Raw genomic sequence first — 72,089 nt, forward strand, 5'->3', positions numbered from 1 at the left:
CCCGGGACCTAGTCAAGATTGAATACACACTGTATTAAGTCGCTACAGACACTAGCCTACTCCAAGCTAACTTCGGACTTGACCATAGTTGAACCCCAATTAGTCTCCCACCGATCCAAGGTACAGTTGTAATCCTACGCCTCTGATCCCAGTAGGATATTGCGCACTTGATTCCCTTAGCTGATCTCACCCACAACCAAGAGTTGCTGCAACCCAAAATCGCAGACTTGATAATAAAAAAATATGTCTCACACGAAAAAGTCTTTAAAAGGATAAATATGTCTCCCACAAATAAACCCTAGGTTTTGTTCCGTCTTAAGATATGAAATCAAGGTGAACAGGAACCAATTGATAATCCGGTATTATATTCCCGAAGAACAGCCTAGATTAATCAATCACCTCTCTACAATCCTTCCTGACTACATAGGCGGTTTGTCGAGGAATCACAAACAGTGAGACGAAGATGTTTGTGACTTCTTTATCTTGCCTATCGGAGAACTCTCACGATCTCAAGACAATCAATCGATTGTACTCGTACGATAAAAGATGCAAGATCAGATCACACAATTACGATAAAAGTAGTGTCGGTCTGGCTTCACAATCCCAATGAAGTCTTTAAGTCGTTAACCTGGTTTTAGAGACGAAAACCAAAGGTTAATGGAGAATCGACTCTAGAGAGCGCACTAGTATCTCACAGACGTGTGGGGATTAGTTTTGCACAATGCTAGATGTCTCCTTTATATAGCCTTCAAATCAGGGTTTTACCTTAGTTACAAAGCAATCCATATTCACCGTTTGATGAAAACCTGATTTAGATTCAAGCTAATATTTCTCAACCGTTAGATCGAAAACTTAGCTTGTCACACACACTTGGGTAGACGTTTACTGGGTTTGCGAAAACCATGCCCAAACGTGTACGTGTATGTTGGTTCAACATAGTAACCCAAAAGGTTAACCATATGAGCATTTCATATTAACCTTGTTCTTCTTCACCATAACTAGTTCAATTGACTCAAATGAACTAGTTAAAGAGTTGTTCAATTGCTATGAGATCTTATGTAACTACATAAGACACAATTGAAACAAAGATGATTCGATTCGATTGGATCGGCTCATGAACTTTATAGCCACGGTTTGCATAAAGCATTCCTTAGTAATTTAAGTTTCATGTTCAGAGCACATCTTTAGATCATAACCACTTAATCTCACAAACAAGTTCGCGGACTTAAGACAACCGGTGGAGTTTTCCAAACTCAGCAGAAAATCTCGGCAAAGAGACTTTCGCCAGTTCGCGGACTAGGTTCGTGGACTGAGTTTGCGGAATAACACGCAAACGAGTTTTTGGAAAATACCAGCAAAAATTCTCGGTACGAGAACTTCCGTCAGTTCACGGACTGGGTTCGCGGACTTGGCAAAGCCAATTCCTCCGGTTTCTCTCAATCAACAAAGTTCGAAAACTTCGGATTAAGGAATATATAGTTATGTAATCTAAACTCTCATTCCAATCATTGAGATATTCTCAGCAGGCGTTATATAGCTGTTATTCACAGACCGTTTCGCGTTAGAGCAATTCTCAAAGTAATTGAAACTTTTCATGACTTTCGTCACTAGGTGAAGATAAACTTGATCAAAGCGAAACGATTTACCAACACATGATTTCGAGATATAGATAGGCGAGATATACTCGGCTCGAAATATCAAATGTGTATGATCCAGTCTATATAGCATACCGCTTTTGTCTCATAAGAAGTAGGAGATAAAAGAGATAGACTTTTGAGTGATAGATAAGTTCAAGTCTCCACATACCATTTTGTTGATGAAGTTCCACAGTTACTTGAGTAGATATTCGTTGTTGTATGATGAATCGCCATGAAGTCCTTGAGCTCAACTGCACTTTTCTATCCTAGTCCGAGACTTAGCTATGTTGGCTAGAAATCAAGACTCATAGTTTTGACCACTAACATTGACAAACATGCTTGAGATAGCAACGCATGCGAGATCGACTGAGCAATGCTCTAACATGTGTAAGTCTGTCTCGTCAGTGTGGAAGGTTTATCTAAGTACAAGATAGTAGAACCCTTGTTTTTAGAATTAGACGAGATAGAACTCTTATTTTGGGTGTCGCGTTTATCAGAGATAGTACTCTTATCCATAGAGTCAAATCGCTACAAACACAGACTTGTGAGGTCTTAACGTGTTTTCCTGCTCTGATACCAATTGAAAAAGCGGGGGTCTAACAACACCACCCAATATTTTGCTTAGCAATCTGTATGGACTAACTCGAATATACTTTCAAGAGAATCAACAAGACTCAATCAATTAAAATTATATCAACGAGTTAATATCTCTTTCTTGTTTTGATTTACTCAAGCTAATAGAAATCAGCGAGTCCTAATCAAACACAAGGAATAACTTGGACGGTACCAAAGACCAATGTTCAAGGATCAATCAACGTCAATCAACAACCAAGGGTCGGATTTCCAATTGGTTGATTCAAATGCACAACCTGTATTATTTCAATTATATAAACAAATATAATGCGAAAATAGAAATAACACAGACACCAGAATTTTGTTAACGAGGAAACCGCAAATGCAGAAAACCCCGGAACCTAGTCCAGATTGAATACACACTGTATTAAGCCGCTACAGACACTAGCCTTCTCCAAGCTAACTTCGGACTGGACTATAGTTGAACCTCAATCAGTCTCCCACAAATCCAAGGTACAGTTGTACTCTCTACGCCTTTGATCCCAGTAGGATACTGCGCACTTGATTCCCTCAGCTGATCTCACCCACAACTAAGAGTTGCTACGACCCAAAATCACGGGCTGTAATAATAAACAAATATGTCTCACATAGACAAGTCTATGAAAGGATCAATCTGTCTCCCACATAAAAACCCTAAAAGTTTTTGTTCCGTCTTTTGATAATAATCAAGGTGAACAGGAACCAATTGATAATCCGGTCTTATATTCCCGAAGAACAGCCTAGATTAATCAATCACCTCACAACAATCTTAATCGTATGGTAGCGAAACAAGATGTCGTGGAATCACAAACAATGAGACGAAGGTGTTTGTGATTACTTTTTATATCTTGCCTATCGGAGAACTCTCACGATCTCAAGCCAATCAATATGATTGTACTGTTACGATAGAAGATGCAAGATCAGATCGCACAACTACGATAAAAGTAGTATCGATCTAGCTTCACTATCCCAATGAAGTCTTTAAGTCGTTAACCTGGTTTTATAAGAAGAAAACCTAAGGTTAAAGGAGAAACGACTCTAGTACGCAAACTAGTATCACACGTAAGGTGTGGGGATTAGTTTTGCACCACACTAGATGTCTCCTTTATATAGCCTTTCAAATCAGGGTTTTGCCTTAGTTACAAAGCAATCAATATTCACCGTTAGATGAAAACCTGATTTAGATTCAAGCTAATATTTCTCAACCGTTAGATCGAAAACTTAGCTTGTCATACACAAATGATTGTACGCTTCTAGGTTTGTTAACCGCACCCAAACATGTACATTGTAGGTTCAACAATAGTCTACCCAAAGAGGTTAACCATATGAGCGTTTCATACCAACCATGTTAAGAGAGTTGTTAAATTGCAAGGAAATCTTATGTAACTACACAAGACACAATTGAAGCAAAGATGATTTGACTCACTCAAATCGGTTCATGAACTTTAATAGCCACGGTTTGCAAAAGCATTCCTTAGTCTTTTAAGATTAAGTTCAGAAATCATCTTTAGATATATAACCTTCTCAAGTTCGCAGACTAGGTTCGCGGACTTAAGACACCGGATAGAGTTTATAAACTCCAACAGAAATTCTCGGGTTCGAGAACTACGCCGGTTCGCGGACTGGGTTCGAGGACTTGGCTCACGCAAGTAGTTTGTCAACTCCAGCAGAAATTCTCGGGTTTGAGAACTTCGGCAGTTCGCGGACTGAGTTCGCGGACTTGGCACTTGCCATACTTCCGGTTCTCTTGATCAACAAAGTTTGAAAACTTCGGTTCAAGGAATCCATTGGTTATGTAATCTAAACTCTCATTCCAATCATTGAAACATTCTTAGAGGACGTTATACAGTTGTTACACTATTTCTCGTCAAAGCAATTTTCAAAGTGATTGAAACATTCATGACTTTCGTCACTAGGTAAAGATAAACTTGGTCGAAGAGAAAAGCTTACCAACACATATTTCGAGATATAGATAGGCGAGGTATACTCGGCTCGAAATACCAAATGTGTATGATCTAGTCTATATATATAGCATACGAATTTTGTCTCAAAGAGTAGGAGATAGAATAGATAGACTTTTGAGTGACAGATAAGTTCAAGTCTCCACATACCTTTTTGTCGAGAAGTTCCACCGGTTCCTTGCGTAGATCTTCTACTTGTATGATGAATCTCCATGAAGTCCTTGAGCTCAACTGCACTTACTATCCTAGTTCGAGACTTAGCTATAAGAGACTAGAAATCAAGACTTATAGTTTTGATCACTAACATTGACAAACATGCTTGAGATAGCAACGCATGCGAGTTTGACCAAGCAGTGCTCTAACAAGATCATTTGTCGAAACTCAACATATCTCTTTATTAAAATATTAATTGAGTAGATACCAAACGACTTTGTTCTTTTACTGTTTGGAAGCCGATCAAAAGGAGTTGAGTTCTTAAGACTTTACATAGGTAAAGCAACTCAAGATTGATTTTCTGTCTTGGGATTCACGTGCATGACCGGTAGGCCGTAGACACAAGGATACTGAAGAAAATAAGTAACTAGGGGTAGTTTACTTGGTCTCAACTATACGAAGTTGGTATTGTACTTTGTGTAGCGACTTAATTTTGAGAGTATTCAAAACTGGACTAGGTCCCGATGTTTTTCTGCATTTGTTGTTTCCTCGTTAATAAAAATCTTGTTGTGTAATTTACTTTACATCCGCATTGTAATTGTCTTATTATAATAAAGTAAATTACACTTGTACATCAATTCTAATTATTTGACTTTTATCCTATAGTCAGTCGATCTTGTACCATAACTATTGTCAACTGAATATCAAGTTGTCGTATTGTCTCGACTTTTTCCATAGACGATCATACTTGTATTGGACTTATAGGTTGAAATAAAAAGATTGTAGTGTATTTGGGTACCATCGTCTTTTCAATACTATAATAATATGACATGTATCGGTAGATATAATGGTAGATAAAATGAGCAAATATGATAGTCAGTCTTCACTTACCTTTGTTGACGAAGTTTTCTATGATGTCGTTGTTCTTCAGTATACAATGTTCAAGGTCGGTTGGTGAGTTTTGATACTCAACTAATATGCTCCATTCCAAGTCTAGGACCAACTCTAGTATACCATAAGTCAAGTTATAGTTTTGATCAGCTAAATATGACAACAAGATTGATATACAAAAACCTGTGAGTTTAACCGAGAAATGCTTTAATACATAATTTCAAAATGGCTTATAGAAGTAAAACCTTTTTTCTTCTGACTTCTGGGATCAACTTGTACTTCTTGTATCCAAACATGCCATAAGTATAAGGATCATCATCCTCCCGGTGGTATTTTCATGATAAATTTTACCATACATATTTTGTAGCACATATCAATAGAACTAGGCCTGATTTTCTTGACTGTACTAGTAATAAATCCCGAGCCAATGCAATTAATGGGTCAGATTAATAGATACCTAAACCTTGTTCCTTCTAAAGTTGTCCAACAAGAAATTACCCAAAAGAAAGGAACTTTAGTTAGGAATAGTTGGTCTGACATAAACACGTACATATTGGATAATCTTTATTGATGCATCTTGTAGAAAAGAAGATTCTTCTATGGGTTATTCCTTTTTACTATTCTCAGTGGATCACGAGACTTTCATTCATATGTCAGCGGGTTCAGAGTGGGGTACTTCAGATTTTCATGCAGAAACAAAAGCCTTGGTAAATCTAACCACTTGGTTAAAGGAGAACATTTTGTCAAGTGTTTCCATAGTTACCGACTGCAAATCTTTGGCAGACAATATCAATAAGGTAAGTACATAAGCCCCTTAGACAACAAAAAACACTTTACAAGAAGTCAAGACAATCTTGTGAGAATTACCCCAAGCTCCGGTGAAGTACATAAATAGAAAACTTAACTCTACAGCGGACTACATTGCAAAGGAAGCAAGGATAAAATGTCTTCAACATATGTCTACACATTTGTAGCAAAAAATTCAAAAATCTAGCATTTATTCCAATGTATTTGATAAAAATGAAATGGTAAACTTATTGTACTATATTTGTTAGTTAATATAATTTGATATTTCCATCAAAAAAAAGAAAACCATTGAAATAGGTTTCTAATCTTGTTTGTGGTCTGACAGGACTCTAGTCTCTTTGAGCAAGTCCAATGGGAAGCTCAACTTAGCAAATTTATCTTTTTCTTTGCTCACAGTGGAACATACAAACACGTAAACTAGATGTACAAACCCTCAAATAAAAATATTTATCCATCAAGTCTCAGATTGAGCAGAATGTCTCGACTTGAGATTAGCGGATCAAATTATGACAGTGATCTCAATTTAATTTGGGTGACATATTATTAAAACAAAAAACAGTTAGTTATATCAGTTGAATTAGCTTTTAAATATAATACATATATATATATTTGAAAGTGTGGATTTGATAAAAAAGTGTGGATTTGATAAAACTAATTTGCATAAAATCATAAATAAATAAATATTAAAAAAATGGGACTCACAGTCAAATTTGCCCATTCATTTCCCTATTTACCATGGTAACAAATTAAGTTTGCCTGGCTAAATTGGGGCTTATGCCACTTAATTGGGGCCTATAGCTAGATGACAAAATAGGGTCATTAAAAAATATTTCATAGAAACCCCTTATCCACTATTTATGTTAATACCTAATATACCCTTGTTAAAATTAGTGCTAATCCGGATTATTAAATAATACTTGATCAAGCTAATCCTGAAATTAAATTTCATTAATGCATAATCAACAGTTGTCAAAAATTTTAATTTTTTTCGAAAGACTCGATCCAGAATCGGTTTATGTTAGTTAATTTGTAAACCGATTTTTGGTTGAGTATTTTCAAGTAAACCCAGAATCGGAGTTTTAACAATACCTAAATAAACTGATTTACAAAATCGATGTTTATATATATGTATATAATCCGATTATTCCTTACTTTCATGAACAAAATATTCATTACATAGTTTAGGAAATTATCGCAATACATATAGGATTCAATATGGGAATTCTAGAATTTGACACATCAAATGCTCGTCAATGAACCTCCGAGCACGTCGATACAACGTCGTGTATTCTTTGTGGTGAATGAACTTTCTTTCCCCATTACGAATTCTCCATAGCCCGTTGAAACGTTCCAGCTGAAATTCAATGAATTCTTATATGTTAGTATGTGAACTAGTGTAGTTGGCATAGTTATAAAAATGATCGCATTACTCACTTTTTCCCTAAGAGGAGCTCATGGATGATAGTGGTACACCATATTTCTAACTATTACGTACTCTCGCATTTCCCCTTTAATGTATTGGAATCGAAATGTCAAGTCTCTCCATTTGCGGTTGTTAGAATTCGCGGTACGCCCGTAAAAGAACTCTTTAACTCTCTTCCAAAACATTGAATAGATTTCATTCGGACGTTCACGGAACGTATTAGCAAAGGATTTAACGAGACACAAATCTTCAAACGCTTCCCATTCCATTTTCTAGGCTAAGCGTGTGATATGAGAGTGGTTGAAAGAGATTGTCCTTATATAGATAAGGACTCAACGGCTATTTTTTTCAAATTCAAATCAAACAATCGAATTTTAGGTATGTCCACATAAACCGATTGTGTCCTTACAAAATCATATAAGTGTTGTGCCTCTCAACAATCGGGATTTTTTAATGCACATGTAAACCGATTGTCAAAGTTACAAAACTTTTCTTCATAAAAATCAGATTACATATTTATACATGTAAACCGATTCTAAAAGTTACCGAACTTTTCTTCTTAGCAATCGGATTACATTTATGTACATAGAAACCGATTCTTGGCTTCAAAAGTTACAGGAGTTTTGTTCATGACAATCGGATTTTATAAAGGTACATATAAACCGATTCTGAAACTGGACCTCTGGGAAATTGTCAGAATCGGTTTACATACAGTTACATGTAAACCGATTCTGACTGAAAAAATGCCAGAATCCTATAATTATCGCGTCTTGGAAAAACACAAACAATTTTTTAAAGAAACCAGATTAAGTCATTCATAAACTAGGAGTATAACCAAACATAATTCGACAATAAGTTTAAGACGAGACATAATTTTTGACACCATAATTATCCATAGCTAAAGACATAAACATGAATGTGGTCGTTCATTCATCAACGTCCCCACCACGACCACGTCCACCGCGTCCTCATTTAGGAGGTTTGGCACTGCTCGATGCAGCTTCAGACATCCTTTTTGGGGGTGATCTCTTCCTTTTTTTTCTTTGGCTCCTCCTCCTCCTCCCCCTCCTCCTCCTCCTCCTCATCATCATCATCCTCTTCCTGCTCCCCAAACTTTGCACCAGCTTCTACATCTTCGAGACCGTTCAATTCATCAATTAGCTTTTCATTGGCCTTCACATTTTTCCCTTCCCTGATCTGTAGCTTTGCCTGGGTTATCAAGTGTCCGACTTGTCTTCTCTGTTTCAATTTCAAATAACAAACATTCAATATATAATGCTAAAACCATTAACAAAATCGTAATTGAGTAACAATACGCACCAAGTAATCGAGAGCCGTATCTTTGTCCTCTATCTTGGGCCTCTCATCTACTCGTACACTCGAGTATGCATAACTTTGAGGTACCACGGTATGTAACCCGAAAGTGTCTCGTCATATGCTCGAGATGGATCATCCAAATGATATCTGTGAAACGCTCTGTCGTCCCAATAATCACATGATGGTAAAGGCTTGTGAACAATGACAATATCATTATCATATGATTTGGTTTTTGTCCAATTGATGTTGAACATCTTGTGCGCCTTTGGGATTTTTTGTACGTAAACGCATTGTCTTGCAACTCTCGTCGGGTTGTACATTACATATCCTCTTGGGTGAAACAAAGGCCCACAAAATTCACTTTTCTCTCTGCATCCAACCTTCTTTCCTTTTCCTTTAGCCACATCCTGCTTGTACGGATCAAAGACAACATCCTTCGTCGTCAAGTTGTCTAACTGGCGTCTCAAATTCAGAAAATCCCTTTTTTGTTTCTTCGGCTTACTTCTGTATTTGTAATTGTCTCCATAATTCTCTCTGTCCCATTCCTTGTTCTCAAAAGACCTTTTAGAAAATATTGGGAAGTGCAAATATATTCACGCCTGCAGAAAAGCCATATTCCCTCCGAGTTGGTTCCTGGCTGCCCTAGAATCCTTTCTCAACTCCTTCAACGAGTGTGCAAGCATGGCAGTACCACAAGAGTATTCGTGCATCTTGTCAAATGGTTGCAACAACTGGATAAAGTTGGCGCTCACACGCGCACCAGAAATGTCGGGGAAGATAACAGCTCCCAGGACATAGAAGACATACGCATTGGCCGTGGCGATGATACGTTGTGGCGTCACCTCTTTTCCCTCAGCACGAAGCTTCTTTATTACCATTAAGTTGTCCCTCAGCTTCGAGAGATGGAATATCCCCTGCTTTGACTTGCATACTTACATCTCCTTCTTGGTCTTCTCCTCATCCCATTGGAACACTTCCTTGTCCCCACGCATAAATCTTGTCCCACGCAAGATCTTTCAAGTACCCTTTGTGCTTCACGGCTTTACCTTCTATGCTTAGCCCGGTAATGAACTTCGCATCATTTGGAGTTATCGTCATTTCTCCAAACGGAAGATGTAAAGTATCCATTTCTCCATAGTATCTCTCGGCAAAGACGGAACAAAGAGATCTGTCGTAACCAAGGTGGTCCAAATTGTCGACCGCTGGTACCAACCCTGTAGAATTGACTAGCTCGACTACTTCCGGAAGTTCTCCTTCGGTGGATTCTGGTGCTATAAGTGGCCATTGCCTCATCATACTCACTGACGTTCCTAGCTTCATAAGACGAACGACATCCTTGTGATCCTATAAAACAAAACAACCACAATGGACAATCAAAACACTACACAGATAATAATGTTTACATCACATAGCATAAGGTTTAGGTACTTATTATGGTATTGTAAACGACGGAGGCCCAACTGCTTTTGCAACCCCATAATACATTTCCTCCATCACCGGGTATCCCTAAAGGTGGATCATCAGGGCCACGAGCAAACATCTTCAGCGGGTCAGGCATGTGGTCACCTTTGTTCTTCTTTGCTCCCGTAGGATCAGAATCTCGCAGCAATAATGTCTCAGCGAAATTATCAACAACACAACACAACAGCGTCGCAGAACAATTTCAGAAATGACATAATAAACGACGTCAGCTAAAATCATGAGAAAAATGTGATGGTCCTGCCAAAATTAGAGAGTTTGCGAGATTAACATTTGTAAGGTTGCGAGAATGTCACAAGCCATATCCGAAAATAAATGATAGATTAGCTGTCATCCACTATGTACTTCCCTATAAATAGTCGTTCAGTTGTAAAGGAAAAGAGAGATCTTTTTCTAGGTGAGAAGCAAGTAAATAGGAGAGAGAAAATCTAGAGTAGTGGTGATTCTTGATTCCTTTATCTTTTCTTGTAAGATTATTCAAAGATTCATCAATAAAATTAAGATTGTTAATCTAAAATGAGTTGAATGTTAATGAAATCATATGAGGGGTGTAGTGTAGGATTTCCTGCAACTACATAATGGCGCTAGAAACAGGAAAGCTGAAGATCGAAAGTTGAAGATTGTTGTTGAGATTGTTCAAATCAAGAAAGTGATTAAACAAATCAGTGAACCAGTTAGAAGAAAAATGATTAGAGTCAATAAAGATGACAAAAGATTGGAGTGTAATATGATAACAAAAACAATGGTTAATGAATTCCATGAAAACATCAAAGGAAGAATACATAAACGAAATTTTGAAGGAAGGAAGGTTATGGCGGTAGAAAAGACATCACCCTTAAAAGATTGGGAAAAGCAAAAAATCACATTCATGGCGGCAGAAATACCAAAAGAAAATTTGAACCACACATCTCCATTGGTTATGACAGTGCCTATTACGCGAAAAGAGAAGGGGACAACAACAAAATCCACGGAAGAATGGATATTGAACAGAACTTTAGTCGATACAGGAAGTTCAGTGGATATAATATTTTATCATGCGTTCAGGGGAATGGGATTTAAAGATGAAGAAATGTCCAATTCAACATATCTTGTTCATGGCTTTGGAAAATCCACAACAAAACCTAAAGGAGAAATAGTGGTACGAATTCCACTATGAGAGATCGAAACACACGTGACACTATGCGTGGTGGATATGGAATCGCCATATAATATGTTGCTAGGAAGACCATGGATACATGCGATAAAAGATATAGTATCAACGTTGCATCAATGTATTAAATTCCCCACACCAAATTGAATAGGTGAAATCAGAGGAGATGTTGACAATGCAAAATTATGTCATCAAATTGAAGTAAAGCATTATGAAGGACAAGCAAAAAAGAAACAATTTCGCAGAAAGTTGGCAAAGGAGGCAAAGAAAGAATAAGAATTTAGAGTATACACGATAAGGGAAAAAGAAGGCAGGGGAATATATACCCAGCGAAATTTCGGAAGAAGGAGAAGGACCCGCGAAAACAATAAAAGAACCAACACCAATGGGAGAACCCAAGTCCAGTTACACTGTCGCAGAACCAACAAAATAAGTAAACGTTGGGACTATAGAAGAACCTCTATATTGAGAATTGGAACCAATATGGATGTAGAAGAAGAAGAAAGAACTGTTTACCTTTTGCGAGAATATAAAGACATTTTCGCAAGGAGCATGGATGAGATACCGGGAATAGATCCATCAATTGCATGTCGCAAGTTGGAGATTAACAAGAATGTGAGACCATTTAAACAAAGAATAAGAAAAATCGCAACATCTTACCATTCCCAAATAGAAGAAGAACTACAGAAAATGCTTGATGTAGGAATCATAAGAGAAGCTAAATACCCAGAGTGGATAGCGAATATGGTCATTGTCCCAAAGAAAAACAAAGGAATAAGGATTTGCATAGATTTCACTGATTTAAACAAAGCTTGCCCTAAAGATAGTTTTCCGTTACCAGATATTCCTCCCGCAGAGGGAAATGATAGGGTATCGTCTTTAGATGGGTACAAAGAATATAACCAGATCCCTCTCGCTGAAGAAGATCAAGAGCATACTGCTTTCTTCTCCCCTAGAGGTTTATATTGTTACACGAAAATGGCATTTGGTTTGCGAAATGCGGGAGCGACATACCAAAGAATGGTAGAGAAGGTGTTCGCGAAATGGATACACAAAACATTAGAAGTATACGTGTACGACATGTTAGTAAAGAGTAAAGAAGACAAAGACCATGTACAGGACCTGAGGGAGATTTTTGAACAAATGTGGCAGTATAACATTAAACTGAATCCTGAGAAGTGTACTATTGGAGTTGCATCGGGAAACTTTTTAGGCTACATTGTATCAAAAGAAGGAATACAGGTTGATCCAGAAAAAGTGCAAGCAGTTCGTGACATGCCAACACCAGCAACAATAAAAAAGATGTACAGAAGTTGAATGGACTTTTAGCTTCGGGGGATTCATTTCGCGATCATCAGACAAATGCAAATATTTTTTCGATATACTCAAGAAGGGTGCGAAATTCAAATGGACTGATGAATGCGAAAAAGCTTTTCAAGGGATCAAAGAACATCTTATGAATACAACTATTTTACAAAAAGCAGAATCAGGAGAAGAATTATTGATCTATCTTGCGACGACGTCATGCATTAAGTGTCGTGTTATTGCGAATAGACGCAGGAGTGGAGAAACCCATCTATTACATTAGCAAAACTTTTAATACTGCCGAGAAGAATTACTCAAAGATTGAGAAGCTAATCTTAGCATTAGTTTATGCATCATTTAAGCTCCGCATATATTTTCAAGCGCACAAGATAAAGGTATTAACAAAAGTACCAATTGAATCAGTGATGAAGAATTCAAAAGATCAGGAAGAGTGGAGAGATGGAATGCACAAGTAGGCCACTTTGATATTAAATATGAAATTTTGTCTTCACCAAAATCACAAGTTGTTGCAGATTTCTTGGCAGAATTTCCTTTAGAAGAAGATGAAGCGGTAGAAGAAATGATGGATATAGAAGAACACGGAGATCCAAAAGACTTATTAACAGAACCAAATAGATGGGAGATATTGGTAGATGGATCATCAAATGGAGAAGGCAATGGAGTTGGAATTGTTTTAATTTCGCCAGAAGGAGTGAAGATGGCTTTTTCATTCAGATTGGAATTCGCATCCACTAATAACGAAACGGAATATGAAGCTGTGATACATGCCTTAAAATTCGCAATAGAAATGAAACTAGAAAATGCCAGGATCACTAGTGATTCGCAGCTAGTTATTCGCCAAATAAAGGGAGAGTACTACAAATGAACCATCCTTGAAGAAATACAAGAAGCTCGTTGAAGAATTGTCAGCGAAAATCCCAAAAATAAAATGGAGGCACATTTCAAGGAAGGATAACAGACTCGCAGACGCTTTTGCTTTCATCTCAAGCATGATGACAGATCCAACTGCGAGATGCATAAAAATACAAACACTTCTGTCACCATCAATCAATAAAGAAGAAGAAGAAGTGAAGTGATGATAATAGACGGTGAAGAAGAAGAACAAACGAACAATATCGCAGATTGGAGAACGAACTTCATGCATATTTGGCGAAAGGAGAAACACCAAGAAATAGATTGGAAGCACACAAGTTAAAAACCGCGCAACGAATTATGAATTAAGAGATGGGTGCTATACCGAAAATCCTTTAATGGACCATCACTCAGATGTTTGACACGAGAGGAAGGAGAAAAAGTGCTAAAAATGTTACATAGTGGGGATGCTGGCAATCATAGCGGGGGAAGATCTTTGGCACATAGAGCAAAAATGCAAGGCTATTACTGGCCATACATGCACGAAGATGCAAAACAAATATCAAGACGTTGCGAAGATTGTCAGCGGCATGGAAAGAAAATACATGCACCTGGAGCACCATTGTCATCTTCAACCAGTGTGTGGCCTTTTGGAAAGTGGGGCTTAGATATTGTGGGGCCATTTTTACCAGGTTCTGGACAAAGAAGATACTTAATAGTCGCAACAGATTATTTCACAAAATGGACAGAAGTGAAGGCAGTACAGCATATTCGCGACAAAGATATCTTTACATTCATATTCGAAAATATCATTTGCAGATTCGGAATTCCTGCGCAGTTGGTATCTGATAATGGGAAACAGTTTGAAGGACAGAACATAGAAATGTTACTTAATGCATTTAAGATAAAATGTGGAAAGTCTACTCCTTTGTATCCACAAGCTAATGGGCAAAAAAAAAAACAAAAAAGAAAAAACAATTGCAATATATTAAAGAATAAATTGGATCACAAGCATGGTGCGAACAAGTCATAATGCAATATGGGCTTATAATACAACTAGAAGAGAGCTACTGGAATGTCACCTTTTTGTTTAACATACGGTTGAAGCGGTGTTACCAACAGAAGTTGTTATTCCGACAACAAAGAGAGAAGCTTGGGAGAAAAATTTAGTGCGGGTTTGATCTTAAACAAACTTGATGAATTAGAAGAAAAAAGAGAAAGAGCTTTACAACATATGGAGAATTATCAGCGAAGATTAGCCCGAGAATATAATAAACGTGTCAAAGTACGCGAATTCCAACCAGGAGATTTAGTTCTGCGAGAGACACCAATATATCAGCGAGAAAATGGTGGAAAATTAGCGAAAAAATGGGATGGACCTTACATCATTAAGGAGATAGTTGGAACAGAGCTTATAATTAATGGATCCAGAAGGTAGAGATGTTGGTCATAGACTTGACAGACCATGGAACAGTTGTACTTAAAAAGATATTATCCGTAAGAAGCTTTGAGAAGTTATGGATTCTGAAAGAATAATTGCGAGATTATTCATATCAAAACAAGATCATGATGTGCGAAACTTTCGCAGAGATAATCATAGACAATGACATAAAAGAAAGGGGCGAACCTTTATGGCGTACACCCTAGTTCGCGAATAAAATTTCGCAAGAGGCAAATGTAAGACCTAAAGTACGTCATATAAGGGGGTACCTGTTGCATGGCTCAGGGAAAGGCTACACCGCCACCGGAACCTGAGTCATGGAGATTTGGGGTCAATAAAGCCCATCCGGGAGAGGCACCTTGGATTCTCAGCTTAAGCATATGACTTAGGTTGGGCGACTAAGGTAATAAGGACTCTCCCAAGGAGTGCAGAATCTGATCAAGGCGCCGAGGTACACGGTTGAGTCAAGAGTGCCAGGGGCGTTTGAAGCGTACCTTGCCATTCTTGACAAGTCTTGGCTTATACTGCACTCGGCCCGAAGAAAACCCCACTTAGGGTGCAGTCTCGTAACCATAAACCCTATAGGTAAAAGGGATAAGAGGCTGCGAAAACAACTGGTTGTTGTTAAGACTGGATGGGAGGAGCTAACCTTGTATGGTAGAAGTACGCCTCCTTGAAGGGGCAACCAGGGGGAGATAAGGGCGGCACCCTCCATTAGGGAGCTGATAAGTGTCTTAAGACGCAAATGTCATGAGGCTTTTTACTCGCAAGGGTATTAAGGCTTGTCATATTTGTGCAACAATCCTGAAGAGGCAATAATACAAAAAAAAGATAAGACGAGATCAATGGGTTTTCGCATGAAAGTGCGAAGACGTCCTGCGATTTCGTCGCAAGACGGCAATGTCATGGGGCTTTATTTTCGCAAGAATATTTAGGCCTGTCATATTGTCGCAACATTCCTGAAGAGGCCATAATACAAAAAAAAGTTAAGGCAAGATCAATGGGTTCTTGCATGAAAGTGCAAGAACGTCCTGCGATTTTGTCGCAATGACAAGAGGTGGCATAATAAGACCTTTAATTAGGAAGGCAAAATAAGACCACATGACAAAACAAAATATTTATAAGTATTCATAACAGATCATTTCTCGCAAGAAAGATAATGAGAGGCAAGTATGGGAATCAATAAACAAGAGGCATTATCTTTCTCACCAGCAAAATACTAAAAGGGAAAATTGATTCCAAAGTTGGTTGAAGAATATTATTCGCAAAAAATAAAGATGAGACAATTCAAGAAGATAGAACTAGATAAGAAGCTCATGCTTCAGTATTAATTCCAGTAGAAGGAGATAATAGACGTTCTTCGCCAATGTTCTCATTATCGCCAACCTCTCCTTCATTTCGATTCTGATCTTCACCTTGATTAGCACCTTGATTATCGCCAGCAATTACTTCTTCAGAAGAGATTTCTTTTTCGTTTTTATCTTGATTAACACAATCGGTTGCTTCCTTAGAAGTAATCTCTTCTATATCTTCCAAAAGACTATCCTTTGCACCCCTTTCATAATCATAATCACTGTCAGCAGGACGAGGAACTTCATCATCATCTACTTCCAAAGGTTCGATTGATGTAGGAGGAAGAGATTTAGACAATAAAATATCATTTACAAGGACTTCAGCCCGGAGATGAACTTGACGAAGAAGTGCTCTCTGATGATTCCTATCTTGAATATCCTTAAAGTAAGCAAGATAATCAAGTCTTCTTTCTGCTCGGTCGCGAGAACCAGTAAGGACAGAGACGAGTAATGCATTTTCTTTGCGAATTTTGGCATATTTAGCCTCCAAAACAGAAATGGAGGAATGAAGATTTTTCTCAGACTCTGCGAAAGTTAGAATACAAAATTTCAGTAAGATGAAAAACTCAAAAAGATATGACAAAGAAAAGATAGTTAAGGGAGTCAAACTATTATGACTACCTTCCTTTTGCGAAATAAGATGTTGAATCAAGTTCAGACAACTATTCTCCCAACGGTCCATCACATCATCAAATTTATCTCCAACTAAATATTTTTCTCTTTAGAAATAAGAAAGGCATTTTTCTTCGCAAGAGAAGAATAAGATTCTTCTAATTTGGAATATTGTTCTTTAAGTTGATTCGCCTTTACACTTAAAGCTATTCTACCTTGAATGAGTGTATCTTTTCAGCGATAGATGACTCTGTTACTTCTTTAAGTTCATTTCTCAAAGAGTGAAGAGATTGCTCTTGGTCATCACATACTTTCTGAAGGATGCCAAGTTGTTGCGAAGATATCGCCATCTTATTTAAACAAATTCGTTTCTCTTGAGATAGAGTTTTATTCTCATCTGATAAAGATTTCATCCCAAGATTAGCTTTAGTTAAAGAATAAGAGAGGCGAGACATTTCATTACTTAATAAATCTTGCCTCCGAACTAATTGGGTATTTTCATTGGTAAGATTATTTATGATCAACAGAGTATGAATAGAGGTTATCTAATTGGTTATATTGATCCATCAAAATCTCTTTATCAACACGGGCTTCTTCAACAGCAGATTCAAATTGATATCTCTCCATTATTCGTTTCTGGTTTAAGGCTTAACATGCGAAAGAGGGATTTCAAGGATAATTAAATATGGGAAGGATAAAATCATTAGAAAGACAAATTGAAGACACAGATAAGGAAATCATACCTCTCAGTTCATCATTCTTCTTCCGAAGGTTGTCACGATCCAGCGAAACATTCTGAAGCTTTTGATTTTCGAGACGAAGAGCATTACACTCTTTTTCCAAAGCTGTTTGCGAAGTAGCTCTGTCAAAACCGAAATACTTACTCAAAATTTCGCAAATACCAGACTTGATAGGATCAATGGGAGACTTCTTGCCATCATCCAGGACTTCAGAAAAAACTTTGAAAGCAATATCTATTCCTTCCACGGTTTCTTTCGAAAAGGGAAGAGGCTCACGTAGAGAACTGGCAATGATAGAAGGTTGAGAAACATTATCAATAGGAGGATAAGAAGTTTCATTCACAGAAGGATCAATAATGGGGGTTTCAATCATTGAAAGGTCAGTTGAAGAAATGAAATCTGAGGCATCTTTTTCGCGAATTAGAGATAATGGTTTAACTTGCGAAGATGTCGCAGGAGATTTAGAAGAGATAAGTAAGTGGAATGGAACAGAGGTTTCAACGGTTTTAAGGTGGCGAGATTTCTTGAGAGGTTTATTGACATCCTTATCACCCTGCAAATTACAATCCAAATAAGAAACAGAAGCAACAATATTATTACTAGAAAAGAATAATGTTTCTTACTACCTTCTGATTCGCAGACTTTCTTTTGTGTACAACAATCTTATGCTGCGGTTTGGAAATATTAGGGTTCTGAACCGTAAATTTGGTGTTGGAGGCGTTTTTGCTGAAATAACAACAGTATGGGAATCACATAAGCAACATCATTAAATAAAGCAGTAAACAAGATCAATTTCAGCAAAACCCATAAGAAAGAAAAAAGAAAACTAACCTCGACAAATCCATGGAAAACACCAGCAGGAAGATTAATTCGTAAAAATTAAGAAAGTTACAAACAGTGAAGATCTTCAGAGGGAACAGTATGGAGATGAAGAAGAAAATAAAAAGAGTAAATAAGAAGAAACAAGAAAAGTTGCAATGGCAGAATTTACGGAAGAATAATAGAGTTGCAGGGATGAGAGAATAAAAAGAGAAGAGAAAGTAAAAAGAAAATGGAAAGAAGAGTAAGAAGAATATATATAGAGGATTTTCCACTCGAAGAAATAAACACCATTAATACGAAAAGACGTGAGCGGTTAAAAAGCAGCGGTTACAGAAGACGTGTCAAGAAATAGATGGAAGAAAGGATACGTGTGATAAATGCAGAATATGAAGAAATGAAAAATTGCGGCATTTCTCACATCGTTCTCTACTTCGCGGAGAAGATATGAGAAGAGGAAAGATGTAGGATCAGAATCTCGCAGCAATAATGTCTCAGCGAAATTATCAACAACACAACACAACACAACAGCGTCGCAGAACAATTTCAGAAATGACATAATAAACGACGTCAGCTAAAATCATGAGAAAAATGTGATGGTCCTGCGAAAATTAGAGAGTTTGCGAGAATGTCGCAAGCCATATCCGAAAATAAAGGACAGATTAGCTGTCATCCATTATGTACTTCCCTATAAATAGTCGTTCAGTTGTAAAGGAAAAGAGAGATCTTTTTCTAGGTGAGAAGAAAGTAAATAGGAGAGAGAAAATCTAGAGCAGTGGTGATTCTTGATTCCTTTATCTTTTCTTGTAAGATTGTTCAAAGATTCATCAATAAAATTAAGATTGTTAATCTAAAATGAGTTGAATGTTAATGAAATCATATGAGGTGTGTAGTGTAGGATTTCCTGCAACTACAGCTCCTTCTTTCTTTTTACCTTTTTCTTGAGCGTCTCCTCCTTGGTCTTGTTGTTGAACCTCTTGTTCTTGCACTTGTTCTTGAACGACTTCTCTTATCTCTTCATCAACTTCCTTCTCACTATCATCCTCACCTTCTTCTTCATCACTTTCATCCTCACCTCCTTCTTCATCACTTTCACTCTCATCACTTTCTTCTTCAACACATATCTTGCCACGACTTTGTTCTTCAACACCTTTCTTTCCACGACTATCTTCATCACTTTCATTGTCATCACTTTCTTCTTCAACACCTTTCTTGCCACGACTTTCTTCTTCTACATTCATCTCCTCCTCACCACCTTCTTGTTCAGTAGGTGTATCTGAATCAGATTCTTCATGTGTTGGTTGCTCCGCTGGAGGTGGTGGGTTATTGATGCTGATCCGTTTGGCTTTACTCCGCGTGGCCCTTCGGTGGGAAGCATTCAAACTTTGACCGCCTTTTCGACGAGGTTTCAAAGGATTAGGAGTAGCAAGGTCATGTCTCTTCTTATTTTTGTTTTCGGCTTGCTTTTGTTGGTTGTCCTTGTTTGGCTTGTAGAATACGGAGTTAAGCGACAAACAACAATGAAATCGAATGCATTTTTTCTAAGTCAAGGTACACAATCGGATTCTGTTAAGTGATAATGTAAACCGATTCTAGAAATCGGTTTACTCGATATACATATAAAGTCCGATTCCAACTACACAATCGGTTTTTGTGAAGACATATGTAATCCGATTCCAACATAATAAAGATCCAGGAATATTGGCTACAACAATCGGGCTATTTATACATTAACGATCCCCGACTCCTTTTCACATGCAGAACAATCGGTTTATAAGTTGAAGAAAATAATCCATTTCTAACAAGCATCGGGTTACTTCGACATTAATGTAACCCGATTCTGTGAAAAATGAAATTTTTTGATTTCAAAATTCTCGATTTCTAACCTAATGCATGTTACTAAAACCTAGTTTAGAGGATTGGGTTGATAGAAAAGTACGTGATTCGACCCATTTCTTTCTCTTGTGCGATACGAGAGGCTTCGGATTGTTCTTGCACTTCCTTCGTTCTATTTCGAATCGCTTCAACAAGTCCGGGAGTGTCCGCACTAGAATGATTCCTGTTAGTAGCATACTTAGTTCTTGGTTTCAACATTTTATAGAAGAAAGAAACGATTAATCATTTTTGAATAGTCGATCATCGACGATTTTCGGTTTCAAAAATATAAAAAAAGAGGGAGTAGAGGAGATGAAGAATCGGTTTTTAAGTTAGAAATGAAAACTGATTTTTGTTAGTTAGGTTTATTTAGGATTGATCGGGGTAATTTAGTAATATTAATATTTTTATGAGGATAATTTTGATAGTTTACATTAATATTAGACACCCTTTATTATTGTGTATTAGGTAGATGAAGTAATCTATAGGGCCCAATTAAGTGACATAGGCCCCAATTTAACCAGAATAAGTGTGCCCTTCTGTGGAAAAATGAGCAAACTAAACCTTGTGGAGTTGCTCTTATACGACCTATCAGAGACGATGTTTGAACCGTTCGCATATCCAGAGAAAGCACAAAGAACAGAGAAAATGGTTAGAAATTCATGTCCAACCGTTGATTAAACAAATAAGAGAAAATCAAACGGTTAAGGATCTTAATCCATGTCAAAAGGTATTAACCAATGAGAAAAACCCTTGGTATATTGCAATATAAATATTGGGTCGACTTTTCGATCCATTTCTCAAAGAAGAGGAAAAGAAAAACCCCTTTTGAGAGCTAATTCCATAGAGAGACTTCAGAAAGAAAACAATCATTGAAAATACTAAAAACATACTGGGGATGAATCCATCTCCAGTAATCGTCTCCAGTAATTACGGGAAGAACGTCATCGATCAGGAATTTGTTATTGAAGAGGCTATGATTCATCAGGAAGAAGAAGATAAAGGGGTAGTTATTAAGGGAAACAAATTTGGAAGTGGTTTCTGGTCAGGTATTGGTGATAATCTTCACAAGACTGCTGGTGCTGGTGTTGATTGTTTTGGAACTAATTTCATGAAATCTACAAATTCTCTGGTTGAAAACAAATGGGATGAGACCAACAGAACATTAAAATATGGAGTTGGGTTTGTGGGTGTCGTTGCTGCCACTTATGTGGTTAATAGTGTTGTTAATCTCATCAGAAAACCTAAACAATAGAATTTGGGGATTAGGGTTTAGGGAAATCAGTCAATCAGGGAGTTAGGGTTTGTTTTGGGGATTAGGGCTACATTTTGTGTATGAAAGAAGAAGAAACTGACATATCAATATTAAAATTAATGAAATACTTTTGTTGAATGTGTATTTGTTAATTTTGAGATTTTTTTTTTTTGGATATAATTTTATTATTTCTGCTGCTTCTCTATATTTATGAAACATGGAAAATTGCTTGCTGAATAGATTGATCTGTGAAATTTGGTTTATTTAACTCTGGTTAGGAGATAATGCAGGGATTATAAGAATCTGGGTTATGTAAAGAGCATTGCAGCATCCATATGTAAGTTTCAATTTCATACTGAATTGCTTAACCATACACCTTCCTTTCTATTAAAGAATGCTTCAGAAATTGTGGAGTATCTGTGTTTCACAATCTTTTTTTGTGTTTGATTGTTATTCGTCAATTAAAAGTAGTTCTGTCTCCATTTCCATGCAGCACATGAATACTTGGTCATACCTGCAACCCGAGTCTTTTTCAAGCATGATGGCAGATGTAGTTACTGATTTGCAAAGGATGCTGTCTGTGGATGGGGCTTCTAGACTAAGGGCATTGGATGTTACAGGTAATGGATGCAGGTTTTAAGGTTTCAAATGTTTAGCATATCCCAGAATAACTGGCTAAGTACTTCGTAATTAGGTGAATTATACATTTTAAGCGATAGCCTTTGTTTTTGTTCTTTACGGGTCTAGTGTGCTAACTAAAGGCCTCTTTTGTTTGATCTGTCACTGGCACTTGGTAATGGGTGCATTTGGACTAGTATTCTTTAGAAGCCACCCCAAGAGGGTACTTAGAAGATATAGAAGATAATGCCAGAATAGGAAGAACTTGTGCTGGTAGTAGAATTCAGTATAAATTTCACGATTTCAGTACCCTAAGAGGAATGGCTAAGAAATGAAAACATAGTTTCCCTTGTTCAAATTGATGTTTTCACCTTCCTACAAGTTTCCCTTGTACCACCATATTTTGCTTCAGTAACACTTTCAAATTTTTAGTTTGCCTGTTTGAAATTGTATGCTTAATTTGCAGACTTGCAGTGTCAATAACATCCTTTAGGTGGTAATAAGTCATACTATGGAATTACAACTGACCACCGATTGTCATGAAAAATCGTAAATTTTTTAGTCTATGTTTTTATGTTCTTGGTCATCTTACTCATGACTTGCTTCATTGTCCCGTTTGAGATTCTCCATTGTCCCGCGACGAGACTAGATTGAATGCACATGCTTGTATGCATCAAGTAACTTTGTCTGATGCATTTGAATTATAGCTTGTACTGATTACTATGCCTTTTAAAGAATTTATTTAAGTGCTCAACTTTTATGCTCCCAAGTTGAGCTGGGGTTCAATTGTTCAGAACATTTTACGACTTCAACGGTTTGTGGATTCATTTTTTTTTTTTAGAACCATAGTAAAGTAAGATAGGAAATGGTTCAACAATTTGGCCTACGAAAGGCATGGTTCAAAAGCAGTTTTGGGCATTTTGGCCTGCAAAAGGCATGCATAGATGGTGGCAAGGCCAAATATTGGCCTACATAGGTCATATCGTGTAGGTCATATACCATGCATTTCCAGTTATTTGTGATTGCTTTTGAGTCATGACGCCAATTGTTCCGTTTTAGTGTTTAATTTGAAATTTTACTTTAAATCATTTGCTTGCTTCATTACGTTAGAGAGTAGCGCATTGATAGCTGACCACCGAATATGTGAGAATTTCGTGATATGATTCCTTGCAGGTAATCCCACCTCTTTGATATATGGTTGTGCAGCCAATGATCTTACCATGGTTCTCACGATAACGGAGTCTCAGGTGCCATATATTGGTCCTGTACTTTAGTTCAAGTTGCGCAATAGGTTGCAGTTGGCATGCTTACATGCATTATAGGTTGCAGTTGACATGTTAAGTTCGACATATATATTGTTGCCTGTATTCGAATTTGCTTTTCTGTTTACTTTTAAGTGCAGGATTTTTTTTACCAGTTTCTGAGGTGTTATCTTTGGGATATTCATTGAGACTAGATCATTTGAATGTTGATTATAAATATTTTAATATAAACCATCCCTTTGCTAGGTAGGATATGAGACTTCAGCATGAATATTGATTTACTTCTTATGCTAATGGACATATATTGTGCATGAATTGTCATCATGATTAAAGTTGTTACCAACAGGTATCTTTATGATGCAGGGAAAATCCAATTTTGAACTATCAACACCGCCTGTACTATTTCCTGTCTTGAGTACAGAAGCAGGTGAAACATTATTGCTAATTGTCAAGCATTCAGAGCTCAGAACAAACAAGGTGATCCGAATATAATGGAAACAGAACTATTTCTTATTTCTGTGGTGCTGTTTGTATGTCCTCTTAGTTGTTTGGGATTGGCCTTTGCTCTGTCTCTAGTTTGCACTGTTAGGTGCTTTTATATTCCTGTATGCTTTTTTCTTTTTTCATCAATACATTAAACTTTCTCCTCAAAAATACAATGGTAATTTAACTGCAGAGTATTGAAAAGAGTCCACTTGTTAAAAATACAGAACATTTGGTTATAACAATTTTGGTAATAGCTGTTCTAGGGATAACATTATTTTCTTGCATGCATATATATGACGGCCAAGGCATGTGAGCTTTCGTTCTGTTCCTTCCCCAGCTGCTGTAGCTGTAGTAGCCTGCTTTGACAGAATATATTGAATAGACGAGAATCCAGAATCTCAAGAGTTGGGTAGCTCCAGTCTTAAACCTACTATGAACTGCAAGTGAAGGGCTGCAGAATGGTCTTATGGAACATGTTCGTGCATCATTAGCTATCACTTCATAATTGTGTTGATGCTGTAACTAAGCAGAAATGAATAGTCTTGATTCTTTATGGTTCATATTAGGCGGTACGTAATGTAACAATGCCTCTGGTTTGAAATAAAACATTCATGTTAGATCTAGCCTTGGGAATCGGTGTTTCAGTAGACCAGAAAACTAGGATTTTACTTTTTCTATGACCAAGTACAAAATATGTACTTGTTCTGTCTTGGACATTTTCACTGATAATCTGGATTATACTATGTCATATTAGTAGTAATCCTATCCTTCTCTGCAGTAGATGTAGACCAGTTGGGAGCTTTTAATATCCCATGTGCTTCCTTTTCTCGTATGTGCTTATGACGATAATGATGCCCCCATGCAAGAAGAAGCTTTCTGAAGAGCTGCGCCCCTTACAAAGCAGCTTGATGTTCAGGTGCAGCTTGCTGTCACTGATAAAAAATTATAATTCTGGTCTCGGATCTATGGAGTTGCAGTTCATCATATGTCTTCACTGGTGTTTTCCAAAGTTGTTGTCATTCAAGAGATGCTTGATTCTTTTCTGTTACAGTGAACCGTATTTTCAATCCTGTTGCATGATTCTCCAGTCACATCCCCTTTGTTATCATCTCAAACATTTAACTAAATTTTCATTCTTCTTTTTTTGGCCGGCAATATATTTTGTGCAGTTGGTAAAACAAGCAGTTTTGTCTCGTGGGCATGGGTTAGCACTTAAGGCAATAGTGGCCGCGGTATGTTTGTCTTTGTTACTGATGTTTATGCTGTAGTTCATTAACTGCCGCAGGCTTGCTTTGTGGCCACTAGCAAACAGGTACCATTTAGTGTCCTGTTTAATTTTGGCACATCATAGCCACATAAGAAGAATAACTTCTTGGCAAGCCTGGATGAAAGGTACAAATACATTTGTAGATGTAGTTAGTTGTGTGGATGCACTGCCGAAACAATCTAAAATGGAACTTGTTTTGTGAATGACATCTGTTTTGAAAGAAACATGGACTGACCAAACGACCTTCAAGTCAGGAAGGCCTCAGCAAGGACAGGGATATGCATTCATTCTGAGCAATTGTAATTAGCCATTATAAGAATTTGTGTCTGTAGGAGGAAGAACTTAAGAATTTGAGCCTTGTGCATATGTTCTGCTTTCCATCTTTGAATTTGAAATTACTGCCGTCACATATAAAAAGCTACAAGAACTTTGGGTTGCCATCTGACGATATAATCATTGACAAGTAAGAGTTAATGCTTTGCTATGCCTGGGGGAATTGGTGAGCACCATTGACAAACATGCCACATGGGAGATTTTGCAGACGATCCAACGGTGTCCTGCTGTTGATCATTCAGCTACTACCCTCATGTGTACTTTGGGAGTTGCAAATTGGATTTTCAAGCAGGTGCTTTCTCTCATCTCTACTTTTATGCTTTTCTTAAATGCTAGGAATTTCTTGTTCTGCGTTCCAGATCTTTAAAATGCTTGTCTTGTTAAAATGTTGAAGACAAAATGCTTCTCTTTTTCTACTACAATTAGAGATGAGGAAAGTCATACTTTTGAGTCGCCCTTTTTTTTTTCCTTCTTCTGATCATCACTTTATCTTGTTCAGCATGGCATTGAATTTGTTGCCGAGCATGTCCTTCCACTACTTTTGCCACTTCTCATTTCACAACAATCGAGTGTTCAGCAGTTGGCCAACTACATGCTTTTTGTGAAAGATATCCCCAGGTGGTTCAAGTAAGACGTTAACTTCATGTCTATTTCCTTTCATGTACGGGTTTCTGTCTCAATATGGCCAACGCATCTGAGCTGGAAAAATATGTCCGCTTTTCTCCACCCTTGAATTTCACAGGCAAGACGACATGTTTCTTCTGCGGCAAATAGCAGAGCAGCACGAAATGAAGATTGGAGTTCTATAACAGAAGGACCTCAATGTCGCTAGTCGTCTGAAACTAGCCTACCTTCGGTTCCGCAGACAGTTAATGCCACTCCACTGCCAATGTGGTGTTTTTTTCATCAAGTCAACAGATTCCTTCATCATGTCCCCCGGTCGTCTTATGAGTGACCTCCTCAATCGACTTCAGGGGCTTCATCCTACTGAGAAACAGAAACCATAACACTGATTCAAACCCGTTTTGCCAATTGCCTCCCCAAGATCGATCTAGCAACTCATTAGGTTTGGGCTTTGCCTGAACTATTGGCCTATGGCTATGAGTCGTATGAGCAACCAGCTTAATGGGAACAATTTTTAAGAACGTTTTTTTGGGACCAGCTTTTTTTTTTTTGGACCATTGTTTTATTTTGGGTAAGACATTAGAAGTAAATCTAGATCACCCCTTATCTAAATATTTATATTAATACCAAAATTATCCTCCTGATTATTTTTGTATAATGATTAGTTAATGTGATTAATCATTGATTAAGGTTAAATTAATAGATGATTGTATTTAAAAGAAATAGAATTATTGAGTGACCAAAGTAATAGAAGAAGAAGAAGATGGAGAAAAAAATAATTTTGAGATGGGTAAATATGGAGAAAAAACATTCTCTCGGTACCGAAATATGCTTGTAACTTAGTGAATGTTGTTATAAATGGCCAAAAATATCATTAAAATCAAAATTGTAACAAAAAATTTCAACCAAGTCAATAAAGTTCGGTTATATTATATGAAGAACATGTAACCGAACTTTTTGCAAATGTAGTTCGGTTAGTAAATCCAAAATCACAGGCAACCGAACCAAAGCTTTAATGGAGTTTTTGTTTCTGCAAATGTAGTTCGGTTTGGAAATTTTTTGCGACGTAACCGAACCCAAAGTTTGGTTGAGACATTTTTTCGCGACGAAATCGAACTTTTTTTTTGCGACGTAATTGAATTTTTTGCGAAGTAAAGTTCGGTTAGGACATTTTTGCGACGAACGTAGTATTCACCTTCCTCTTCTTTTCCTTCGTTTTTCACTGCAGTTGTTCCACCTGTTACTAAGAAGAAACAGAACAATAAGCAAAGCCCAATGGGAATTTACTTCCATACAAATGGAGAATTTCAGATGGCAAATAAACATAGAAGGAACATATCAAGACACATATAACAGAATGATATTCAATCACTGCCTCATTTAAACAGGCCATCCTCATGAAGAGCCCACCCAAGCCATGAGTCTGATATTATTGCAACATGACAAAACAATCAAGTGGAGTATGCGTAGAAATGGATCTCCTAAATAACGTGTGTATATATATATTACCGAAACGGAAGAGCGTCCGCCCTACTAAGTAATATCATAACGGAAGAGCATCCGCCTTACTAAGTAATATCATAACAAAAGACTATCCGCCCAACTTAACTTAGCAAAAATCTATGCGGATAAACACAAACACTCCTTGCGGAAATCCCAAACCTTGCGTACTACACGGCACCCATCGATTCAAACAATATTCACACTTAGCAACAATTCCATTCAATAACTCTCACGTAACAGTACCAAAAATAAGCAATTGCGTACAAACGACACACTACCTGAATTTCTGTCTAAATTCCCACCTTGTTCTCGAAATGAAATCTTATGCCAGTTAGTCCACGTCTTAAATTTCCGACCCCTTAATCCTATATAAAAGCTATAAAAAAACAGTACTATAAGTTATCATAATTAACCAACTCTAAACAATCATTTTCTATTTTGATAACAACTTCCTGTCTAAGTACCATTTTCAAAATGGAATTCTCGTCTAAAATTCCACCATTCTTCTAATTCTATCTAAATTTAATTCATAGCACATACCCACAATTCTTCCTCTTAATTGGAGTAACCAATTCAATCCATTCCTAGATATAGTTATACACTTAATTAGCTGTGCTAATCTGAATTCATAAGTTTCAAATATATGATAAGATATGCAAGTATATATTAACAAGACTCACCTTAGATCATGTTTAATTTCACATTCCTCTTAATTTTCTTCTCCCTTTATCAATTTTCAGTACAGATATATAAAATCCTATCTTATATTTTCACCTCAAGAGGCAGATGTGAATTTCTATCTCCAAAAGTTGCCCAATTCCTATCTCTTGAAATTTATGTTATCTGTTTTCTCGGTTATGTAAAGCGAAAATAGAATTTCTCCCCTAACATCCATGTTTCCCTTCTTTTCTTTCCTTGCTTCCCTAGTTTTGTCACAGGTGTTCTCTTAAGAAAGAAACACTACACATTTCAGACCCATTATAGAAATACACAGACCAAATAACATAATCAAATATCTAAACTTTTCATTAGTTGTTGTCAAAGTCGAAATGAATGACGACGATTTCATTTCTGTTGTGGTTGAAGATCTTCTTAATTTCATTGTTGAACCTGCACAACAATATGGATTAAAAGTTAAATCGACTTTCGATTCGAAATCCTAGAAAATTTGTAGACAATTTTTTTTTTGAAAATTTCAATCTCAAAAGAGAGATAAAGATGAAATAACTATATAGCTATGTTCTGATCATCTTTTGAATACAGATTCCTAGATGAAATCAGATCGATTAGGTTTTCAACAGTAAACAAAAAAAAAAAATTCCTCTGATTTCGATTTGGAAATCAAAAAATTAGAAGTTTAAATCGAATGAAAAGATGAAAATATATAGAACTTATCTTTGTCATCATGATTTAAATCTTCCTTTCCAGTTGTTGTTGACGATCTTCATTCACTTTTCTTCACCGATATGCACTGAAATCGCAAGAACAAGAGTTGTTGACGATATTATTATGTGTGAGAACTTGATTTTGGGAGATAAATCTTGTTTCAGATCTGAAAATGAAGAATTTGACGAGAACACAATATCGGCAGAAGAAAAAATCGTCCAGAGAAGAGAGAGACAAAATCTGAAAATGAAAATATCTTCTGATATTCCTCTTGTATAAATACTAAAGGATATTTTTTGGTATTATTAAAATTCGTAATAATTAATTATGGACCATATCTGAAGAAAATTTGATTTTTTGGGCCTAGCAATATCATTTTCCTAAAGTATGGAGTTGACAATGAATGATCCATTTAACGGGGTTTCTATATGTTGAACCCATATAGTAGGGTGGTTATAGTAGTTTTCACTTTTTAATAATATAAATAAACAAAGAAAGCTTATTTAAAACACAAACTAATTACTTAAATGCTATGTGAAACGCTCCATGTAGACAGGTCATTACTAGTCATGGTTGGGGGTCTTGTCAATAGGGCTCTAGAGTCTAGACGTCTTTATGGTTGGAGATGGCGTGTAGGGGTCGCTTACTTGATACTCTGGTCTCTGGAATAGAATGAATTCTGAAGTGACCTGAATTGAGTGAACTGACCAGGCATTGGAAGTAAGGGATAAAATAGAAATGTTAAATATTAAACACGTGACACTCAGTGAAGAAATTTTGTTTACCGATACTAATAGCTTCCAGAGAGGATCTACAAAATGAGCTTTCATCTCCAAAATTCATTTAACCGCTAGATTATTTATGACACAATATGATGCCCACAAGGGTGTGCCAGAGTCCTAAAATGAAGTTTGCGTCTTTTGAGTTTTGAGTTTTTTGACTGCTCGAGAGAAAAAAAAAACACTTATTTTCCACTAACTTAGGCCAGGTTCCAAAGAATTGTAGTATTGGATGGTGGTGAACTTTTTCTTTCCGAAGATATACTAATCGCGTTTGAGTACTCGATAGAAGTGAAGTTTCTTGGTCAAAGGGAATGTGAAGAAAATATCGTTTGAACAGGCTTAGAGCAACTGGAGTGGTGCGAGTATAACCAAAGACCAAAGAGGGAAAAAAAGATCAAATTTTGGGTTTAGTATGGTGTGTGACGCTACGGTGGAAAGACTAAATTTGGTCAGACGTACATTATACGTTCGCCTGGTGTGGGGCGTAGACTATACCAACGCCTGATTGGGACGTGCACTAAAAAAAAAAAATGAAAGAAGTGGGGCGGAGGTATAAAGCCCGCCCCACTAAATTGATTTTCAAAACAAAGAATGGGGCGGGGGTATAATGCCCGCCCCACTAAATTGATTTTCAAAACAAAGAATGGGGCGGGGGTATAATGCCCGCCCCATACAAAATAATTAAAAAAAAAAAATGGGGCGTAGACTTTACGTACGCCCCATGTGGAGCGTAAACTATACCAACGCCTGGTGTGGGGCGTAGACTATACCAACGCCTGATGTGGGACGTGCACTATATGTCCGCCTGGTGGTGGGGCGTGAAGTATATCAACGCTCGACTATATCTGGGTTTAGTCTTGGTCCCAGACCAAATATATTCTGGGTTTTAGTCGTTGATCAAAATTTGATCGATAATACGTTCCACTACGTCTGTTCAAAAGACCAAGTATTTGGGTTTACTCTCCCACTGTGGACGCTCTTAACGACCCCAAATACCAAAGTTCACAACCCTTGTACAGATATGCTCTTACTTATGTATTGGCATATGGTAAATGATGCTGGTGAAACATTTTTATACAAGTAAAAGCTAAAATATAACAAGGTGAAAATGTGATACATGCTCTTAATTTCTAACTGCTGGAACTCGATTAAAGATTATAAAACTAGATGATGCCGCAAGCAAAAGATTCACCATCTAGCCAACCTAAGGACTTGTTGGTGTTGGGGATTTCGCGAGCAGAACTTACAGGACTGGTGGAATTCAGCTGCACGAGGCGGAGAGCTTGCTTACTGCGGGGGACGTGTCACTTGATAAACTAGCAGCCCTAAGTGCTGCCTTTAAAGATGAAAGGTCCATGGTACTTAGTCCTGATGGTCCACCACCTTTTCCAGCAGAGGCTGAGATTTTGTAATATACGAAGCCAGCAGTCTCCTCCACCATATCTCCACCTTCAGATGAATCATGGGAGGCCTCCGATGGAGCATCTAGATTCACATCATGCTCGTATGAATCCACAGTTGAAATTCTAGGGTCCAGAGTGCATAATCCAGAACGAGCAACCACGTCATCAATATCTTGGGATGTTCTTCATCACCATTCACACTAACAAGCTCCTGGTATGGTTTGATCCACCTTCTCAAAATTATTTATTACAGCAACAGCAACCAGGCCATTTCCCACCACATCATCCACTACAAGGACATCAGGGAGGAGCACCTCTGTCCCCTCATCTGATGTAAAAATAACATGGCTGGAAATATTCTCAAGGTGGACCCATTACAGGGGATTCAATTTCATCGCCAACAAAACCATAGCGGCTATGATCCTGTGCCAGCTCCTGGTGTTGGTGGAAGCAATCATCCGAAAGCATTTGGGAATGGAGCTGAGAGCAAATGCAAAACAGATGCATCCTCTAGATGGTCCAGGGATTTATGGTGAGGTTGACATAAGTATGAGGAGGAACGAAGCATCATAAATTTGAGTGATTGTCTTCAGTCGGCTGGTGTATAATACGGATTTCAGTTCCAGTGAGCATCTTGTCTGAGATTTGAAGTTGTTCCAAAAAGAAAAATCATTCCCTCCAAGTTGAATACATTTCAATGGACACGACATTCCACACCTTGTAAGCACCGCCAAACTTCCAAGTGAAACTAGCAGTGAATAACATGACGACTTGACCTTAGATCTCTGGTGGCTTTACTTTATACAGCCAATATCTCAGTCAAATCCTGACATAATGTATCACAGACCATAAGCCTCTTGGAACAGAAATAGGTATTCCTCATCTCCAAACACTATGTACACCTGAAGAAAATAAGAAGTCGAGGAAATAAATCGCGTTAAGAAATACTAAATGAGATACAAGTAAATTGGAGGAACCAAGATAGAAACGCAGCTGCTTCTTTAATATTTTAATAGATGGAAATTGTGTATAGGTAAACAGACTTTGTAATAGAGCGGCAGATGTTTTGGCCGATAGCATTAGAACTAAAGGCACAGAGTATGAAAAATGCATGAACTTTCCTTCGTATCTGAACTCTGTATTGCTAGAAGATAAAGCTTTTGTAATAACTCTATAGTATCAATGAAATCCAACTCTTTAGTATCAATGAAATCCAACTCTTTAGTATCAATGAAATCCTCCCTTTGGATCAAATTGCTAAAAGAGACAAGGCAGTGTATTTGATGTGGATAACAATTTTTCAAGATAAGTGCATGCATATAGTGGTGCATGTTGGGAAAATGTTGCATGAAAAACTCCATATAATCCGATCTATCAGTTACTAACAGACAGTTTCCAGAAAGACCATATAGCCCTATCTGTATATATCTGAAGGAGTCATAAATTCTTACCAGTTCATGGCTCAAGTGCACATCCAGCAAAACAGGCTTGTGTGCAATTCTTGTGCCGTAAACAAAACGGATCCAAGTCGGTGAGTGTACTTCTCAGGACAGTTTAAGTCAAACTCCTGCTTGGACAAACCCAATGCCAACGGTTGTTGCCATCCAGAGGGGATAATAAGCCTTTCAGAGCCTTGGGCCGTCCTGTAGTTATTTGATCATTGTCAACAAAACAACATCTGCGAAAAATAGAGTGGAGACAGAGGAATATAAAACAGCTAGATTCATCTTCCCAGAAAACAAAAACAAAAAGGAGAGATTGTACAATAGCAACACGAACAGCAACAAACAAGTTCATATTATAGAAAAAAGACTTCAAATCATTTCACCACAAACACACAGGGTTTCAAGGATGGGACGAATCGAAATAGAAAATCGAAAGAAGCAATGGATATTTGGGTTGAGAGAGGTGTAAATAAGGTTGTGTGTAAGAATAGGAAACTAATCGATCAACACACGATAACAACTGATGATGGAGAGGCAACTACAACAAGGGGAGTCAGAAGTGCCTGCGCCAAACCATATCTCTCTATCATATATTGGTACCTGCAAAGAAATGGCAGGACTTAATTTCAATTTGCACATTCATTTCTGTTCGGACGTTTCTTATGGACTATTCCACTCTACAGTTTTAATAGAAGATAACCAGGTGCTCATATCATGGAATTCAGTTATATACACAAAACAGTTTAACATGGAAGACGGATGGGTAAAGAGTCGAGAAAAAGTAGCCTTGCCATGTATTGAAGAAAGTAGAAAACACCCTGAACACAAAAAACCATGACTCAAGAAAGAACTAAAGCCAGGATGGGATCCTATCCCCTGCTTCTTTAAATCACTATTGAGAGCAGACTTGTACAAGATGTAGTAGACACATCTTTAGATAATCGTTAAAAATAATGGAACGAATTAATAATTCTCAGACAGTATAGACTGCAACTCTCGAAACAGCCAAAAACTGGAACTATTTTATCAGCAATGTCAAAGCTATACACAGAGAGCAGAGCCTTGATTAAGAGAGAGCCCATCTGAGCGGGTCATATTCTTCGCTAGTACCCATTCCAGAACCCTAAACCTTCATGAGAACAATTCATTTCACCAACTCTCCTTTTTCTTACTAACACCAAAATACCTTCTTCCTTTATTTTCTCCTTCATTTTTTTTTTGAAGCAAATGATCGAACGAAACACATAGAAATAGTTATTGAAAATTTGGATGTGGACAGTTACTACGTGGCTTTAAATACATGAAGTCGTTTAAAAAAAACCTCCCAGTGCTAAACTAAGTTCGAAATTGGCATTCGATCTGATATCCAGAGTTGGGTGTTGTACATTAGCAGTCGATACAGATACAGTTTTGGATGCCCTGATTCTATGTTAACTATCAGAAAGCCAGCAATTAGCAACACACGCAAAACAGGATTTTTTGGTACTAATTAATTCTGTCCCAGATGAACGTACATTATAAGATATCTCACCAGAGGTGCCAACCAATAGGTGTGTGATTAAGATGAAATGTCATGATTGTAGTGGTTGCACATGCTTTTGTACCCAGTATGGCCACACGTGAAATGGGTTTTCGTGATCCATATTTATCATTTTAGTGCAAATATAGTAATCACGGGATAAATATGAGCCAAAAAGTTAAAAGGTTATCTATTTCATATGTACAAAGAGAAATGTAAACAAAGCAGAGTTTGTAACCTACCTGCAAGGCTGCGAATTCCATATCTTCCCTCCATTACTCTCATTGCTTTTTATTGCCTTCAGTTCGAAGTTATACCATAGGAGCATGTTTTTGTGTTAATCATTTTCTTCATCTTTTTTTTATAAGGGAAAAAAAGGAAGTAGGACAGGTATTGAAAAAGAAAACAGTACTGCTATTCTGCTTCTGTTCATCTGTTATTTGTGACTTCTATTATGATAATTATCCTTTCATGCATCAGACAAGAACCAACCTCATCCATCTGTTTAATGTTTCCTACTCTTAGCGACCACCTATAGAAAAGTGGATACAGCACCCCACTTAAACCGCTTGATCACCTAGCTCTTCTTCAATCCAAAGCAACTGGTTATATTAGCAAGCTGTTCACCCCTGGCTAGGTGATCTGACTGGTGGGCAGGACCACAGATAAATCAGCTTCAACTATGAAGGAATATTCAGTTTCTCCACATCTTTGGGAAGTTACTACTCCCCAGTTGGCATTCTTAGCTAGCTTCACAGCTTCGATGATTTCAGTAACAGTCCCAATCTGATTCACCTTTAAGACGAGCATGTTGCAAGTGATTTCATCTATTGCTTTCTCAGTACGTTTCAGGTTTGACATCAACAAGTCATCTCCAAGACTCCAACAACCTGGAAAATCCTTAGGCATGTAAATAACTCTTTCCAACCATCCTTGTCAGATGGATCCTCAATAGACACAATACAATACGGTAAACCATACAGAGTTAGGTGTACCTACGCAAAAATCAGTAGCCGCAACATCCATTGCTATCTTAATTCTATCACTGTAATCTCCTCTGTCAATTGGTTCCTTGACGAGGTTTGAGCCTTTAGTGAAACTTGGCATATTTAAGGCAAATCCACCAGCTTCATCAACATTGCACCCATTTCTTCCATACTTTCCGATAATAATAGCCTTTAAATGATGATAGGTATTAGAGCTGGTTGGCACGACTCCTCAATTGATTTTCTCTGTGAAGGTGGTGACAGAAAACAATCAGAACAGCTAGTATAGCATTTGCGCCAAGTTCAACCTCATTTTCAGTCTTCTCCAAATCTATCATAGCCTGGTCGATCTGGGACGGCAGTGTTGGATTAGTACTAACTAGAGCTTCAGCGACCTTCTCATTGGTATTTGTAACAGCTCTGCAAACACCTTTTTCCAAGATAGTTCTGATTGTCACCATCACGTCGTTCAAGAGCCTAGTACATTCCAAAAGAAGTTCCGCCACGAGCTGCACCTCTAAACATCCTTTATTTGTGTAAAGATCGATTTCAACAGTAAGAACCCCTCAGCTCTGAACAAAATATTAATCAAACACAAAGAAATTAAGACAATACTAAACAACACTCATTTTTATTAAACTTTCATATACGTCATTTAAAAAGCTAAAAAAGCTTTAAAGCTATGCCACATTTGGCTAGTGCATATTTAACCTTCGCCCGGTAACTGTCAATAACTTACAATAGCCTATGGAATCGTATTATTTAAATACACCTCACATGAGATATTAATTAATGCTTCTCCCAGGCACTAACTTATGTTAGTGCTGCCTTTGAGCGTGGTTTATGGTTCCATTTAGCGACAAACACAAATTTAAAAATCCATTAAATTTTTCTAAATGATTTTTCTTTTATTTTTAAATGACCTTTTTGTGTCTTGCTTTTTCTATACAAGGAGTGCATCCATACTATGTCAATGTCCAGTTTGTGGAAAGCATCCATGTAAGTTAAGAAAACATTAAATACAATGCAAAAGAATGTTTGTGTTACGTCTTCGCTAATCACATAGATATGACAGTTTTTTGACTCTGAAAATTAACATTGCTTTGTCAATGTCAAATTACAGGGCAAACTCTGCAGTGGGAATAACTATTTCTGACTATGCAGGTAACATTGATGAAGGAAGTGGTAGTTATGCAGACTGTCTTACTAGAGAAGAACTTGAGAGAACTGGAGCCAAAGAAGCTTTCCAATTAGCGACCAAGCGTAGAGGACAAAACGTTATTTTCCAAAGCGATTCTGAACAGACACTCATGTTGCTAATGGAAATGTATGCTACTGTTAGAGAAAAGAGATACACTATCAGTGAAGACTGCAATGGAGACCCAAGAACTTGCATAAACTTTAAAGTGCAAGGTTTCATTTTAAAAAGTAGATACCATATAATTGAGGCAGCTCATTTATCTAACTTCTGTAATCGTCATGGTATCAAGAAGACATGGCCAGGGGAGAACCTTAGAGTCCTAATGAACAATTTACATTTTCAATTTTGGAATTATCAATGTAACCAGTATCCCAGCCCAGTTTTACAACAGGGTTAACATAGGAAAAATTTATCATTGAATGAATGAGGATCTGATCCTCTTTTGTGAAACAAAAGAAAAAAAAAAGTTTGTATTATGTCTACATCATACAGGGGAACATTATATTTACCGCAATCATGTTAATATAATAAGCTATGGGTCTAATCCCCGAGATGTAAGTTTGATGAGTTATGAATTTTTGCTCTGCGATGGTTAGGTGTTGTTCAGAAACCAGTCCACCATGAGTTCTTTTACCAAAATCTCAAAGCTTTCTGTTTGGGTCAGAAACTAGCATAAACTGTTGTCGGTTCTAGGGTACCAACAATTCTCGAAAATCCTTTGGAGTCCAGAGTCCAGACGCATATTGAACAAAATTCTATCACAGAATAAATAATGGCTTCTTCTCTGTTCCTAAATGCAATGAACCAATCATCTAAGTTTCAAGTAATTTACCAATAATTGAGAACACTTAACACAAAACCCCCAACTAATTTCAACATATCTTACAAAATGTCAAACAATAATCAAAAAAATTGATAAGCATTCAAACAATTATTGGGAAGAATGGAAGAAGAAGAATACTCACCGGCTGGTACTGTGAAAGGGGTTGCTTAAGAATGGAAGAAGAAGAATCTTCACTAAAGCTGTCGATGCTGTCGAAGTAATTACAAGATTTTTCCGAAACAGCTGTTGAAATTGAACCATTTTTTTGTTGGGACTACTCAAAAATGGTGGGGACTGCTCTCCATTTTTTGGGTAGATATTAGAAGTAATAATGAGTCACTTCTTATCTAAGTTTTTTTTAGTACCAAATTTGCCCTTGATAATTAAATTAGTATAATATTTGTGAGTTAATTAATGATTAGTAAGATTAAATTAATAAGTTGATTTTTTCAAAAAAAAATTATTGAGAGGGAGAAGATGAAGATGAAGGTGATAATGAAAATGAGGGTTTTGGAAGAAAAAATGTTAAGATCTTTTTCTTTAAGAGCCACCACAAGAGTATGATGTTTTGGGTACTCATGGATACTTCAAATTTAGTTAACGGTGCTTGAATTGGACAAAACATTCCTCAAAATGAACAAATTACAAATTAATTTTGGTTTGGTTAAAAAAGTTCGGCTACGAAATCTGAAGAACAGGTAACCGAACTCATCTGCAAGTGTAGTTCGGTTAATATTTCTGAAAACACAGCTAGTCGAACTCAGCTTTAATGGAGTTTTTTCTTTCAGAGAAAAGTTCGGTGAGGAGAAGAAAATTGCGACGTAACCGAACTAGGAGTTCGTTTAGGAAAAAAAATTGCGACGTAACCGAACTCAATATGCAGGTTTTTCAGAGAAAAGTTCGGTTAGGAGAAAAAAATTGCAATGTAACCGAACTTTTTGTGACGTAACCGAACTTGTTGCGACGTAACCGAACTATGAGTTCGGCTTGGACCTTTTTTTTTCGACGTAACCGAATTTTTCTCTGAAAAAAAGCCTCCATTAAAGTGGAGTTCGGCTAGTTCGACAAAAAATTTCACATAACTCCTAGCCGAACTTCTCTCTGTAACTTTCATTTTCAACTCATTTTGATGATTACTTCTCATTTTTGTCATCGGAAAACGAATGAAAAGTAATGCGTTTGTTATAATTTTGATTTTGTTTTGTTAATGATTTAAATTAAGCTATATATAGAGGTGGCGGTGATTGTGATTTGAGGTGGTCGATGGTGGTGGTGGTCGGTTGTGGTAGGTGGTGGTGAGCGGCGGTGGTGATGGGAGGAGGTGGTTCTATATACATAGGTGGTGGTGATGGGAGGAGGTGATTATATATATAGGTGAAGGGTAGGTTAGTCAATTCCACACTTTAGGGCACCCCTTATAAGTATAAGGTGGGCATTTCTATCACAAACTAGTCCCTCACCATTTTTTAGTAGTCCCCAAAAAATGGTTCGTTGAAATTGAGGGTAACAGTTTACTTGGGACCTGGGATGGTGCCAAAACCCGAAGAATGCTTAGGTTTGTTTGAGGGCTATGTGTTTTATTTGAGGCCCACACAAATTTTATTCCCAACTAGATGGAGGACAGGGTGTGGGTGAACGACCAAATTACTTTGTATTAAAACAACAAAATACTAAAAGCGCATTTGGACGCACATTCAGAAGTTAGTTTTCCATTTCTGGAAGTCAAAAACTCAGTCTGGCAATAATATTTCAGAACTACTTCTAGAAGCAGAAAAGTCAACTTTTTGTGAAGCAAAATAATTTTGTTTCTGACTTCTGCTTTTGAATAAGCAAATTTGTATCTAAACGCGCTATAAAACCTAATACCCTAATTTATTTTCATTTCCAATCCTAGATTTTATCACTCTCTTCATCAACCAATTCATTCAAAAAAAAAACAAAAAAAATCCAGTTTTAAAGCCAATTAATCGTTTTTTTCTCTTCTTCTATATGGTGAAGGTAACAACAAGATTTAAGCAAGTTAATAAATTTTCTTGTCCTAATAAGATGTTCTGACGCAACAAAAACTAACAATCAGGATGGATAAAAAAGATGATAGTACTCAATACGATAGAACAAAGTAAGATCAGAACACGCAAATACATAGGGTTTGGCTTCAGAATCCCGATGAAGTCTTTAAGTCGTTAACCTATAATGGTTTTAGGAAAAACCTAGGTTAAAGGAGAATCGACTTTAGTTGCAACTAGTATCACATATGAGGTGTGAGGATTAGGTTTCCCAGTTGCTAGAGTTCTCCCTTATATAGTTCAAATCAGGGTTTGCAATCAATATGCTACCTTGGTAACAAAGCATTCAATATTCACCGTTAGATGAAAACCTGATTAGAGTCAAGCTAATATCTTTCAACTGTTAGATCGAACTTAGCTTGTTATACACAAACGAAATGTGACTTCATTTAGGTATGAGTAACCATACCCAAACGTGCGCACATAATTGGCTCAAGAATAGTTAACCGAAGTTTGACATATGAACACTTTCATATCAACCTTGTTCATCTTAATCACAACTAGTTCAAATAACTCAAATGAAACTAGTTATGGAGTTTTTCAATTGTTTATATTCTCATAGAAGTATAAAAGATACAATTGAAGCAAAATTGATTTTGATTCACTTGAATCAATTCATGAACGTTATAGCCACGGTTTGCAAAAGATTGCATTCCTTAATATATAAATATATTTGTTCATGAACAAACCGATTTTAGAACTTAACCCACACAAGTATGCAAACGGGTACGCATACTTAGAGTTCCGTACTTGGTCTGGGTTCGTCAGTATGCGAACGGGTATGGTACGCATACGGGTATGCATACTAAGTTTTCGGACTTCAACTATCAAACCAGTACGCATACGGGTATGCATACTATGGTTCCCGGACTTTGAATAACTTGCAATATTTAGCATACAAGTATACTGTGCTATATCCAATCAATGGTTAATTGTTCTAAAATCCATATTAATCATTGAAACATTCTTGGAAGACGGGAATAGCTGTCTCACACAAACTATTAGCTTCAAATAAAATTTCAAGTGATCAATTGATTAATACGAAACATTCCGAGACTACATCAAATGACTGTCTCACACAAATCATGTAAGATGTTACCAGGCGATTTTCACATGATCATCTTTTGACTTTTGTCAAGGATAAAGATGAACTTGGTTAAAACGAAAGCTTACCAACACATATTTCGAGAAATATGTAAGTGAGTTAAACTCATCTCGAAATATCAAATGTGTATAATGTAAAGTCTATATAGCTATACGACCTTTGTCTTAATATGAGATAGAATAGAAATATACTTCTGAGTGATGGTTGAGTTCAAGTCTCCATATACCTTTTGTTGATGAAGTTCCACAAAGTCCCTTTAGTAGTTCTTCGTCTTCAATCGATGAACGTCGTGAAATCTAAAGCTTAACTACACATTCTATCCTAATCTGAGACATAGCTATATGTAGACTAGAAATCAAAACTTATAGTTTTGTCAACTAAACTTGACAACAAGCTTGAGATAGCAACGCTTGCGAGTTCGACCTAGTAGTGCTCTAACACATGAAACACCCATTAGTCCACTATTATGGTTGAGAACAAAATGGGTATACCTCAATTAATATGGATGTACCCAATCTGGACACTATAATTATGTTGACCATCAAAAGAAAAAATTGTTGGACGCCTTGACCTTGGCTCTTTTACCGTTGTCATTAAATCGACCATTCGTAGAAATTCTCTTGGTATCTAAGAGAAAACACAAGGGTATTTACAAGAATGATCACGCTTCCTTATTCCGGTTTACAAAAAAGTCCCACTGTTACAAAGTATTATCAAAACGGTCATTAGACAGCTAAATGTTCTGTTATGTCACGTTTCAGAGTTATGTCGGGTTCAACAGTTACCTAATTACCCCTCGATCGTGTCATTTGCACGTGTGAACTCGTGTCTGGGTTTTGACAGGTATAATAGTTACCTAATTACCCCTCAATCGAGCCATTTGAACGTGTGCTTTCGTGAATTTTTTTTTCTAGAAACGGAGGGCCGTTGGATCAATACCAAAGAAAACCCTAACACAAATACTAAGAAGATCCACTTCCTACCTCATTTTGTCGCCGCTTCTGTTTGATATCTTCTTCTCCGAAGAAATGGAAAAGATGGTAGCGAAAACATGAATCATTGTTGTTCATACCTGATCCAACAAACATTTCTTCGTAGTCTCGGTATACTAAAGTTGTTCTGCTTACACGAGTTTAAAGATTTCTTCACATCACCAATCATCACTGTTACTCAACTTCTGATAACCAATGTCAGTTTTTTTCCATCAAGATGCTCAAATCACGAGGTAATAGTTCTTCCTCTATATATTATTTTTTTAGAATTAAAACTCGATTCAGAAACCCTAGTTTTTTTAATTATCGATTTTTGACTGATGCAAAATTTGTGAAAGAAGATAATGGGTTTTTCAACTTTCTGGTAATTTGTTGTTTTTTTCGTTCGATTATGTTTGGGTCATAAACCCTAAATTTCTTAAAGAAATTGGGGATTTTTTCCATTAGCCCTAAATCATTTCTTAAAGAAATTGTTTTTTTTTTTGGGTTTATGTAACTTAGTTCTCATTTGTGCCATATAATCTCTAAAACTAACAGTTTAGTCATTATGTATTCAAGTATTAGGGGGTTTTCGTTACAAATTGCAGTTGCTATTTGGATACAAATTCTTATCTTCAATTCTCATTTGTGCATGAAATATGTGAAGGACCCGATTAGGAGTTTTAGGGTCGAATGGTTTTGGACTAATAAGGTTAACTATTTAGAAAATGTGGATGTTAATTCTGGAGGGTTGAAGGAATTTTGTGATAAAGTTCATGCTTTGTTTAACTTAGACCAATATTAAGTTAAACTTAAAACTTGGAACATAAAAAAGATCAAGTAACTTAATAGTAGGTGATAAATCAACCTGTCCAATGTGGCTCACAGATGTAAAGGATGCATCTGGTAATTGTACCTTAATTGGTTTATCAACCACTGCATAAGTGTGGAAAGATGATAATGAAGAACACATGTGGTGAGTAGTACCACTATCAACAATCCAAATAAGTGTAGAGAACAGTAAGGCAGTAGGAGAAGAATTAGAAATTCAGGACAAAGTGATACCTGCAAAGTTAGAATATGGTGTTATGTTTCCATTGTCCGGATCGAGCAGAGCAAGTATGCGAGCATATTGTTCATCAGCAATGGATGGTGCAACAGGGGAAGCAACAGAAGCCAAAGCACGAGAATATGACCTTGACGCATCTTTCGGATAATCATTCAGTTTCCAACAGATGAGCCTCGTATGACCATGTTTGTTGCAGCGATCAAAAAATGGTCTCTGACGTTTGGTATTGATGTTGCTGGCACCATTGGTGTTGTTGGGAAATAGTCGGCTGCTTCTAGGGTCGTGGAGGCTTACATTGAAAGCTGCAGATTCCACATTGTGCACAACCAAGGAATTGAGTCCATGTTGTTCCTCTTCCTGACGAACAAGGTTGTATAACTTCGCAGCAGAGGGTAATGGCTCGGTGATAAGGAGCTGACTTCTCAAGTTTGAAAAACAACTTTGGAGACCCTGCAAAATTTCCATTGCACGGTCTTGGTTGTTTTGTTCAATATGAGTCTTACCTACATGACAGATGCATGGTATGGGAGGCCGGAAAGAGTCCAATTGGTCCCAAAGAGTTTTCAGCTAAGTGGAATACTGAGCAACAATATTTTTCTCTTGTTTCAGACTCGAGATGGCTTGCTTGATGGCATACAACTTGGTTGCATTAGACTGTGCAAAGCGACTCTTCAGATTCATCCACATCTCATGTGCAGTATCAAAGGAAATAACGTTGCGACCAATCTATGGCTCACAAGAGTTGCAAACCAAGCTTCCAACGAGATAATCACAACGCTGCCAATAAGGAATATGCTGGGTTTGTTGTATTTTCGATTGTACCATCTATATAACATGTCTTTTCCTTAGCACTCAAAGATTTTCGCATCCCTTGTACCCAAGTGCCATAGTTTTCACTTGAAAGAACTGGTTAATAAAGAACGATGGTGGGATTGTCGGCTGGATGTATATAGTATGGACTATCTGGTTGAAGATGAGGGTTCTCATCAGTAACTTTCTTTCCTTTCTCTGTGGTTTCTGGAGTTTTCGAAGGTCGAGTGTTCTCACTGTCTCCCATTGTCTGGAGAATTGGATGTTTGTAGGATTTAGGATTTAACCTAGGATGATTGTAAGGTTTTTGATCTAACCTAGCACGATGTTACCATAAAATAATTTAGAAGACAGTGTATTTGGTTTCACAACAGTGAAGATTTTTATTCCATTCAATGTTATATATATAGTTACAATTTACAGTTTACAATAAATCATGAGAACAAAGACTAAGTAAAGATAAATCATATCTAACTAAGTAAGCTACAAAACTGGAAGACTAAAACTTATTTGTTGCAGTGCTATAAAACAAGAAGACTAGAAGATATTGTTACAATGATGGTGCAATGATTGTAGTGGTACGAATATATGATACATATATCGTTAATACCACACAGAAATAATTACTGGCATGGCAAAACAACTTTTATGCCTCCCCATAGGGACCGGCCTAGGATAAGCATCAAATGGAATATCGTCCAGAAAAAGTGTATTCGAGAGCTAGCCATTAGCACAATATGCAAGGTTGGTTTCCACGGAATTTTGCACCCAAAAAACCAACTATCACATCATCAAGAATTCTGGATGATAGTTTCTTCTTTCCTCCACTAGGAAGGATTAATGGGACGAGTAAGGAATGTACACTTATGAGTTCTGAGAGATCTCTTGATCACCCTCTACTTGGTCTAACTGATTACTGATGGTCAGGGACGGAGGTGGGGGGTGGCTTACCTAGGCTGAAGCCCCCCCCCCCCCAAATTTTTTTTTTTTTTGTGAAAAGGTGTTTTGTCCATGTAAATCTTAGTGATGTGAGAAAGTATCGAATCCTTACCAGAAGAAGTTTGTATGGAGGATTTTGATTGCCTGTTGATAAGATCCTTGTATCCCTCAATTATCAGATTAAGGTTGTTCGTCATATCTCCACCGTTGCTTCCACAAACTGGTGAACATCATTCTTCACATTAGGTTGAGAAGAACCTCTCTCAAATCTCCTTGAACGATTTATATTATTGCCACAATTGGTTCGAATGTTCGATGAGCATATTGAACTGACTTTCCTAGAAGAATTCACAAGAAGAGTAATAAAGCCAATAGGTTTAGAACTCTGTATATCAGTTACACCTTTGAGAATTATATCTAAGGTGTGCTGAAGTCGACCAAAGTAATTGTCATTCTTCAGTTATATCTTTCGTTGAACATGTCCTTTTGAATCACAAAAAAGACATACTTTCTAATCACCGGAGTGATTAGAGTGTGTAGCTTTAGACACACCGTTAGAAGATTTCTTCCTTACATGAAAAGTGGTAAATCCATGATCATTGGAAGAACCAAACACTTCTTTAGCTATAGGAAGGGTTTGCAGTTTAGCTCCTGAAGCTGTTTTCATTAGAGAAACATGATTAGAACTAGCTAAGTTTTCTAATATCATGGCATAATCAGAAGTGATTGGTATGACGGACTCCACAGAATGACCTTTGTCTTGAATAAAGATATTACTCAATATTCGTTCTATTTCAAGGGAATCTTCTTTGAGTTTAGCCTCGAATAAGGTTTTGGAAGAACCAAAAGCAACATTTTCCTCACGAAGAACCTTCAATTCGGAATCACGATCTTTTACCATACTAACCATAGTATTGACCTTGTGTTTCAGCCTATTGATATCAACTGCCTGAATTCTAACAAGTTTTAGAATCGCTGCACTTTTCTGGGCTGCTTCCCTTTCTACTTCAGATTCAGACTCGTCAGTAAGATAATCAGGGTAACACATATCAATACTTGTCTGTTTCATGTGAACTGCATGTTCATCTATATGTGAGATCGACAAGTCTTTCTCTTTAACAGATTTCATAGAAATTTTTTTTTATTTCTGGTGATGCGTTTGTCAGAGATAACACAATTGTCCATAGAGTCAAATTGCTACAAACATAGAATTATGAGGTCTTCAACGTGTTTGCCCGCTCTGATACCAATTGAAAAAACGGGGGTCTAACAACCACACCCAATATTTCGTTTAGGCAATCTATATGGACTAACCCCAATATATTTCCAAGAGAATCAACTAGCTAGACAGTCAGACTCAATCAAAGAAAATACATCCAAGAGTTAAATCTCAATTTCTCAAATCAATCTGCAATCAAACAGATAGAAATATGTGAGCCGGATTAATATGATAAATAACTTCAATGGTACCAAAGACCAATATCCAAGTATCAATCAATTTATATCAATAACCAAAGGTTGGATTATCTAATTGATTGAACTACGCACAACCTGTGGTATTTCAATTATATAAAATTATAATGCGGAAAAGCAATAACACAGACACGATAAATTTTATTAACGAAGAAACCGTGAATGCATAAAAACCCCGGGACCTAGTCTATATTTGATCATCACACTGTATTAAGCCGCTACAGACTCTAGCCTACAACAAGTTAACTTCAGACTAAAATGTAGTTGAGCCCTAACCATTATCACACTAATTAAGGTACAGTCGCGTTCCTTACGCCTCTTGAACCACGCCGGATTCTGCGCACTTGATTCCCTTAGATAATCTCACCCACAACTAAGAGTTTCTACAACCCCAAGTAGAAGACTTGATAAACAAATCTGCCTCACACAGAAAAGTCTATTGAATAGATAAATCTGTCTCCCACAGAAATACCTACGAGTTTTTGTTCCGTCTTTTGATAAATCAAGGTGAACAGGAATCAATTGATACACTGGACTTATATTCCGAAGAACAGTCTAGTAATACCAATCACCTCATAATAATCTTAATCGTATGGAAGCGAAATAAGATATTGTAGAATCACAAACGATGAGACGAAGATGCTTGTGAATACTTTTTATCTTACCTATCGGAGATTAAATCTCGAGCAAATCTTAGAGAAGATAGTACTCAATACGATAGAACAAAGTAAGATCAGAACACGCAAATACATAGGGTTTGGCTTCAGAATCCCGATGAAGTCTTTAAGTCGTTAACCTATAATGGTTTTAGGAAAAACCTAGGTTAAAGGAGAATCGACTTTAGTTGCAACTAGTATCACATATGAGGTGTGAGGATTAGGTTTCCCAGTTGCTAGAGTTCTCCCTTATATAGTTCAAATCAGGGTTTGCAATCAATATGCTACCTTGGTAACAAAGCATTCAATATTCACCGTTAGATGAAAACCTGATTAGAGTCAAGCTAATACCTTTCAACTGTTAGATCGAACTTAGCTTGTTATACACAAACGAAATGTGACTTCATTTAGGTATGAGTAACCGTACCCAAACGTGCGCACATAATTGGCTCAAGAATAGTTAACCGAACTTTGCCATATGAACACATTCATATCAATCTTGTTCATCTTAATCACAACTAGTTCAAATAACTCAAATGAAACTAGTTATGGAGTTTTTCAATTGTTTATATTCTCATAGAAGTATAAAAGATACAATTGAAGCAAAATCGATTTTGATTCACTTGAATCAATTCATGAACGTTATAGCCACGGTTTGCAAAATATTGCATTCCTTAATATATAAATATATTTGTTCATGAACAAACCGATTTTAGAACTTAACCCACACAAGTATGCAAACGGGTACGCATACTTAGAGTTCCGGACTTGGTCTGGGTTCGTCAGTATGCGAACGGGTATGGTACGCATACGGGTATGCATACTAAGTTTTCGGACTTCAACTATCAAACCAGTACGCATACGGGTATGCATACTATGGTTCCCGGACTTTGAATAACTTGCAATATTTAGCATACAAGTATACTGTGCTATATCCAATCAATGGTTAATTGTTCTAAACTCCATATTAATCATTGAAACATTCTTGGAAGACGGGAATAGCTGTCTCACACAAACTATTAGCTTCAAATAAAATTTCAAGTGATCAATTGATTAATACGAAACATTCCGAGACTACATCAAATGACTGTCTCACACAAATCATGTAAGATGTTACCAGACGATTTTCACATGATCATCTTTTGACTTTTGTCAAGGATAAAGATGAACTTGGTTAAAACGAAAGCTTACCAACACATATTTCGAGAAATATGTAAGTGAGTTAAACTCAGCTCGAAATATCAAATGTGTATAATGTAAAGTCTATATAGCTATACGACTTTTGTCTTAATATGAGATAGAATAGAAATATACTTCTGAGTGATGCTTGAGTTCAAGTCTCCATATACCTTTTGTTGATGAAGTTCCACAAAGTCCCTTTAGTAGTTCTTCGTCTTCAATCGATGAATGTCGTGAAATCTAAAGCTTAACTACACATTCTATCCTAATCTGAGACATAGCTATATGTAGACTAGAAATCAAAACTTATAGTTTTGTCAACTAAACTTGACAACAAGCTTGAGATAGCAACGCTTGCGAGTTCGACCTAGTAGTGCTCTAACACATGAAACACCCATTAGTCCACTATTATGGTTGAGAACAAAATGGGTATACCTCAATTAATATGGATGTACCCAATCTGGACACTATAATTATGTTGACCATCAAAAGAAAAAATTGTTGGACGCCTTGACCTTGGCTCTTTTACCGTTGTCATTAAATCGACCATTCGTAGAAATTCTCTTGGTATCTAAGAGAAAACACAAGGGTATTTACAAGAATGATCACGCTTCCTTATTCCGGTTTACAAAAAAGTCCCACTGTTACAAAGTATTATCAAAACGGTCATTAGACAGCTAAATGTTCTGTTATGTCACGTTTCAGAGTTATGTCGGGTTCAACAGTTACCTAATTACCCCTTGATCGTGTCATTTGCACGTGTGAACTCGTGTCTGGGTTTTGACAGGTATAATAGTTACCTAATTACCCCTCAATCGAGCCATTTGAACGTGTGCTTTCGTGATTTTTTTTTTCTAGAAACGGAGGGCCGTTGGATCAATACCAAAGAAAACCCTAACACAAATACTAAGAAGATCCACTTCCTACCTCATTTTGTCGCCGCTTCTGTTTGATATCTTCTTCTCCGAAGAAATGGAAAAGATGGTAGCGAAAACATGAATCATTGTTGTTCATACCTGATCCAACAAACATTTCTTCGTAGTCTCGGTATACTAAAGTTGTTCTGCTTACACGAGTTTAAAGATTTCTTCACATCACCAATCATCACTGTTACTCAACTTCTGATAACCAATGTCAGTTTTTTTCCATCAAGATGCTCAAATCACGAGGTAATAGTTCTTCCTCTATATACTATTTTTTTAGAATTAAAACTCGATTCAGAAACCCTAGTTTTTTTAATTATCGATTTTTGACTGATAAAACGCAAAATTTGTGAAAGAAGATAATGGGTTTTTCAACTTTCTGATAATTTGTTGTTTTTTTCATTCGATTATGTTTTGGGTTATAAACCCTAAATTTCTGAAAGAAATTGGGGATTTTTTCCATTAGCCCTAAATCATTTCTGAAAGAAATTGGGTTTATGTAACTTAGTTCTCATTTGTGCCATATAATCTCTAAAACTAACAATTTAGTCATTATGTATTCAAGTATTAGGGGGTTTTCGTTACAAATTGCAGTTGCTATTTGGATACAAATTCTTATGTTCAATTCTCATTTGTGCAGGAAATATGTTAAGTACCCTACTAGGAGTTTTAGGGTCGAATGTTTTTGGACTAATAAGGTTAACTATTTAGAAAATGTGGATGTTAATTCTGGAGGGTTGAAGGCATTTTGTGATAAAGTTCATGCTTTGTTTAACTTAGACCAACTAAGAAGGTTGAGGTGATTTGGATTGATTTGGATTGGTAATGATAAACCAAAATATATGGTTAATGATTCCCATTGGTATGAGATGTGGGATAAGGTTGTTGTTGAGGATGTGTATGTGAATTTATGGTGCAATGTTAGTGACAGGATTGTGCCTACTGGTGATGGATGTGCTGAAAATTCTGGGATAACAAACAAGAGAGACTCAACCCCATCCAAGGTTAGAAGTAATTCAATAACATGCATTAACTATGCTAATTCACCGGTTAGACTTGATCTAGAGATGTTTGCCACACCTAAAAAGAAGTCTACATGCACTATATCACCACATTTTGTTAGAAGGACTGTAGAGCTTATTAAGAAATCTAATTGATGCAGTGAGTAGGACTAGTGGCAGTAGCAAGAGGTTGAGGTGATCTGCAAGTTCGTAACACGATGTAGATAACTAATTTCGTCCTTCCGGAACAGTCCCTGCACTTAAACTAAGATGGTATATTGAAGCTACATATGTACTGCTCATGCATTCTTAGTCAATGCAATGAGGAATGCTGATTGCTGAATCCCATAACTAACCAACATATGGTTTAGCGACCAACGGACCAAGGACATATGTTTTCGATCTTTCTTAGCTGATGTTTTCAATATGACAATATCGGTCATGCCGTTGATTAGTTACAATCCAACGACAAAAGTTTTCGATCCTTGGTCATATGGATCGACCTATCCCAGACAATCTCTTGGTGTCTAAGAGAAAACACAACAAAAAACGTCCTTCTGGGCCGTTCATTGTGAAAAGTTAGATAAAATCCAACGGTGAATATACTCAATCCGCGTCAAATAAAAGAACCAATCAGAGAATATCCAAAAAGCCAATATTATATAAAGGTCATATTTTGATTTGAGTTTTGGATCTGAGAGATTGAAAAATCCAACAGGAGAGATGAGTGATATAATTAGGTCAAAATCTTCTTCTTCAATACAATCAATTAGTTATGGTGGGAGAACAATTGTCAAAGAAAATTCTCATGGTGGTGTATCTGTCGTGGAAGAGAAATTTCCAGATTCAGAGATGAATTCGGTTGGTTTTTGGTCTGGAATCGGTAATGGAATTAAGAATTCACCAGGCTCTGCAGTCAAATGTTTTGGTACCAATTTTTGTCAGTCTAGCAATTCACTTGTAGAAAGGAAGTGGGACGAAACCAATTCACTTGTAGAAAGGAAGTGGGACGAAACCAATTCTATTATCAAGAATGAAGGGATTCCTGTTTTAAAGGTTGGTGTTGGATTTATGGGAGCAATTGCAGCAACCTACATGATTAGTACTGTAGTTAATCATGTGAAGGGTGGTAAGTAATATGTTAGCATCATGTGTATGAGAAAAAGAAATAGGAAATGGTTAGGGTTAGGGTTTCTAGGTTTGGGGGGTTAAGAGTGATTTTGTGGGTGATATGATGTATGGGAACAAACAAAAAGGCAAAATAATATGAAATGGAAGTTAGTTTATAATGTTATGTGTTTGAATTTTCTCTTATTCGGTTGTCAATTTGAATTTTGTTTCAATATCAGATTCTGTTTTGTGTGTAGTAAAACCATGCTTATGCTCATCTTGAATTGTATTTAAAGAACCTGTTGTTTCTGCTTGTGTTAAAGTTGGTTCTAATTACAGGAGTACATGTCAATTTGAAAAGAGTTTACTATTTTTTACAGAATTCACTTGTAAAAAATGCAGAATCCCATGTGCTTCCCTTGCTTGTGCGCGCTTGTGATGTTAATGATGCCCACATACAAGAAGAAGTTCTACAAAGAACTGTGGTCTCATGAAGCAGCTTGATTTTCAGGTGCACCTCGCTGTCACTGATAATATGAATTATAATTCTGGTCTTGGATCTGTTAAGCTCTAATTCATCTTATATTCTCACGGGTGTTGTATTTGTTATATCTGATTTTCAAAACACTTCTACTAAACCTTTGTGCTTTGAAACATAAAAAGAACTTGATCAGTTTGATTGATGACACTCACTTTAATTTGTCACTCAAAAGATGCTTGATGCTTTTCCATTAAAGTGAACTGTATTTTCGATTTTGTTTCATACTTCTCCAGTCACATTCCCTTTGTTATCAATCTCAAACATTTAACTAATTTCGTGCAGTTGGGGAAACAAGCAATTTTGCCTCGTGTGCACGAGTTAGCATTTAAGACATTGGTGGCTGTAGTATATATGTCTTTGTTACTACTGTTTATGCTCTAGTTCATTAACTGCTGCAGGCTTTTTTTTTTGTTTTTTGATCGGTGTTAACTGCTGCAGGCTTACTTTGTAGCAACTAGCATACAGAGACCATTTAGCGTCATGTTACATTTTGGCACATTATAGCCACATAAGAAAATAACTTGTTCTTGGCAAGCCCGAAAGCGAAGTACTAAAAATGCAATCCATTTGTATATATAGTTTGTTTGTTTTGTGAATGACATGCATTTTGACTCATGAACTGACCAAACGGCCCCAATTACTTCAAATCAAAATGATTAACAGCCTCAGTAAGGATAGTGGTATCCATTCTTTCTGCACAATCAATTTATCTAATTTAAGATTATTTATGTCTGTTAGAGGGAATGGATGCCTTGTGTATATGTTCCGTAAGCGCCTGATAGACTGTCTTCATCTGTGAAAATACTGCTGTAAGAAATAAAAAAAATCAGTATCTTTGGGTTGCATTCTGATGATATAACCATTGTCAGGTAAGAGTTAATCCTTTGCTATGCCTGGGAGAATTGGTGTGCACCACGAACGTACATGCAACATTGGAGATTTTGCAGACGGTCCAACAGCGTACAGTTGAGAATCATTCAGCTCCCACCCTCATGTGTGATTTGGGATTTGTAGACTCAATTCTCAAGCAGGTACTCTCTCTAATTTCTACTTTTATGCTTTTCTTACATGTGAGGAATTCCTCGTTTTGCATTGCAGATCTTTAAAATGCTTTTTTCTTGTTAAAAAGTTGAAGAAAGTAAAATGTTTTTCCTTTTTCTAGTACAATTAGAAAGGTTGAGGAAAATCGTACTTTATAAATCACGACTTTTTTTTTCTTCTGATCAATCTGCCTTGTTTAGCACAGCGTGAATTTGCTGCCGAGCATGCCCTTCCCTACTTTTGTTGCCACTTCACAATGCGCAACAATTGAATAGTCGGCAGTTCGCTAAACACATGCTTTTTGTGAAAGATATCCCCAGGTGGTTCGAGTAAGATGTTAACTACATATCTCTTTTCTTTCCTGTATGGGTTTCTCTCTCACTTAATTCAATAATGGCCAACACATCTGAGCTGGAGAAAAATGTCTGCTTTTACCACCCTTGAGTTTCGCAGGAAAATGGAAGAAAAGCAAGGTGTTTTTGTGACTGATTCTGGAATTCCAGAAATTGGGGTAACACCTGTACTAAATGAGACTCTGTCTCAACCATCTGTGACAACGAGCCGACCTGTTTCTTCTACGGCATAGCAGACCAGCATGGAATGGATATTGGAGTTCCATAGCAAAAGGACCTCAATATCCCGCTAGTCATCTGAAACTAGCCTACCTTGCGCGCAGAAAATGCAGATACAAGAGAAAATCTCGGTGTGTCTGACTGGTCTCCCCCAACAAACAAAATTTGTAAGACAAAATTCGGCCCACTTGATTATCAGCATTTTAGAAAGAATTTTTTGACTCGATTAAAGATGAAACCTTTGGTTCATCTGAAGATTCTGGCGAAATTACTGTTGATGTAGGGAGTCAGGATCCAGTATACAACTCTGCTAATCAAGATGCCTGCTCTACAATTACTGACATGAGAGGACCCAGAACACATTCTATCTGAAATTAAAGATAACAAAGTTAAAACCTGAGGTCAGCAATGTTGCATCCCCCCCAACACATTCTTTCTTGTTGCAGAAGGGCACAATCATTAACAGTTCGGTGTCATCCTATAGAATCCTCATAAAGTCTCCATGGTTATGAGGGAGGATCTATTAGTACTTTGAACAATTCGAGTCAAGGGGGTTCTGAAGTTCACAATGATGACAATGTCCCCGACTCTTGAAGCTTCTCTTGGATCATCCTTCATGGGGGAGCTTCAGTCGCCACAAGCTCCAGTTTCTGCACAAAGAGGTCCTGTTGGTGGGCCCTCATGAGTTCCAAATCCAGCAGCAAACGCTGATTTTGTTCCATCTAATGTCAATCTATATGGATCCAACAAATCACCTTTGAAGATGATCTTCCAAGATACAACCTCACGCCGCAAACAAAATTCAACATGACTGAGCCCCATTTGTTAGGGTTTGTTTGATGTTCAGAGAACTGAAATAGGGCTCAATCTTGTTGGTCTTGAGGGTTTCAAAAGCAGAACTGACAAGACTGGTGGGATCAGCTGCCTGAAGAGGACGGCTTGTATACCGCGGGTGATGTGTCACTTGATGCAGTTGATAAACTAGCAGCTCTAAATGCCGCCTTTAAAGATGAAAGGTCCATGATACTTGCCCTGATGATCCACCACCTCACCAAAGGGGGTAATAAGCCTATCAGAGCCTTGGGTAGTCCTGTAGTTATTCTCGTCAACAAACCAATGTCTGAGAAAGAGAGTGGCGCCAGAGGAAGATATGATTCGTTTTCCTAGAAAAATAAAAAAGAGAAATTATAAAATAGAAGAACAAAAATAAATGAGTTCATATTATAGAAAAAAGACCTTAATTCATTTCACCACAAACACCCAGGGTTTCAAGGATGGGACTAATCCACCTTCCATAATAAAAGTCAAATCAGAGACCAAGAGCAGTATGGAAAATCGTGTTCAAATAATCCCTGTTAGCGTGACCATTTAACACATACAGACATGTATTGATCATTGATCAACACGAAAACAAATGAACTGCAGGACAAAATTTCACTTTAGCACATTCAGTTATGTTCGGACATTTCTTATTGACTATTCCACTCTACAGTTTGAATAGAAGATAACCAGGTGCTCCTATCATGGTATTCAGTTATATCCATGGTACAGTTAACATGGAAGAAGAATGGGAAAAGTGTCGATAAAAAGGAGGCTTGCCTTGTATTGAATAAAGTAGAAAACACCCCGAACACAAAAATCATGACTCAAGATAGAACTAAAACCAAAATGGGATCATATTGCCTGTTGCCTAAATCACGATTGAGAGCAGACTTGTACAAGATGTACTAGAGAGATCTCCAGATGACAGGTTAAAAATAATGAAACGAGTTCATAGGTCTTAAGTTAAATAGTATAAGACTTCAACTCCCAAAACAACCAAACAAGGGAACTCAGTGGGATATATTCTTCATTAATACCCTTTCCAGAACCCAAAACCTTCCCCAGAACATTTCATCTCATAAACTTTGCTTTTTCTTACTTACACCAAATGCCTACTTTCTTAGAATGTTTTTTTTTAAAGCGCATGATCAGTGAACCACGCAGAAATAGTTACTGGTAAACTACAGAAATTCAGATGTGGACAGTTGCTGCGTGGCTTTAAAAATATATGAAGTCTTTCAGGAAAAGCCTCCCAAAGCTAAACTTAGTTAGTTGTGTCAAAACGCAATCGGCATTCCATCTGATATCCAGAATCAGCATGTTGTATATTAGCAGTAGATACATATAAAGTTTTGAACATCAATCACCCGATTTGATATCCAGAATTATGTCAGGACGACCTAGAGCCTCAGTTTATCATTCTCATGAACATCAACCATTCGATAATCTCACTGCAGGCTGAACTATATAAGAAACAGACAACTCGACATTCTATTAAAAGACTAAAATTATTCATCTCATAAAGTGAAAGGACGAAGTCTGCTCAAGCACTGTAGTAACTGACCTTGCTGCAGATGCTTTGGTATTGAACTGAGAAGCGCTTCGTCGACTAGTAACAGTTTGTGCTTCCATATCACCTATCATCCTCAGAATCTTCTCCAAAATCTGAAAATATCTTGGTATGATTCCATCTGCTTAACCTGAAAAACACCCAATTGTTAAACATAAGATCGAGAAACCAATCAAAAAGTACCATATCTTCGGTTCATCAATATTGCAAACAAAAAGACAAAATTGTTGATTCGTTCGCACAATAAGATAGGAGTCCAGATTACCTTGATGTGGTTGCTTTTGAGCGAAGAGATTTACTTTCCATGGAGGTAGCTTCATCTTTCCGATCAATGAGCTGTGTTTATAACCACAAATATTGATCAGAAAAACAGCTTTAACAACTAATTAAGAAAAAGGAAGCATAACTCAACTCTACCTGGCGCAGCGTATCAACGGTGATTCAGCTCAATCTAGAAATATAGGTTAAATTTCTAGAGACCTGACTTCTTGAATCGAAGAGTTCAATCAAATTCGATGCAAGGCTCTTGAATTGATGACAGAATCAAATCAATGCAAGGCTTTAGAGAAAACTCTAGTGTATTATCTCTTAAAACTGAATGAATAAAACTATCTTACAATCCCTTATTTATATGAACCTATCTTTCCTAAAAATCAAACATCTAAGAAAAGGAATTATAAAAGAAAAAGGAAATCTAAAAAGACCAAAATTAGGAAAGGTATCAAGATGCTGCATCAGGTCCCGCCGGGGAAGAAGGATTCGACCACGAATCTGGAACTGGGTCTGGTGGAACAAAACGTGATAAATAACGAACATTGAAGACATCCGAAGTGTTGATGTTTGCTGGAAGTTGTAGGCGATAAGCATTGTCATTAATTCGTTCCACAACTGTGACAGGACCTATTTTCTTTGCCTTGAGTTTATTATAAGCATGAGCCGGCATTCGATCTTTAGTGAGAAATACCCAAACTTGATCACCTACTTCGAAGAGAACACGACGGCGACGAGAATCAGACGCAGCTTTGTACTTTGAGGAGGATGACTCGAGATTGGTAATAACCTTCGTATGAATCGTATGAATGTTGTCTACAAAATCATCAGCTACACCATGAAGACGTGTACGGTCTGGAAGAGTAGATAAATCCAAAGGACCACGAGGGAGAAGACCATAAACAACCTGAAATGGACTGAACCCTGAACTTCTATTAAGTGAATGATTATGAGCAAACTCTGCTTGAGGAAGCTTTGAGTCCCAAGTTTTAATAGAATCTCCCACAAGGCAGCGAAGCAAATTCCCCAAAGATCTATTGGTCACTTCTGTTTGACCGTCCGTTTGAGGATGATAAGCGGAACTCATGTCAAGGCTGGTTCCTAGTAATTTCCATAAAGACCTCCAAAATGTCCTAAGAATCGAGAATCCCGATCAGAAACGATGGAAGTTGGCAATCCATGGAGTCTGTAAACCTCTCGAAAAAAAATGTTGCGACTTGGACTGCATCTGAAGTCTTTTTACATGGAATGAAGTGCACCATCTTGGAGAAACGATCAACAATGACAAAGATTGAATCGAAACCCTTTTGTGTACGAGGAAGACCCATCACAAAGTCCATACTGATGTCCGTCCATGGTTGTGTTGGAATAGGGAGAGGAAGGTATAGACCGGCATTCGTGGAATGACCTTTTGATGTCTGACACACTGTGCAACGTTCGACAAAACGCTCAACATCACGTCTCAATGCAGGCCAAAAATAAGACTGAGAAAGTAAATACAACGTCCGGTCGCGACCAATGTGTCCTTCATTATGTGTTTCAGCAACAAGTTTAAGACGGAGGCTGCAGTCTGGAATGCAAAGACGACTGTCTCGAAAAAGAAAGCCATCGTGCATAGTGAAATCTCGAGAAAGACCATTCTGTACGTCAAGAAGAACTCGACCAAAGAAGTCATCAGACTCATATAAATCAGCAAAGGTGGAAAATCCCGGAACTGATACATGAAGAACGCTCAGCAAAGAATGGCGACGACTCAGGGCATCAGCAACTCGATTAGAAACACCTGACGTGTGTTTGATAACAAACGTAAATTGTTGCAAGTAAGATATCCATGATGCGTGACGAGCTGAGATTTTATCTTGACTGTTCAGGTGTTTTAAAGCATCATGATCTGTGTAAAGAACAAATTCTTTATGGAAAAGATAATGTCTCCAGTGTTTGATTGCTTGAACCACTGCATAAAATTCCACATCGTAAGTACTATAACGTAGACGAGCTCCAGCCAGTTTTTCACTGAAGAAGGCAATAGGTTTGTTGCGTTGGCTCAAGACAGCACCAATGCCCAACTTAGAAGCATCACTATGAAGTTCAAAAACTTGGTAAAGTTCAAAATCTGGAAAGCTAGAAGGTGCTGATAACAATTTCGTCTTAATGATCTCAAAAGCTGTAGTTGCTTCGGCAGTCCAAGTGAAGACACTATCATGACGAATACAATCAGTGATAGGTGCCATCAAACTGCTAAATTGCGGCACAAATCTTCGATAAAAAGATGCTAGACCATGAAAACTTCGAGTTTCAGATAAAGTAGTAGGAGTAGGCCAAGATTTTATTGCTTCTACCTTGCTCGGATCGACGGCTAGACCTTGTGCTGAGACGATGTATCCAAGGAAGTGAACCTCAGGAGAGCCAAACTCACACTTTTTTTGTGGCAAATAGTCGATCTCGACGGAGAACAAGAAGTACTTCTCTTAAGTGTGCAAGATGTTCAGTGAAGGACTTACTAAATATGAGAATATCATCAAAATAAACAACTACAAACTTACCTATGAAGGGCCGAAGAGATTGATTCATAACACGCATGAAAGTGCTTGGTGCATTGGACAAGCCAAAGGGCATGACAAGCCATTCAAAAAGTCCTTCGCGAGTTTTAAAAGCCGTCTTCCATTCATCTCCTGGGCGGATCCGTATCTGATGATAACCACTTCGAAGATCCAGTTTAGAGAAAATCGTTGCAGCTCCAATTTGATCTAATAGATCGTCGAGACGGGGAATGGGAAATCTATAGCGTACTGTAATTTTATTTATAGCACGGCTGTCGACACACATCCTCCAAGATCCATCCTTCTTTGGTATAAGCAAAGCTGGGACTGCACACGGACTCAAGCTTTCACGTAAATATCCCTTCAACACAAGTTCCTCAACCTGTCGTCTAAGTTCTTCATGCTCACTCGGACTCATACGATAATGAGCTCTATTAGGAAGAACAACATCTGGAATTAGATCAATATGGTGTTGAATATCTCTGAGTGGAGGAAGGCCGGGTGGTAACTCATTAGGAAAAACATCCTGAAACTCTTCCAATAGTCTTTGAAAATGTTCTGGAGGTGACGGCAAAGACTTTCTGACAACCGAATTGATCAATATTAGAACATATCTTTCTTCGCGAAGTGTTTCTTCAAAAGCTTTTTGCTGCAAGAAAAGGACTGGAGCTGATGGTGTATGTTGTTTCTCGGGCAAAGAAGGTTGTAGAGTGAAATTGCGATTATTGTAACGAAAACTGTAGGTATTACGATAGCCATCATGTTGTACTCGAAGATCAGATAACCAAGGACGTCCTAAAAGTAGATGGCAAGCATCCATTGGAGCAATATCACAATGAATTTGATCCTTATACGAATCTCCCACCGAAAAAGAAATCAATGCTCGTCGAGTTATGAGTACATCAGTATTCCGATCCAACCATGCCAACTTGTAGGGGTTAGGATGTAGTTCTGTTGATAATTGAAGTTTGGTTACAACCTCCTCAGCAATGACGTTTTCACTACTACCAGAATCAATTATGAAGTTACACACCTTGCCTCCAATAGTACACTTTGAGTGAAAAAGATTATGTCGTTGAGGGTTGATATCTGTTCCACGCGGAGCTAAACACACACGTCGCAACATTAATGCTGGTCCGCTATCTGCTTTAAGAACCTCTACTTCATCCTGTGGCTCTGTAGTTTCCTCATCGTAAATTACTTCAACGTCATTACCAGCAGTGTCAAGGAGGAGGCCTCTTCTGTTTCTAGTGGGGCAGGAAGACTGTCGATGACCTAAATCTCCACAAGAAAAGCAACGAATTGAGTTTGGTCGAGTTTGTCGAGTGTCAAGAGCTGGAACAATGGGTGTGTCTGCTTTGACAGATATAGCGTCATCTGTCGCAGTCGGAGTCTGATTTGGTCGAGAAGAACGAACAGTAGACCATGATGAGAAGGATAATTTAGTTTGCGCCTCAATAGTCAAAGCTTGCTGATGTGCTTCTGACAGTGTTGATGGATGAAAGAGATTGATTGTGTGTTGGATCTGTTGTCGTAATCCTGCTGTAAACCGTGCCACCAGTTGACGCTCAGAGTCTTGTATATCAACTCGATTGAGAAGTAAAAAAAATTCAGTAGAGTAGTCAGCCACAGATCGATTTCCCTGACGGATGGTATGGAGACGCTGAAACATTAGCTGGTCATAATTGTAAGGCAAGAATGTTTTCTTAAGTTTTGATGAAAGTTTATCCCATGACATAATCTTTGGTTTTCCAAGACGTGCACGAGTTGTCTTCAATTGTGTCCACCAGGCAGCTGCTCTGCCACGAAAACGCATTGTTAAGACAGGAACACATTGATCCATTGGAACTCGTTTGAATTCTAGGATTTCTTCTACCGTGACTATCCAATCGAGCAGTTCTTCAGCTGAAGAATTTCCATGAAACTCTGGTATCTCGGTTTTGAAACCCGATTCCCAATGAATATGAGCTGCTGCGTTTGGTACGTTATCTGGTGCTAGAGTACGGTTGGTGTGTAGAGGAGCAAAGGGATTAACGTCGTCTGCAAACGGGTTTTCTTCGTCATCAACATCGTCTCTGGTACTGTTAACGTGAGCAACATGCTCGCGTACGGCTGGTGCTGGTTGTTGAACCAGAAGGGTTTGGAGGGCAGTTGTGATGGAAGCCATCTGGGCTTGTAGCTCAGTAATGGCGTCACGATTGATTTCTGCTGCAGTACGAACTGGTGTTCGACGAGGTCTCACCATTGTAGTGACAGACAAAGAACGTAGCCTGTCTCTGATACCAACCTGGCGCAGCGTATCAACGGTGATTCAGCTCAATCTAGAAATATAGGTTAAATTTCTAGAGACCTGACTTCTTGAATCGAAGAGTTCAATCAAATTCGATGCAAGGCTCTTGAATTGATGACAGAATCAAATCAATGCAAGGTTTTAGAGAAAACTCTAGTGTATTATCTCTTAAAACTGAATGAATAAAACTATCTTACAATCCCTTATTTATATGAACCTATCTTTCCTAAAAATCAAACATCTAAGAAAAGGAATTATAAAAGAAAAAGGAAATCTAAAAAGACCAAAATTAGGAAAGGTATCAAGATGCTGCATCACTACCTTTTATCTATTTTTAAGCAGTTTGATGTGTTCTTCAGTCATAAGTGCTTTAACAGCATCAAGACCACAATTGTTAACAAGCATTTCAAGAAGAAGCTTGACCTGCAAAACCAGAATGAGAGCACCATGAAAGTTCAAGACATAAATTAGCTAACAAAATTGACCCTCAAAGGATCCAGAAGAAAAGGAAAAGAAAGGACAAACACAAATAAATTAACTTGGATACAAACCTTCGCTTTAAAATGCTTCTTAGAGTCATCCTGCCATCTCAACAGCCCTTCAACCACACTTCTCAAGTGTGTTTGCAACCACTCAGCTGGTGATCTGGCCACCAAAACCTTCAGTAGACCTAAATTAGCCTACAAAAGTAAACTCACAAAAGTTCGATATAGTGGCAAAGTAGGTAACAAAACTATGATTCACTTTCTGATTTGATTTTTTTTGGAAATTATTTCGAGTAACTGATCAAGCCTTAGTAGACATAAATAATACCCTGGTGTCAACAGAGAGGGAACCAACCTTAATAATTTATCTATTCTTTCTTTGCAACAAAGAGAACGAAGATGGAAGCACATTACAAGCTGATGAAACAAGATCTGAGAACTCATAGGCCAACCGAGCCAACTGTAGCACTGATCATCTGAGGTGTTTCACCAGCCAGGCCACCGGCTACCTGAGATCATTACGAATGAGATAAATTACACAGCTCCCAGCCTGTATCAATCATGGTTTGCAGGATATGCAGGTGTCGGAAACAAATGTTTCGGCCAATACCAAACCTGAGTCGCAAAGTATTAGAGGAGACAGATATGGATTGGCCGAATCACATGTTCTCCTGTTCTGGCAAGTACCTTCCCAACTTGGGATGATTGGTTATGGATAATCTGCCTAACAATATTGATTTTGCAAACATTTGCTCCGGCTAGGATGTGAACAGGCCACATACCTCAAAATCTCAATACGTGTCCCTACTCCCCTACTTGACACGGCGAGCAGCTTATAAAATCATAATTGCTTTTAAAATGCCAAGTAAAGAAGTAGGGTCACATACTTCAAGTATGTGCCTATGTGGCCAATTCACATACTAGCCAGAGCGGCAAACCTTGACATCTATGGGGATCCTCATATAATGTCACTTGAAAAAAGTAAGAAATAAAATAAATAGGACACAATTACTGTAAATGTAAAGAGATCTTACCATGTTAAACAGTTGTTGCAAATTTTTTTCGTTGCCACCTTGGTCTTCATCACCACATGCATGACCAATTTGCACTAATAAGTCATCGGCCATATTCCTTATCTTCTTGTTTGACTGCAAAAGAAATCCTCACATTAACTAACTTACATTTGCTTATCAACTCTACTACAGTTGATACAAACAAACAAATTGTATACGCGCAAGAAAGTAAAAAAGGAAGATTGTAAAATTTAAAATTTTGCCAGGATAGCTAAGAGGTTACCTCCTCCACCGCTAGTATAATTGCAGTTAAGAAGGAACTTATAATGTCACTTCTCCTTTGCTCTGAAGCATTCTGCAATCCCAAGCACACAATCAATGATGTGTTACCTATGGCTTAACTAGGCTTTTACGCATATGATATTTATTCCCTATCGATTGACAGAATAAACAGTTCTATGCAAATAATATAGATCATAGGTACCTTGGTAATGTGGACAAAAAGAAAATAAAGGCATCGAAGCCTGTGACATTGCTGAAAAGTGACAAAAAGGCAACACTTCAAGCAGTAGCTGAAGTAGGTCATCAATATTTTCTGAGAGGAATTCATCACTATGCTGCAATACAAGTTGATCAAGGATGTCAGCTGAAAGAAATGAAGCGTGGAACATAATCAAGCAGAAATCTGATAAGCCCAAGAGTTGCAGGATCGCCAACAACCTTCAGAATAATGGAAAGTATTTGAACGCCTTCTTCTGAAGCAAACCTCCACTATCCTGCAAGTCGAGAATCATAATCATGGTAACCACAATAACAAGATGGTACAGGTAACCCCGTTGAGAATAGAGGTATAAAGACAACAAGTCAGAACATTGACGCACCTCTAATGCTGGACATACTAATGTATTAACTGCTTCCGAATCCAAACCAGGAAGATGTGATACAGCCAAACCCAATAGTTGTGCCCTGCAAACGGAAGACAAAGTCAGGAAATCGACTTCCGTGTCACAACTGTAACAGACGGCTTTACAAAAATAAAACAACAGACTTTGGTAGTATTATAGCAAGAATGCAACCACCTTGCAGCCTTTGGTGAGAGTTCATTCACAGACTCGACCTCCATAGAACTGGATGTTCTAAAATTTTCTGATTCAAGAGCCTCATGCAGATTGACATCTAGATGGAACAAAAACCAAATTCAACATGACTGAGAATAAAGCCAGCGTCCAAGATCCAACCTCACGCAGCAAACCAAGTTCAACACGACTGAGAAACCGTCTGTCAGGATTTGATGTTCAGAGAAAGGGAACACAGATTGAACTTATTGGGGTTGGGGGTTCCAAAAGCAGAACTGACAGGACTGCTGGGATTCATCTGCCTGAAGAGGACAGCTTGCTTACTGGGGACGTGTCACTGGATATAGTTGATAAACTAGCAGCTGTAAATGCTGCCTTGAAGATTCAAAGGTCCATGGGACGAGCAACCACATCATCAATTTCCTAGGAAAGTTAATCATCACCCTTCTCACAAACAAGCTCCTGGTATGGTTTGATCCACTTCCCAAAATCATTTATTACAGCAACAGCAACCAAGCCACCCACCACCTCAGCGAGGTGCACCTCTGCCACCTCATCTAATGAATAAATAACATGGCTAGACATATTCCCGAGGTGGACCAGTCACAGGGATTTCAATTTCATCGCCAACAAAGCCGTAGCGGCTATGATATTTCTGTGCCAGCTCTTGGTGTTGGTGGAAGCAATCATCTGGAAGCCTTTGGGGCTGATGGGAATGGAGCTGAGAGCAAATGCCAAACAGATGCATCCTCTAGATGTTCCAGGGCTTTATGGTGATGTTGACATGCGTATGAGGGAAAGAGAGTGGATTCAGACAGCTTGATTCATCTACCAGAAAAGAAAAAAAAATTAGAGAGATTATACAACAGCAACAACAAAAAAAAAAAAAAAAAAAAATCAAGAACAGAATAAACGAGTTCATATCATAAAAAAATAGACTTTACTTCATTTCACCACAAAATCGCAGCGTTTTAAGGATGGAACTAATCCACCTTCCATAACAGAAATAGAAGCAATTAGGAGGCCAAGAGCAGTATGGAAAATCGTGATCAATTAGAGCACACTTGTACAAGATGTAGTAGACATATCTTCAGAAATGGTTAAAAATAATGAAACTATTTCATAATTGTCAAATAGTATAGACTTCAATTATCGAAACAACCAAACAAGGGAACTTTTGATCGGTAATGTCAAAGCTATATGCGGAGAGTAGAGCCTTGAGTAAGAGAGAGTCCCATCTGAGAGGGACATATCCTTCACTAATACCCTTTTCAGAACTCCAAACCTTCACTAGAAGGTGCAGAACAATTCATTGAAACAACTCTCTTTTTCCTAACTAACACCAACTACCTTCTTTCTTTAATTTTTTTTTTTGAAGCTATCGATGAACCACACAAAAATAGTTACTAGTGAACTACACTGTAGTTACTACAGAAATTTGGATGTGGACAGTTACTAGGTGGCTTCAAATATACGAAGTCCTTTAAGAAAAGCCTCCCGGTGCGAAAGTAAGTTAGTTGTGCCAGAACGCAATTGGCACTCGATCTGTTATCCAGAATTGAACTATCAGAAGTTAGCAACACAAACACAGAATGATATTTCTGTACTAAATCATGCTGTAATCCACTAATCCCACATAAAACCTAAATTATAAAACATCTCACCAGTGGTGCCATCCTTTCATTCGTACAAGCAAGTGTGCAATTAGGATAATATTATTGTAGTGTTGCATTCGCTTTTGTACCCAGCACGTGAAACGGGTTCTTGTGAACCATATTTATCATTTTACAGCTAATATAATATGAGCGAAAAAGATAAGAAGTTATCTACTTCATATGTACAAAGAGGAACGTAAATAAAGCAGAGTCTGTATAATCTACCTGCAAATTCTACTTCATTCAGTACCTTAACCAAATACTGCATCTCCTCCCGCCATTACTCCCATTGATTTACTGCCTTTCAGTTCGAAGTTACCTACCGCAGGAGCATGTTTTTGTGTCAATCATCTTCTTCTTCTATTTTTATCAGAAAAGAAAATAATAGAAGTACGACCAGTATTGAGAAGGCAAAAGGTACCGCTGTTCTACTTCTGTTTATCTGTTATTTGTGACTCTATTATCCTTTTACGCATTAGAAAGAACCAAGCTCATCTATCTAAGGATTGTTTCCCACTCTTAACAACCATCCTATAGAAAAAAGGATACAGCATCCCACCAACTAACAGACTCTAGTTTATAAATAATACCAGCTGAGCAGGATGTAAGTTGTTCTATTGATCCCCCAGCGGGTGACAATCAATAAGAATGAAGAAAAGATAATGTGACTAGAAGAATCATTAGAGCCTCCAATTTTCGCCAGCCTTAACTGCTTGACCACCAAGCTCTTTCTGAAGCAACTGGTTATATTTTGCAAGCCGTTCACCCTGGCTAGGTGATCTGACTGGTTGACAGGCCCACAGCTAAACCAGCTTCGAAGGAATTTTCAGTCTCTCCACATTTATGGGTAGTGAGTCTAGTGACTACTCTGGCATTCTTAGCTAGCTTCACAGCTTCGATGGCTACTGTAGCAGTCCCAATCTGATTCACCTTTAAGACGAGCACGTTGCAAGTGATTTTATGTATTGCTTTCTCAGCACATTTCGGGTTTGACATCAACAAGTCATCTCCAAGAATCCAACAACCTGGCAAATCCCTAGGCTTGTAAGTGACTCTGTATGTTTCCAACCATTTTTGTCAAATGGATCCTTAATAGACACAATTCAGCAAACCATACGGAATTTGGTGTATGTCTCGGCCCTATCTTTGGATATCTGCCCCGATTTATTGGGATATTTGCAGTCTAAATAAAACTTTGTACCTGTGAAAAATCAGTAGCCGCAACATCCACTGCTATCTCAGTTCTCTCACTGTAATTTGCTGATTCTGCTCCGTCAATTGTTTCCTTGACGAGATTCAAGCCTTCAGTGAAACTTGGCATATTTGAAGCAAATCCACCCTCTTCATCAACACTCCATTTCTTCCATACTTACCGATAATAATAGCCTTTAGATGATGATAGGTCTTAAAGATGGTTTGCACTGCCTCCTCAGATGATTTTTCCCCAACAAGGAGTTCATTTGTGAGGGGAGGGACAGGAAAAACAATCAAAACAACTAGTATAGCATGTATGCCAAGTTCACCCTCTTTTTCAGTCTTGTTCAAGTCTATCATAGCCTAGTTCGTATAGGACTGCAGTGTTGGATTAAGACCAACTAGAGCTTTAGAGACCTTCTCATTAATATTTGTAACAACTCTGCGAACACCTTCTTTTTCCAAGATATTGCGGATTGTCATGTCACCATCACATCACTCATGACCCGCCTACATTCCAGAAGAAGTTCCGCTATGATCTGCAGCTCCAAACATCACTTTATTTGTACAAAGATTAACTTCAATAGTAAGAACCCGTCGGCTGCTCTAAAAAAATATATTAATCAAACACAGAAAAATTAAGATGATACTAAACAATACTCATTTACATTAAACTTTCATATATGTCATTTCAGTCATATTTACATCATAATCAGCAATTAAAACCTCTTAGTCTTTCCATAACAAAATAAAACCTAAACCCTAACTTTATATGAGCATCCACAATCACGACCAAATATGCACAAAATACGAAGCGCAGTGGGTGTTGCTAAGATTCCAAGAAAGCTAAAAAAGCTATAGCTATGCCAAATTTGGCCGGGCGCAGATGAAAACTGCACCTGGCATCAAGCGAATTTTATAACCTCGCTTGACGCCAGGCGCAATTTTAATCTGTGCCCAGCAACTGAGCATAGCTTATAATAGCACATGGATCAAACTTGATTTAAATTCACGATTAACAGCGTATTGATAAAATGTGCCTCGCGTTAATTAACGCTTTGCCCAGGCGTAACTAATCTGTTAGCGCTGCCTTTGAGCGTGGTTTATGGTTACGTCCAACGACAAAGGCAAATTTAAAATCTCATACTGTGTCTATGTCCAGCTTGTGAAACCACCATTATAAGCTAAGGAAACATTAAATACAATGCAAAAGAATGGGAAACTGATTTTTACCACAATGATGCTATATATAAGCTATAGATTCTTCTACCAAAATCTCAAAGCTTTTTGTTTTGGATCAGAAACTAGCATATAACTGTTCTAGGGTACCAACAATTCTCGAAAATCCTTTGGAGTCCAGACTCATATTGAACAAAAATCTATCACAGAATACAATAATGGCTTCTTCTCTGTTCCTGAGTGCAATGAACCAATTATCTAAGTTTCAAGTAATTAAGCAATAATAAAGACAAACCCCCAACTAATTCCAACATATTTTACAAAATGTCAAACAATAATCAACAAAATTGATAAACATTCATTAAAGATCAAAGAATTATTAGGAAGAACGGAAGAAGAAGATCACCGGCTGGTACTGTGAAAGGGGTTGCTTAAGAATGGAAGAAAAAGAATCTTCGCTAAAGCTGTCGATGCTGTCGAAGTAATTACAAGATTTTTCCGAAATAAATTTTAAAAAATTATTCATTATGAAGATCTCAGTAAATCTTACCGGGGTTTAGGTTATTGCATTTTAAACGGGTTCTAGAAATCAACAGTTAACCAGAGGAGGGATTTGAGAAGAAAAGGGATTGGAAACGCAAAAGTCAGACAGGCTGGACCTGGGTTTAAACGAGTACGGGCTCCGTATAATGAATTCATGAGGACAATTCCAAAAGGGAAAATAGGGAATATGTCTCAAAATTGACTGATCAGATTCCAGTTTTTGGGAATATGTTCCAAAGTAAAGGTTTCCGTCAATGAACCGTTAAATAGTCAATTTATCATAAATGTGTCTGAACTTTTTCTTTAATTTTTCGCATATCTTTTGCTATCTTTTGCTAATGGAATTGACCTTCGTCTTTAATATTGTGATTCAATGATGTTTGATATACTCAACTACACAATTTTATTCCTAGTTTGAAACTTGACTAACTTCTAATTTGTTTTCTCCTCACTCACCTTAATCGTCTGGGTCTAACTGAAACCACCTGATTCATCTGGATCTAACTCAATATATTTGTTTTTCAGTCCGATCTGTGGTTTGTTCCCATGAGTTAAGGGTATTTTATTAGAGTAGGAGATAGAGTAAATAGACTTTTGAGTGATAGATAAGTTCAAGTCTCCACATACCTTTTAGTTGATGAAGATCCACCAGTTCCTTGAGTAGTCCTTCATCTTGTATAATGATTGCCATGGAGTCTTGAGCTCAACTACACTTTCTATCCTAGTCCGAGACCTTTAGCTGTATAGGCTAGAAATCAAGACTTATAGTTTTGATCACTAACATTGACAAACATGCTTGAGATAGCAGCGCATGCAAGTTCGACCGAGCAATGCTCTAACACCTATAGGTTCTTTACTTTGCTTTGCTAATTTAAAGCTCCAGTATTTGGTATAGGAATTTAAGCAAATATCAACTCTTGAGTTACTTCATATACTGGTATGAAGAGTTTGTTCTGAACTACCATGTTATATTGGATAATTAAAAAAGTAGTCTTACTTGGATTTGAATATGAATATATATAGTACAGTAGTATGTAATTCCCTATAGCAAGGTGTTTGAGGGTGAAAACGGTTTCTGCTGATTTTGGTAATTTCGGGTGTGTGGGTGAGAAACGAATTTAAACCCTAAACAATGTACTGCAAGGGAGTACTTTAGATTCGAGAGATCAATCTGTACAAATCCGTCCTAAACCAAGAAATGGTCGTTCCAGACTTGCTTCGGTTACAAAATGAAGGAGAAGGGTTGGTATTGGGGAGGGAAGCGAAGAAAGTGTTGAGACCAGAATAGTTGGTTCTGGAAAAGAAGTTGTTTTCTACGACTTGTATCAGAAAGTGGGAAGCTAACAGATGAAAAGCTAGCAAATGCTTTCTGAGTGTTGTATGCTTCTGACCTGAACTTGTTGTTCGGTGGAAATAGATAATTCCTATTTATACCAGTCGAAGTGAAACGTACTGTGGTCTCATTAAGAAATGGAAAACGAGTGAGTAAATGAGAGGAGGTGGTAACCGATAACGCCTGGAATTGATGTTCCATAAAAGAAAGCGTTTCACCATTACTCCCTGTATTTACTAACCGCCTCATCCTTATGATACTTTCTTATAACGGGCGTAGTGTACGCCGCATGCTGTAAACCGCCAAGCCAATACCCAATGAGCATCCCCCAGTTTGTGACATGCGTTGATATCTCGAGTGTTTTCATGGAAAACATGTAGCATGTTGTTGTCGTCTGGCAAGGAGAGCTTGGGAGACTTGCGGCTCGGTGACCTTCGACGGTCGAGATTTTGCATCTTAAGAGGAAAGGTAGTCGTTGATTATTGCAACCCTTTGTTTGGTAGCCGGTGGCATGAAAGCATGCTCTGTATGGCTTTAGTATGGCCTGGTTTAGGCGCGGCCAAAATTTAGGGTTTTGGCTTTGTTTAGGCGCGACCAAACTAGGGCCAAAAGTTGCCATGCGTTAGCTGGTAACCTTGGACGGCTAAGATCTGCATCTTAGATGAAAAGGTGGTCGTTGATCATTGCATGCCTTCGTTTTGGCATCCGCATAGGGAATGCTGATATGGCGTGGCGCGGCAAGGTGGTTGGTATGCCATTGACACATGTGGCATGGCATGCCTTGGCACGGTTTGGCGTTGCCAAAACTAGGGTTTGGGGCCAAAGGTTACGGTGCGTTGTTTGGCAACCTTGCACGGCTAGGATTTGCATCTAGGATTGAAGGGTGGTCGTTGATGGTCGCACGCCTTCGTTTTTGTAGCCGCATAGGGAAGGATGGCATGGTATGGCGCGGCAAGGTGATTGGAATGCCATTGGCACATGTGGCATGGCATGCCTTGGCGCGGTTTGGCGTGACCAAAACTAGGGTTTTGGGACAAAGGTTACCATGCATTGTCTGGCGACCTTGGACGGCTAGGATCTGCATCTAGGATTGAAGGGTGGCCGTTGATCGTCGCACGCCTTCGTTTTGGTAGCCGCATAAGGAAGGCCGGCATGGTAGGGCCAAGGAAAATGGCACGGACGGCTTGGCATAGTGGGGCCAAGGGTTTGGACGGCTTGGCATGGTCGGGCCAAGGCAAAATGGTGCGAACGGCTTGGCATAGTGGGGCCAAGGCAGAATGGTGCGAGCGGTTTGGCATAGTGGGGCCAAGGCAGAATGGTACGGACGGCTTGGCATAGTGGGGCCAAGGCAGAATGGTGCGGATGGCTTGGCATAGTGGGGTCAAGGGTTTGGACGGCTTGGCATGGTAGGGCCAAGGCAAGGTGCGGTTGGCTTGGCATGGTGGGGCCAAGGGTTTGTCATGCCATTGGCGCATGGTGCATCCAGCATGGCTAGGGCCAAGGGTTTGGCATGCCATTTGCGCATGGTGCGGCCAACATAACTAGGGACAAGGGTTTGGCATGCCACTGGGGCATGGTGCGGCCAGCATGGCTAGGGCCAAGGAAAGGTGCGGTTGGCTTGGCATGGTGGGGCCAAGGGTTTGGACGTCTTGGCAAGGTAGGACCAAGGCAAGGTGCGGTTGGCTTGGCATGGTGGGGCCAAGGGTTTGGAAGGCTTGGCATGGTAGGGCCAAGGCAAGGTGCGGTTGGCTTGGAACGGTAGGGCCAAGGGTTTGGAAGGCTTGGCATGGTAGGGCCAAGGTGTCACATGCCCATTTAATCGCCTACAATTTTCACGGGACATGACCGGCAATGATTGTGGTTCAGTGAATCATCTTCACCCACAATTACTCAGCCTTGCACGCTTGCATCAAAGTATGCATCGGCCTTCACTCATAAGGAAATATGCAACGGAAGTCTTTTCTTCATTCTCTCTAACTCTTCATGCCCCAATAAGCATAAGAGGTTCTGCCATGCATCAAACCAACTGACATACTCACAAAATCAGCAACATTAGAACACAAAGATTACTGCAACAAACCCTTTTTATTGCACTAAAGGAAGATTACAAAACTCGTCCATCACATGGACCAAAACAGGCCATTCACTCTCTTGGTGAATGCCTAAAACACTCTTTACAGTAGTGGTTCTTCTCTCAATTGAACAACAATTGAACAACACCAACATTATTGATTCCTATGCTATTTATACTAACTAAGATCAGGCCAAAACTTCTGTGCAACCGATGCACAAGCATTGGACAGCCAAGTGTCCAAGTAGTTTCCATAACCGCCACTTTCAACTGCCACATTTTGAGTTGTCCTGCCAACAGGTGCCACACTTGTTCTTGGTGGTTATGAATCGTTATAAAATTCTTCTATAACCAACTTCTCTTGTCTCACGCATTTGGCATGATTCCAAAGCCAATAACCAACTCCTAACCTTCACTTGAGCCGTATTGCACACTTGTTGTGCCATACTGGATTCTGTCTTGCAACAACGTTCAGCTCTCTTGGCCCTGCATGTTTATCATTCCAAACTTATGCACGGACAATCCTTATGCTTCTAACATCGAGGCCAGCTCCTTAAGCTCACTCTAGTTACTCATGCGTCATATATGCTTCACTTCGCCAATTAGCTTGACAATAGCAATGCAACTCTTGCATTACCAACTTGTTTGCATTGTTCAAGCTTTGGCATCTTTGAACTAATGCCATAGACTAAGTCTTGATATTTACTTCAATCTTGCATCATTCTCGAGCTTGGACCAACTCAATTCCATGGATGCATCGATGCCAACATCGCATGTTGCATCTGTCAACTTTGGCCATGCCTTGCCAATCCTTCAATGAAGCTTCATTGTGTCGGCCTATAAGCTTAATCACTTAGCCTTATAATGTAGTGATGCACTTGCACTACATTGGCCCTGTGGGTTTATGTCATTCTCCACACTTGACAGTTTATACAGTAATACCGATATTATGGCTTGCGTTGCGCTATTATAGCTTGCGTTGTGCTATTATGGCTTCGCATTGCACCATTACGACGGAGTACTGACTTGGCCTGCAACTATGTGATGCACAATCATTATGCTCACTTGCAGTACCGTAATATACCTCCCCCACCTAATCCGTCCAACGCCCTCGTTGAACGCAACAAAGTATACTCGTTATACTTGTTCTCTGGCTTTGTACGCTTCTGAGCCACTCTCAGAAATCAACAAACTTTGCTTGGCCTTTAACCTTGCCAAAACTTCTCTGTCTAGTACTTTATGCCATCACTTA

At 38.0% G+C, this 72,089-nt stretch overlaps 4 long non-coding RNA genes across 4 annotated transcripts; 1 reads left to right on the forward strand and 3 right to left on the reverse strand.

Annotated features, from left to right (window-relative positions):
- Positions 1-25,062: 25,062 nt before the first annotated feature.
- On the forward strand, positions 25,063-26,835 carry LOC113309461. Its single transcript, XR_003340615.1, has 3 exons — positions 25,063-25,960; positions 26,168-26,295; positions 26,411-26,835. It is a non-coding gene; the product is annotated as an uncharacterized LOC113309461 (long non-coding RNA).
- A 5,993-nt stretch (positions 26,836-32,828) lies between these two features.
- On the reverse strand, positions 32,829-35,869 carry LOC113313998. The gene is made up of 3 exons (XR_003342203.1): positions 35,330-35,869; positions 34,573-35,220; positions 32,829-33,044 (listed from the first exon to the last, which is right to left on the reverse strand). It is a non-coding gene; the product is annotated as an uncharacterized LOC113313998 (long non-coding RNA).
- Positions 35,870-53,716: 17,847 nt separating this feature from the next.
- LOC113308137 lies at positions 53,717-55,515 on the reverse strand. Its single transcript, XR_003339519.1, has 3 exons — positions 55,454-55,515; positions 55,183-55,318; positions 53,717-53,959 (listed from the first exon to the last, which is right to left on the reverse strand). It is a non-coding gene; the product is annotated as an uncharacterized LOC113308137 (long non-coding RNA).
- Positions 55,516-60,596: 5,081 nt separating this feature from the next.
- Positions 60,597-65,120, reverse strand: LOC113308136. The gene is made up of 11 exons (XR_003339518.1): positions 64,939-65,120; positions 64,743-64,836; positions 62,866-63,690; positions 62,668-62,752; positions 62,507-62,562; positions 62,271-62,403; positions 62,070-62,141; positions 61,808-61,921; positions 61,129-61,282; positions 60,840-60,968; positions 60,597-60,711 (listed from the first exon to the last, which is right to left on the reverse strand). It is a non-coding gene; the product is annotated as an uncharacterized LOC113308136 (long non-coding RNA).
- Positions 65,121-72,089: the final 6,969 nt, after the last annotated feature.

Source organism: Papaver somniferum, chromosome 9, assembly GCF_003573695.1.
Source record: "Papaver somniferum cultivar HN1 chromosome 9, ASM357369v1, whole genome shotgun sequence".
In the NCBI taxonomy this organism is placed as follows: Eukaryota; Viridiplantae; Streptophyta; class Magnoliopsida; order Ranunculales; family Papaveraceae; genus Papaver; species Papaver somniferum.